Raw genomic sequence first — 62,932 nt, 5'->3', positions numbered from 1 at the left:
CATATAATTTAATGTCTAATTTCATCTCGGGCATTTTAAGCTAAGTTTGGTTTAGGTTTTGCACAAAATATTCTTAGATTATCTGTGTTGAGCACAAGTCTTAACTTGAAAAGTATTTTTGTATTTGATGTAATACATCTAACATTCAGGTTTAAAACAAGGCTTAAAAGTAGTAAAACAAATATGATGAAACAAATGCGATGATAAATGTAACACTGATGCCACAATAAAAGTAAAATACTGACTAAATAATGTACACTATGTGTTAGATTGTCTAGGAATTCTTGCGGGAACAAAGTATGTTCATGATGAATACTTCCTTGAAGCTTCTGGAAGTCGTTAGATGGGGGTTGCAGTGATGCAAATTCGTTTCTTGGCGCATCTCGCACATATTCTGTCGTCGGCTGTAATCTGGAGAATAATGCGGGTCCCTCCTTGTGGTGTGTTCGTTTGCCATCAAAATAATCGGTCACTAGTGCAGAGTCGGTTATCATCCATTAGGATTAAGGTATTACCGATTGCATCCCTAAACACCCTGATATAAAAAAATAAAAAAAAACTCATCTCATTCAGCGTTAACTGTCTAGTCGGAAATGTATGCCCCGTTGGATTTATCGATCTATGCATTACTGTGGTATTCAAAAAAAAAAAAAAAAAAAAAAAGCTTGGTGCTTTAGTCTATCCGATTTTGTATTACCTTCTAACTGTTGTCTTCTAATTCTACCCTACCGTTGCTGTTACTTCCTTTCGCAGTATGACGCAAAAATCAATTGTCTGTTCCTAAGCCTGTAATTAAGCCTTTTATAAATTCAGAGTTTTAATGAAATCTTTATGATATTGCAAAGCCATTCTCAATCTTTAACTTTTATCCTGACATAGAAGAAAAAGAAAAATGTATGTTAATCCAGATGAACAATGATGACAAACAAATGGCCCCAAATTTCAATGTAAAAATTAACTAAAAAATGCATGAAATTCATTGCCGACTGCTGCTTGGTTGAAACTTGATCCAACTTAATTAACACACTTTTGTTGCTGATGATACTTGCAGTAAAAATTGGAGTATTGCATCGCGGTAAGGGGGGGGAATTGCGAGTCTCGAAATTTTTTTTTTTACTCCCCTCCAGCAGAACGAAGTAAAAGGTACTCGTTCACGACGTTAAAACATGTAGAGGTGTCTAAATTCAGGCTGAATAATTAATTAAGACTAGCTATAATTTTGGGCTTCGTATTTTGATATCATTTATTTTAAAATTTTTATTTGATTAAAGTAACAAATTTGGGTGCTTACCTAATATTTTATTGACAGAAATGTTGGTCCAGAAGATAATAAAATTTTTGCTGCAGTACAACGGCAGAAATTCTTGATAATTTGCAACAGAGGGTGTCCCAGATACAGGGGCGTAGCTAGAGGGGGGGCATCTGTCCCCGGGCGCAGAATCCAAGGGGCGCCAAACTGATATTACGACATTTTAGAATTAAATGTTTTCCATCCTTGGCAAGCAGTAGGGGGCACGAAATCTTCAGTTGTCCCTGTGCGCTGAAAACCCTAGCTAGGACTCAGCCCAGATAAAATATACCCAACCCAAACTGAACCGAAAAGTATCTTAATTTGATTTGTGTAGCTGCAGATAGTGAAATTGTATTTTTGTAGTAGTATTCCAAATAAGCCACAGTAAAATATGTAATGTTTATGTCCATGTTACATTTACTGTACTAATAATGCAAAGTTGGACTGAAATTCGATCATGGTAAATTTTATCTGGGGCACCATGTATGTTACTTGTAGCTTCATATCCGGAAAGTCGTACCATATGGTAGTAAAAGAAGAGTTGAACAAAATCTTTTATTTTCAAGATTTGTACCTTGGGCTATTGTTTCACATAAGCGCCCACGGCATTTAGTCACGTAGCAAAAAGTCCCCGTATATTTTCATCAAACGCTTTTCTCGCCATTTTATTGGGAAGTGCGATTAGTGTTTGCTGAAACTTTTCGTTGCAAGAATTACATCTCTATCCTTTTCGCCTAAAAAAAAAAAAAAACTTTTTTTACGATATTGTCTGGTGGCATATCATTGCATACATATATTGGCTTTGGAACCTTGGAGGGGTGGTTTGTGAACTCCGACCTGCAGTTCTGATCTCAGTTCTAAAAATTTTCGCTTTTTCATAAAATTTAAATAATTTTGGGGGTGGAAAGTGCTTTTTTTTTTCTTTTCTCAAGAAAAGAAAAAATAATGAATTTGTAAAGTAATTCACATAAACATTTTTTCTAAAGGCAGTGTAAATAAACACGATGGATTGCAAATCGCATATTTTTTTTAAATAAAATGACATCGAATCTTGGAAGTTCATTCAATTAAAAAAAATTAAGAAACTCTTCTTAACCAGCTCATAAAATTTTGTTTCTAAGATGCTTGAAATATTAATATATAATCTCCAAAGTGTTTTTCAGACAAAATTTAAATGCAATTTAGGTAGAAAGTATCAGCGTGCTTTGCCTTAATTAAAAAGACCAAATAATTAAAACATGTATATTATGTTTAAGAACATTTTAAATACTGAGTGACTTTAAATAAGAAGATTTTCTTTCTTTGAAAACTTCTAAAATTTTTTGTTGCAAACAAAATGTTTTTCATTGCATATGTGGAAAAAGTAAAAAGAATTTAATTTGCTGCATTCTAAGCGAATGTAAGTAGACAAAAATCTGTTAAGAAATAAATATTTATAAATCTAATTAAAATGAAAATGAAGCAAAATAATTTTATTTTCAAATTTATTCTTGTGTGCTTGCTTTGCTTAAAACGTTGAGATTAAATATGCGCATGTATTTTTTTTAACAAAATTAAGGAAGAGATACATTACTGTCCATGTGCTAATAAAAGAGTAATCGACAAGGACCAAAGAATGATGTAATGATTAAATTAAAAATTGAGTTAATAGTAGTTTTGGAAAAAAATATCCTTTTAGCACTACACTAACATGGCACTGTAGTAGTAAGTTAAAGTCACAGAAGTTTGCGTCATTTCCGAAAATTTGTCCGTTAGAATATTAATTTATGATATAAAATAAATGCTGAGGTAAAATCGACTGTATATGCTGATGAATTTCAAAATGTCAATACACAGATATTTTACAGAAAAAAGTAAAAAGAATGAAGCATTACTTTTTATAACAAGTATAAGGGGTGTAATATACAGAATTTCATTATAGGTTGTATAAGTACATTAGTGATATATATGAACAATGGTACCAATTTTAGTGGTATATTTTCAATATTGAGAAAATTAAAGCAGGAATACGTGATCAGACATGAAGCATTACATCCAATCAAGCGGAAATTTATACATCCCACAGCGGCATGGTAGGCTGGATGGTGGGAGCGATTGATTCACTTCACCCAAAATTTGTTAGTTAGGATTTTAGGAAATTCATTGGTGAGTTATGAGGAATTGTTAACTGTCTTCTGTGATATAGAAAGCAGTCATTAACAATCGTCCTTTTATCCTTATTTCAGAAATGCTCTGCTTCACAATGATCTCAAGCTAGAGCCAATGGACGTCTACTTGCATAGACTCAATGATAAATTTTTCAAAAAAGGGCTCCTCACTGACGCAGGAAACTTTAGTGCCACACTGAATTACTGAATAGATCCGAAGGACTTTACCATCCGTCCATTTACTGCGCACAGATTGCGGGACCATAATTTAGTGACCTGAGCTGTTTCATCTCTCATGCATAATCGGCATGCGTTCTTGAATACATGAGCTTGCATTTGTTTATTTGTAGTATATATTGTCTGTAACATATTCCTGTATATACTTTTCATGTATCTGTTCATACGTTACTGAGTTTTCTGACCGTTCTAGTATTTCGCATGACACGTTTTCATCTTGACTGTCTCCCTCGCTAATTTACCTACTCCCATATGTCAGGTCTTTATTTGTGACTCCTTCAGGGACCATGGTCCGCTTTCCCCTTCTTTTTCTCCTTCATTGCATCCTCCCATTGTTGGAATTCATATGATTGCTTCCATGTGAAGTGCCCTCAGGGCGTTACATCAGCAGAGCTTTCGACAGCCAAGCTTTCTTGGCTAGTAAAGCATAAGCATTCAGCATTAAGCGTCCTTGTACCTATATCTCAGATGACACGGAAGACCTCCTTCCCCTGACTCCCTCATGTTTCTTCAAGACATGAAGGAAGTGAGAACACCATGTTTAGATCAAATAGATAGTAATAAATTACAAATAAGAGAGCGAAATTGCTAGGAACTAAAGCAACAGTTAAGAAACAGATTGCGAAAGTAGTTCAGAAAGCCATAGAAAGAAAATTTAATCTGAAGATTGGGAATATAGTCTTTATTAGTTCCGATAATAAAAACTTATTAATTTTGTCTATGGGAAGAGTAGAAAAGATTTTTCCGAGTAGAGATTATTCATCGTGGAATGATTCTTCGGTGAGACTGGTCCAAAAGCTTTGTCTCTTGGAGGTCCCAAGCAAAGGAGATCCAATCCTTTAAGTCAAACCGGAAAGAAGTCACTGTGGCAGACTTTTAAACATCCTAAAAAACTTTTCATAAACATTCATTCCGTGCGACCTTTTTGTCCGTTATATTTCTGTTTAGGGATTTTGTTTTCTGTGCGTATGCGTATATTTTAACTTTTATAGTATGTTTTAAACTGTATAATGTTTCATTTTACATTAAAATCAAAGGTGGGAATATGGTACTTTCTGCTCATGTACAATAATATTGATATCGCGTTTAGCATTTTTATTTTAGTTTAATATTTTGAAAATGATGTTTTTAAAATGTAACGTTATGGTTATATATTCGCTATACAGCCATATCACTTTAATTATTACTATTATTATTATTTTGCGTGTTTCTTAAATATATGTACTGTACTAGGTTAGCTATTTTATATTTCCGCGCCCCTGATTGAAGATTTGGCCTGTTCAGTTGATGAAGAAGAGTATTAGTGTGAAAATTAAAAACATTCAACCAAATTAGCAATGAGTTTGATGTAAACTGGTATAGAAAGAAGAGCAAGAGATCCAAATAACACAAATGGAGTTTGAATAATTCGAAGTGTATTCAATATTCTCTTTCTTGGGACTGAATTTATGTTTTAGGCAAAGTTACTGCGTATGATTTATTTTCAAAACACTGAATTTCTCAAATTATTACATATAAAACAATGGTAAGCATTTAAAATAGTAAAACTTATCAAAATTTTAGATTTTAGCACTTCAAATGCTTGGTGTATGTTACTCCCATCACACGATGCATATGCCGCAGTATACGTGTTGTAACTATCTTCCGTTCATAGTGCTAAATCAACGGTAAGGCTACCTCGGAATTCTGGTAGTGCATGATCATGTGTTTTGCCAATACGTTCAATCACAATTCAATTTTAGATTTGCTTTCATTTAACGAATTTGTTTATATTTAAATCTCAGAGACAGAGAGAGAATCTGTTGTTTGAACTTCAATATCTAATTGATTTACTTAATCATCGAGTAGATTAAGAGGTTATATTATCTCTTCGAAGCATTTTTAAATATTTTTTCGCCCTCCGGGGAAGAAGATATATGTGCGATTGCACCATTATCAAGTGTCATTTGTATTGTTTATGATATGCATTGTTTCATGCTCGGTAATCTTTGTTCACTGCAAATCACAAAGTGACCAAAAATAGAATAGCAGAGGATACTGATAACTTCCTTTGATGTTCTGCCTGGGAAAAGATATTTTCAGATAGCAACCAATATCAACAAGTAAAGGTAACAGAAAATTTTCAAGATAGCACAAAATCACTGCGTCATCATAAATATAGCAGTAAAAATAATTGCATAATATTTCAGAGGTAATGAACAAAACTTGTAACACACAAAAATTGAATGGAATATATCTGAATAAAATTAATTTTAATTAATCTGAAACAATAATAGTCGAAAAATGAATTTGTAGGCAGCGAACAATTACAAAATGCAATACCGGAAAATTTTCGGATGGAAAAAAACAGAAGGCTCATTAGCTGTTTCTCTCCATGTCATAAAAGTAATAAATTTGAATATAAACAACATGGATCATCATCGTTATTACTTACGTAAAGCGTTACCGTGTCATCACATACTATCGTACAGCTATATAGAATAGTAATAGATGTATGATATACGTAGAAATTATCTTAAATTTCTAAGAGATAAGAATTTTTTTGTTTTTCTTTTTCTGCATTAGGAAGTTACTGCATGATTCTTGTATACGTTGTGAATATCAACGTTTATGTTCCATCTAAATGAAAAGGTGTACAGATATCATGACATTAAAATCTGAATTTTTGGTTTCCAATGAATCACATATTACACCACGAATATAATATGTTTTATGAACTCATTACAAGTTATGGATTCAGTAGAAAATAACTTTGCAATATTTAATTTTTACGTTTCATTGCTTTCTCACTTACGAGAATAAATATCTCGAAGTTTACAATTAATTAGAAAGAACATAACTTTGGAAATACTATCTTCTCGTAGAATACAATAATTAACTTCTATGTATCAGCCGCAGTTTATGAGGTTTGGGTTTGTAAGTGATACCGAGTTCTGCTTCAAACGTCGGCTTCACTCCTTGCAGGAAAGCAACATCGAACTTTTGCAGAATGGACACGAAATAAAGAAATATTTCCATGTTAGCCATCGTTTCTCCTGGGCAAGCCCTTTTGCCTGGAAAAATAAAAATAATACAAAGTTATCATTTTTTTAAAGAACTAAAATGCGAAACTGAAGAAGTTAGATAGATAGTTGTCTAAAATATATCTTAATCCGTTCTGTCACAGTTATGTGAAAGACTAACGTTATATAGATCAACAGCCTAAATCCATTCTCTTTAAGAATATTTATAGTAGATTTCGATTTGTATTTGAAATAATATTATTTATTGATAAATGAAGCATTTAAACACAAGAATCTGTGAAATTTTAATGTGTTCTGAATCGTTAAAGAACCACCATTACTGACGCAAAAATAATTTCATTGCTAACAAATAACTTCCGTAATTAAGAAAAAAAGGCAAATATGTTATTTTTAAACATAAATAATTAGGTTTATTTTGCTATTAGCTCTTATTATTTTCGAACTAGAATATAAATGATTTGATGAAGATTAATATCGTAATCTCTTCAGACGACTTTTAATGGGTCTAAACTTTGATAAAAATTATTCTTGCTCACTTTTCCTGAGAGAGCAGATGTTACTATAAAGTACTTTTTGTAGATAAATATGCTCATCGTAGAGTTAAGATAGTAAGGAGAATACTATACGATTAGGTCTATTTTCATGCTGACAAATTCTTACATAAAAAAGTAGTTACATAATTAATGCAAGTATAAAAATAAATATAGGTATATGTAATGCATAATACCCAAACCCAAAGAAATGCCAAACTCGTGCATGCATTATACCATGTAATATAATCGAAAATTAGACGCAAGCTATTAGGTATAAAATCTTTTTTATGTAAGCTATCGAGCAGTGTTTCTAACTTACCGACGGAGAAAGGCATTAAATTTTTTGATTTGTTGACGGATTTTCCATCTGGTCCGAGAAACCTTTCCGGCTTGAAACTCTCCGGGTCATCCCAAACATCAGGGTCGTGATGCGCAGACCAGAAATCAGGATGAAATCAGGACTCTTGCAGGATATAATATTATATCCTGCAAGAGTCGTGTCAGCCAGTGTGCTTTTCATAGAGAAAGATACGAATATTATTGTAAGTATTTTTGCATTTTCTAGTACATCAAATTTATATCGAATAAATATCACAGTAGAAAAAAAAAAAAAAAAAAGGGAAAAAATGAAAATCTGAAACCTTTCAATTTTTATATTACGTCTTCAAATTTTATATTACGTCTAAAAGGGCATTTTTTTAACGTTTTGTGTGTTACCTTGTAAGATCTACTTGTTTATCTTCTAATCCGACAACTGAAGTACGCGTAGGAACTACACAGGAGAAGGGTAAAAAGAATCCTTTATTAATTCTTTAAAATTCACAATGCGTCGACTTGACGCTAACACACTACGCGTCACTCGGGCGGTAACTCAAATAACAAGAACTACACTAAAAATTCGAAGATATTAACAAGCAGTAGAATTACTTTACTGCGCTCAGATAATCCTGTTACCTAAACCCGCATCGAAATCTAGTGGCAGCAAAGTAATAGCTGTTACGCCACGTTAACCAGCAATAAAGGCAGAACTAGAAGCTCACGCTACAAAAATACAGCGCTTTCCCTTCTAAAACTCAGTATTTAAACCTTTTCTCAAGGTAGAATTTGCATTACTTCACGTGCGCTACCAAATTTAAATAATCTGGCATTGACAATTAGGGGAATGAAGGTTTATAAGAAAGCTTAAAACTAAACTTAATTTGTTTGTTAAAATAAGTATAAATTCCTACAAAATAACTTAACCTAACCTAACCTACGGTTAATAGCGAGTGATGTCATTGCCTCAATATTTGAGCTAGTGTGGCTTGGATATTGGAGCATAAAAAGCTAATGAATTTTTAAGTACTTTTTGTTTGTATGAGTTCGTGTAAGAGAGAGAGTGAGAGAAGGAAAAAAATAGTGAGTATTTATATTTATAGGGTAATTTAAAAGGCTGAAAATCGTATCAGCTGAATTAAATTTTTTAATATGACAATGAGACAGACTTGTCGTATATATTTACATAATCAATGTCCTTGTTCGACCGATATTTCTGTACGATTAGTTATTTTAAATCGGTATTTGTACTACCTTAGTCTACTACTGAACGTAGAAGTTGATTAAAATCATCTGTCTGGCGATAATTCCCCTCGATCGGCTGATACAGATTTTAAAAATAGTATTGAGTTCATAAAATAAAAGGAATTTGTGTCGTTATGCACTAAATTTTATGAATGACTTCTGAGTACTATTTAATAGCGCAGGAAAATTCAGGTTCATTATCAGAATTCGTACTTCGTTTGCTTACTATCTCAAGAGATTGAGAGGTACTATCGTCTTCCAACGCATTACTTCTAAGAGCACTGCGTGAGTGTAAGGCATCTCTTTCTGAATATGAAATTCCGGACTTTTTTCGGACCCCAAAACATCCATGATCTCTCTCTGCACCTTTTTCTGTATTTTCGGATAAGCAGCCATGATATATAAACACCACGAAATGGAAGTCCGAACAGTATCGCTGCCAGCAGCAAACAAATCGGACACGCATCCTTTGAGAGAATCATCTGAAAGACAAAGTTCTTGTTATTTCAATAAAGAGATATGAAATATAAATTAATTGTTTAATTTGATTTGCCCCTTTTGTGTTCTTTCGAACTCAACCCATTCAAGAAGAATGATTAATTTCTATTTGAAAAGATCTATAGTTTATCAGGATAGCAAATAATAACTAACAATTGGTATTTGTCTCTCATCGAATATTTTTCTTACAATTCTCTGTATATTCCAGAGAACGCACTGTATGATTTAGCTCTCCGAGTGAATTTAACTGATTTAAAAAGCGTATTTGGAGTGATAAGTCAGTTTTTATTAATTTAAACCGCTAGGTTAGTGTTAGCTTGACTTAAAAGAGTTCTTTGGATTAATAGCCCTCTGCCGAATTGGTTGCTCCATCCGAAATGCATATTTTGTTGAAAACTGCCAAGATTTTGCGCTCATATGATTTTTGTCATACATGTCCCTCATATTCAAGAGACACAGGTCTTTCTTGAAAGAGTGTGATTAAACATGCAAACCAATTTCAGTTTGCTTTTTTTGCTTCATTTTAAATTTTACATTAGCGTGTTTCTTTTTTAGTTAGACTGTTGCAGATATTGATAGTTTGGTACATTCTGTCTGAAAATAGAATACGTAAATAACTTCGTGTCTCTTGAGCGCAAATTATGTTCGCTATAATCATTTATCGCGCCTGAATAAAATGAAAACATATTCCGCTTAACGCGAGTGTTTAATCAGTTAATGCAACTTTTCTATGTTACCCGAAAATGTGTTTTGGCGATCTACAAAAAAAAGTTTGTCTTACTGTTAAAATAAGTAAAATATTATTAGAGTAAGTTAGAAAAATAAGGAAGTATATTTCACTGAACAGGGATACTGTGTATATCTCGACATTCATGTATAAATGAATATTTCGATAAACTGCGAAAGCACTGTGTTCATTTTAGATGACAAGTTGGTTTTAGGTATTCAATTTACAAGAATTTTATTAGTGAAATTTGATATATTTTGCATTAAATTTCAAGATACTATAAACTTCCCTTTCCCGAAACATTCAATAAAAAATGAATCAATACAATAAGTACTGTAGGATATCTTTTGGTTAGGAGGAAAACTATCTTCTATCAGATTCTTTTGCCTACTATTTAACCTTAAACTTGAGACCTGGGATATGTTTGCGTTTCTATGAAACTTGATGCAGCTTTAATTTACTCAGTCAAATATTTGGACTTTAAATAAAATTTTCAATAGTTTCTTTTATTTGCTTTGATGACTTTGTTCTATAATGTAGATTATAATTTATTTTTCAATTTTTACTGACTGATGGATGTATTATAATTAGCCGTATAATTTAGTCTTCGCTTAGCGCGATTTTTCTTAGCTTGTACTAGTTGATCGATCGATTAATTACGTTAAGTGAGATTTTCCTGCAGGTAAAACAAGGTTTTGTGTACAGTTTTTCTGAATGGCATAGAATTTGTAGTTAAATAAGAAAATTTAGCGATATAACTTATACAATTTCGAGATGCAACGGTCTCCATTCTAAAAGATAAATTGTTAAGATAGCAAAGAATAAAAAAAAAAAAAAAAAAAAAGAGGAATTTAATAAAAATTATCAAGAAATATTTAATTTAACTGGAGTAAATTTTTAGTTGCGTACCTGAGAATGTTGTCTGAGGTTCTTTCGCTTTCCTTATTTCCATCTCAATGAGGTAACTGTCAATAAAATCACGGATGTCACTTGGGTCAAGCGTTTTCCTGTGATCCTCCATTTTCTTGCTGAAATTTGGAAGCATAGAATAGGGTATTTCACTTTGAAGACAAAAAATGTTTTCCACAGGAAAAATATTCAGGATTTTAAAATAACTCAGTATGTTTCGAAACATGTCTAGAGGAAACATTTAACACATTAAAACAGAAAAAAGGCACATGACTATTTAAAATATAAGGTAAATAATAGCATTTTTGTTAATTATTAATAGTCTTTAATAATTAATTTGTTAATGTTAATTAGAACAAAGTTTTATGCAGGGAAATTGTTTTGAAGTGCTAAAACGTCGCTTTTGCTTTCTTTTAGAAGACGCATTTAGCAACGTGTTTAAATTGATTGCTACTTTTTGTATTAAAAGTTAAAATAAGTCATTTAGAAGAGAGCAAATAATAAATTGAAAGAAAATATTGCCACGATTAAGCATGAAATTTAAATCCAGATTTTCCAAACCTTTGTTGTTGCGGTGAATGCCTGCATCAGAATCTGAAATATTAGACATGAAACTTGAAATGTTTGGTGGAAAGTAGGATTGGAAGTGTTTGGAATAGAATTTTCACCTCCTCCGAGAATAGCGAAGTGGAAATCATGTCATTCACGAGGTTCTACGCAGGTAAATTTCGAAGATTAGTTTGTTTAAACTAAGGATTTCTTGTTTTAAACGTTTTGCCCCTTAAAAACTACAGAAATCAATAACAAATATTCGTTGCATAACATTCATTCATTTATGTAAAATGTATTACTTTAATGTAATTAAAATAAATAGTGCATTGCATGGTGAATTCTCTTTAAAGTTGTAATTACATTAAAATGAATAAAAAATGATTATTTTTATATTTTCAATTCTTTCATCATCTCTGTAGATTTATTAATACGTACACTGGGAAAGAAAGAGGGACAGTTCGATATCTCCCGCTCTACTGGGCCGATTCTTGAAATTCATACAGCGTTTGTCATGTCTCGAAACCGCGACTTAGGATATGTATTAGATTTATATATAGCATTGCTCGGATATATGTATTTTGACACAATATCGGACTTTTTCTGAAATGACATACCAAATTTTTCCATATTTCGATTCTATTCCATATTCGATTCTTTCCGAAAGGATGATGTAATGAGTCGTGTTTAAATCACACATAGAAACTACAATGACGATTAGCTTGTCAGATCACTACTCACAATGAAAAATTTCCGTAATATGAAAGTTGGGTTTAGTAAGCTATCGAAAAGCCATTTTGCACTTTCTAATTTACGTATTATTTCTCACCATATTAGGTACGTATTGCTTCTCAGCATATCATTCAATTTCAGCAACTAATAGATTAAGCGAATGCTTCAAGAAAGAGAAAGCATCTGGAAATAAATTGGGCCAATTTAAAGGAAAGAGTGTTACTTAATAGCAAAAATAAGGTTTACTCTAGCTTTGACCAGATGGCTGAATACAAGCTTATCACAGAGCAATAAGTAGTTTCGAGACATGAAAAACGCAATTTGAATTTCGTCAATCGGCCAAGTATAAAACGAGATACAGAACTGTCTTTGACACTTCTATTTTTATCTGTTCTCCCTTGCTGCAAATAAAGTTATTTATATCTCTAAATATATTACGACTTTAAAGCAAAATAGTAGATTTTTTAATCTACGTTAAGAATTTAATAGAAAATTAAACAACCTCACAACCTCGGCGTGATTGACGCTACAAAAATCTTATTTTTCATGGTATAAATAATCGTTTCGAATTACTTAATACTCAAAATGCTTATAAATAAGAAAATTCCAAATTTAAACAACTTGAAATTTAATTCTATGGAATGAAATTATTCAAACAAGCATGTGATGACACACAAGCTTGTAGCCTTTAATAGTAGATAGAATGTGGTTTCAGAGTGAGATAAATTTTAAAGACAAGTTAAGCATTCTAAAAAGTATGTTGCAAGTCCATGTTTTTGAAAAAGCAAAAATATATTGCATCATTTTACTGGAAATGTCTCATTACATCATTGTGAATTGTGAAACATTTAGGCTCCCTTTAAATGGCCCAGAATGGGTTAGCATCTTCAATAATAAGGATTTGAGTGATATTTTGCTGAAATAGCCTTTTTATAAAACTTATTTCAATTTAAAGTTTAATGTTGCTTAATTTGAATTCAAATTAAAACTTTTTTTTTTTTTTTTTTTTTTTTTGTTTTGTTTTGTTTCCATTGTTGAAAACCAAAGTATGACAGAATTAGTATATGCTCTTTTGATTTAAAACTCTTGTCGGTTATCATAGCGCTTTAATGTAAAAAACTGAGAAGAATTAATTGATATCTTACACGAAAATTTCATCCGCTTTCCTAAAAGATTCCACAGCGTCATCAACTTTTAACAACTTAAGTATGAACGGGAAATATCTGATCCATGGAAAAAATATATGAGATGCTGTCTGCCCCAAAACTTTTGCAACCTTGTCCAAACTGTCATCCAGTTGAACACGTTCGGGATCATCGTATTCGTATCGTTTGCCGAAGACGAGAGATGATATATTATTGGACATACTTGGAGTTAATGGGGCCATTAAATCCATTGGTTCACCCTTATGCTCGCTAAGAACTTCCAAGAAGTGGTTGATTTCTTCCTGTAGAAAACAAAATTAGATTAATATAAAATATTTTATAATAATATTATTTAAATGATATTAAAGCTATCGGTAATCAAATTTTTGAATATGCAACAGATGCCCACCAGCTTAAAATTTAACTAGTTTCATACCTCAACCTATAAGATCTCATCCTGAATTCCTTATTTTATTTCTGTCATTTACCTAGCCTCTGTGTCTGTCATGTAAATTTACACTGTCCTGAAACATAACGACACCTGACAGCATAGCTGAAAATTTATATTTGAAACAAATATTCTTAGTAAGTACTTACGGAATACACACTTAAACGAAATGACACTTAAAATGGTTTTGGAATTTGACGTAACAGAAATAAAAACTGTTTGCAATTTAGTATTCATGAGTCTTTATTTAAGTGCAGTTTCCTATCTCCGAAAGGATAATGTAATGAGTTGTGCTTAAATCACACATAAAAAAAACTACAATGACGATTAGCTTGTCAGATCACTCACAATGAAAAGTCATCTTAATGAAAATTTCCGTAATATGAAAGTTGGGTTTAGTAGGCTACCGAAAAGCTATTTTGCACTTTCTAATTTACGTATTATTTCTTAGCATATTAGGTACGTATTGCTTCTCAACATATTTAGGTCAGCATATCATTCAATTTCAGCAACTAATAGATTAAGCGAATGCTTCAAGAAAAAGAAAGCATCTGGAAATAAATTGGCCCAATTTAAAGGAAAGAGTGTTACTTAATAGCAAAAATAAGGTTTACTCTAGCTTTGACCAAATGGCTGAATGCAAGCTTATCACAGAGCAATAAGCAGTCACATTACCAGGTTGATTGAGCCATAATTATACGCTGCTTTAACTTTTATAGTCTTAAACGCGCAGTGTTTTTCTTTACACGAGTCAAATTTGCATATTTACTGTCTAAGTGAATAATTTGGGAAATAATAAGGTCGTAAAATGCAGAACAATATATAATCTCAGTGGTTATTTACAGGGGTAAAATAAACCTGAAACACTGCATCTAGTGCTGAAGTGAGTCTATCAGGGTCAATGTTCCTTCTAACCTTCTTCGGGAACATACAAGGACCTGACTCGGAACAGAGAGCTTACTAAAGCTATGTTCACCAATTGTGGTAAGTAGACAGGATACAGACGAAGGGTATACAAAACCCTTTATTTTTCTCTATGTACAATAACTTCCGTACTTCGGAATACACTGATCCGCCACTTGGGGTCTAACGTAAAAGTATAAAAATAAAACTAAACTCTAATTTAACTTTAGAATAATACACGTGGAAGATTGGCCTTATAATAACAGGAAGCGTATGTAGCACAGAGACTGTGAACACTACAATACGTTTAATTTATCAAGAGGATTAAAACCTCTGGCCTGGAAGGCAAACAGCAACTGCGTAACTTCTAAGGTAAGCGGCCTGCGTCAACACCTCCTTATAGAAGGAAGCCGGGACACTGAAGCGAGGGGAAGCTCTGACGTCACAGGTAGTCGTCTCTGACTCACCTCGCTCCTTCAAACAAAATCAAAGCCCCGTAGTTGAGCCAAGAGCGACGAACGTGGAGCGGTTATTTGCGTTAGCGACAGAGTTTTTATATTGTCTCGTGCTTTTATAATTTCATACGATGCCTCATAAATGTGCTGTAACCACATGTCGTGGTAATTATAAAAACGGACCAAAAGTGGCTGTATTCAAGTTTCCAAATGAGACTGAACTCCGGATGAAATGGATAAGGAGTCTATGAAGAAAAGATGGCTTTCAACCTACTAAACATACCACAGTAAGTTCAATTTTACTGCATTTTTTATGTTTTGTATCTTTAAATTTTTTTATTACTTTTATTGATAGGTATGTGATGTTTATGCTTACGATATTAGATTTTGATCTGTGGGTAAGAAGTTTTATGTTTGAAAGATTTTAATCTTGCCTGTTTTAATCATTTCAAAAAAATATTTTCCTTCAAAGTTTTATGAATGAAATAAAGTTCCATATAACAGGAATAATTCTAAATTTAGTAGTTACATAAATGCCAATAATTTGTAAATGCTTTCTAGTATATTGTGCAGGCAGATTCTGTAGTTATTCCAAATTTATCATAATTTATATGACAAGGAACTACTAAGTAATCATAATAGGTTTCATTTTAAAATTTTTGTAATGATATATGAAAGTTTGGTATGATGTATTTAAGGTAATTATTTGTATTTGGTAACCAGTGTTTGTTGTAAACAATTATCTCAAATATATAATTTTCTTTAAATGTAAATAAAGCTGTAATCATTATGATGAGCATTCCAGATTTTACAAATTACTTAAATTATACACGTAATTGAAATGATATTACTGGTTTTTTAATTCGTATTTATGTATCAAATTATTTATTTAAATCATAGGGCTTATTGACTTCTGTTACTAAATATTAACATGCATCTAACTTTTTTACTCACAACAAGTTGATTTTTGAATATTTTCTTTTATAGGTATGTGAATTACATTTTCGATCAGATGAAATAATACGAGAAATCGAAATGTATGATGAGAAATCAGCGAAGTTAATTAAAGCCCCAATTTCTAGGCCACGTTTGAAAAAAGGATGCATACCTTCTCAGTTCCCTGATGGCCCATCCTACATGTCATCAAATTCTGTATCGAGAATGTCACCAGAAAAGAAGAAAGCTCGTTTAGAAGAGAAATACCTGGAGAAAGCGATAGAAGAAAGTTTGAAAATGAAAGAACGGTATGATAATGAACGATCATTTGAAAGTTTAATTAAATTCAATAATTGCCTAGAACATCAGATTTTAGAAACATTTTGGACAACTGTACATACTGAAAATTCAACTATGTTACTTGATATTTTAAGTGACCCAGCTCCAGAAATTCAGAAATCGGTAGTAATAAATGAGGATTTAACAGTATGTGTTTATATTAAAAACATCGCTATAAAATCTATTGGTAAATTTGTTTTCCCTCTAAAAATTAGTAATGTAAATATGTTTCTAGAAGTACTAAAGGAAGTTGAAAGTCTGTCTCATAACTTACAAAATGAAGAATATATTAAGAATTCTATACAAATTGTGGATGATATGCTTTCAGAATTGAAAAGAGTGTTACCTGAAAAAGAAACTGAACTGAACTTCCTTTCAGAGCAAGTAAATAAACTAAATGTAAAGAAAGAGAAGTATCGATATACTCCAGATTTACTTATTTTTTGCAGTTTGTTAAACTCGATCTCACCGCATGCATACAAGTTTTTACGACATTCAGGTTACATTTCTATTCCCCATCCACGTACTATTCGTAGAATTTGTTCAACGTTTTCTCTTAATCCTATTACTGAGCAATTTAATGATGACTTTTTAGGATATGTTAAACAAAGATGCAAGGATTTAGAAGAAAATGATAAAACTGTAATTATTATGATGGATGAAGTGCATTTAAATTCATGTTTCGATTTTAAAGGAGGAAATTTGTGTGGCATGGCCTACAACTGTGAAAAAGCTGCTACAAGTGCTTATGTTTTTACGATACGTAGCTTATTATCACCTTTCAAGGATGTGGCACATATATTACCAGTTAAATCATTAAATGCTGAGGATCTGTATCAATATCTTAAGAAAATTATAATTGGTTTAGAAAATATAGGTTATAGAATTGTGGCAGTTGTCTCTGACAATAATTCAATAAATAAAAAAGCCATGTCATTATTTTGTATGCCTCCAAAAATTAGTATTGTGTATAAAAACCCTGCAGACTTATCTCGGCCACTATTTTTTGTTATTGACTCAGTGCACATCTTGAAGTGTGTCAGGAACAACTGGATAAATCAAAAAACTTCTGGGCAATGTTTATTTTATCCAAATTTTGAAAATTTTTCCAAGGTCGAAACAGCGGCATTTGCATGCATAAAAAGTCTCCATTCATTAGAGGCAGGCAGAATTGTAAAATATAGTTATGGTTTGACTGTGAAAGCTCTGTATCCAACCAATTTGGAAAGACAAAATGTCAAGCTAGCATTACAAATATTTGACAGTCGTCTTGCAGAGGCAATAATGGTTATTGGTAAAGAAAATAGTATTTTAAATTACGAAACAACAGCTGAATTTATTAAAATTATATCTACATGGTGGTCAATAGTCAATGTCAAAAGTATCTTTAAAGGACACCATAAGATGAATGAGTATCAAAAGCCGTTAACTGTGCAAAATGATGATGTTAGATATATTTATTTAAATAAGTTACTTGAGTGGTTAGATCAGTGGAAACTTTTAGGCTGTTCTAGTGGTGGACTAACTAAGGAAACACATTTTGCATTAACACATACTAGCTGTTGAAAAAATATTTTTGCATCTAACAGTTACTGTTACACATTATTGTGAATTCCTTATTATTTTTTTTCTACTCATGTATGCTGTCTGTTTAACCTTGAGATCACTTGAAAAGTAATAGTAACGAAAAATTCATTTCTATGCATCTATGTAAATAAGTGTCTGGGTTGTATTTTAAGTGGTCCTTATTATTAATGTGGATATCAAATTAGTATTAACATATGGTAAGATTCTTTATCATTTTAATTGACTTGAAATATTGAAAAATTCATTTCCTTGCCCTTAATTTGTTGTGTAAAAAAGTGTCTGCGTTATGTTTTTATGTGGCCACTACTTTTATCATTTGGGTATAATTTTGGTGTTAACATGATAAAATACTTTATCAAAGTAACAGTTATATGTTTCAAAATGCTTACAAAATGTTATGTATATAATAACTGCCACTGTTATACTGGTAATGGGTCATTATACTTTTGTTGATATGGACAGATATTGACTGTTTTACATTCAGATGACTTGAAATATTGAAGAAGGCATGTCCTTTTTTTAATTTGTCATCGCGTAAAAAAGTGTCTCGGTTTGTGTTTTAGTGCGGCCACTACTTTTATCATTTGGATATAAGTTTGGTGTTAACATATGGTAAAATGCTTTCTCCTGATAAAAGTGTTATGTTTCAGCATGGGTACAAAATGATATGTATATAATAACTGCCACTGTTATACTGGTAATGGGTCATTATACTTTTGTTGATATAGACAGATACTGACTGTTTAACATTCAGATGACTTGAAATATTGAAGAAGGCATTTCCTTGCCTTTAAATTGTCATCGTGTAAAAAAGTATCTCGGTTTGTGTTTTAGTGCGGCCACTACTTTTATCATTTGGGTATAAATTTGGTGTTGACATATGGTAAAATGCTTTCTCCTGATAAAAGTGATGTTTCAGCATGCTTACCAAATGATATGTATATAATAACTGCCACTGTTATACTGGTAATGGGTCATTATAATTTTGTTGATATGAACATATACTGACTGTTTTATATTTAGATGACTTGAAATATTGAAGAAGGCATGTCCTTTTTACTTCCTTGTACGAAGTAAAAAGGAAGTATTGTAATCGCGAAAAGTTTCAGGCAGCATATTTCACCGAAAATATCCATTTTGACCGCTATCGAATGCAATTTACGATGTTTTTGCACCATATCTGTACGTAAGGACAGAATAAAATACTCTTTTCCTTCAAAAAAATTATAAAACTGCTTAAAAAAACTTAAACTAAAATTAATTCTGAAGAGAATTTTTCGTGGCTTCTGTACGAACGTATGTACGTACGTTCGTGCGTACGTACATATCTCACATAACTCAAAAACGAGTAGCCTCAGAACGTTGAAATTTTGTATATAGGACTGATATAACATGTATATGTGCACCTCGTATTTTGGTTGCAATCGGCCACACCAAACGTATAGAAATATATTTATATATATATCCACTCTATGACTTGAAATATTGAAGAAGGAATTTCCTTGCCTTTAATTTGTCATCGCATAAAAATGTGTCTGGGTTATGTTTTAAGTGGCCACTACTCTTATCATTTTGATATAATTTTTGTGTTAACATATGGTAAAATGTTTTATCGAGGTAACAGTTATATGTTTCCAGCATGATTAGAAAATTGTATGTTTATAATAGCTGCTGCTATTATACTGGGAATGGGTCATTATAATTTTGTTCATATGGACATGCACTGACTGTTTTATATTCAGAGCACTTGAAAGATGATAATATTGAAAAATTCATTTTCGTGCTGTTGAGTGTTTGCTGCATAAAATGGTATCTGGGTTGTATTTAAATGGCTACCACTTAATGTTTAGTAAGTGGTTATCATTTGGTGTTAACATACTGTAAAATGCTTTCTCATGATAAAAGTTGTGTTTCAGCATGCTTACAAGATGACAAGTTTATGGTAACTGCTGCTTTTATACTGAGAATGGGTCATTATAATTTATATTTTTTATATGGGCATGTACTGACTGTTTTACACTTAAAAATATTGAAAAATTCATTTCCTTGTCTTTAATTTGTTGTTGTGTAAAAAAGGGTCTATGTTGTGTCTTTAAGTGGCCATTACTTATATCATTTGAGTATAATTTTCATGTTACCATATGATAAATTACTTTATCAAGATAACAGTTATGTGTTTCAGCATGGCGACAAAATAACAGGTTTGTAATAACTCCTACTATTATTCTGGGAATTGGCTGAATAAAGGGTGTCTCTGATTAGGAGCACTCATTTCACAAACCTGTGATTTTCATGTGCATTTTGAAATTACCGGTGTCCCATAATTAAGACTGGTGGCTTTCTGGACAAATCATTTTGATATATTCTTTGCTTAAATTAAACAAGCCTGATAGCGAGTAACTTAGAAGATCACGATTTTAGCTTGGAAAAATTACAACAAAATTGTGTTGCATGTAGTGACCAGATACTTTCAAATTGGATACTGGTGCATAGGTAAAACATTTTTATTATTTTCTATATTTGAAACATTAACTGATAATCACTTCCTTTACACAACATCAATAAATGTTTTTACATATACTGGTGATGCTGACATCCATTTGCTGTTGAATGTATCTTTATATGCTTCATAAATAATAATAGCCATCGTATAAAATTTAATATCATTTGTGCACCTGAAGTGTTTTAAATGGTAATGGACGGTCTTCTCAAGTGTTTGCCCGATATTTATCCATATTATGGCAGTATCGTAATACATTTTGAAACTATTAATTGGCTGTTGTAAAAAGTTAATAACGGTGTTTGTAATTGCCAGACAAAATGGGTTGAAATTTAACGAATAGAAACTTGAACTTGCAGTATCAAAATTTAAATATTAAGGTCACAAAGTCTCATCTTATTGTTTCTGATGAGACCCAATTAATATAGAAGCAGTTTTGAAATTTTCACACCTGTTAATAAATAAGAATTGATGAGATTTCTTAGTATGGCAATATGCTTAATGAGATTTCTGCTTCAATTTTTACAAGAAAGTTTGAATAATTTATTGATAAAAAGAGATCAGCTGGTTTTAACTTATTTGTATGTTATAACTTAGGTGTTGTGTTGTTATGCTGACTGCTTGCATAAAATTGTAAATAATTTTTTTTTATTTTTCACTTGTGAATCTTTATTTTCAAGTTCAGCTATATAACTAACACAATACAGTTAAGTACATATACAACTAATATTATTGGTTCTACAGATTTAAGCAATAATTTTAAATTGCACATTGAATTATTTGCTAAGCAAACCTCTGATATACTAATTTATTTGAAACTTGCAAGACACATAGCATATTATAGACAAAATTTAGTGCATTTTTATACCATTTTCTTTTAAAGACAAATTACTGATTGGAAGAAAAATGAAATGATAAGTAATAGTTTGTATGCAGATAATTTGGGTTTTTTTCATAAATATTAGAAAAATATAAAGCAATATTAAATTATGAGGGAAAAGTCAGAAATTCCTTTTTTGAGTTAGTATGGCTGATTTTTAACTTTTTAAATGCTGCTGTGAAACCTACAAGGAAGTATAATTCATTAAAGTCAAGAAATAAGAAACAAAAAATTCTTAAATTTATGTCAAATTTTATTGTGTTAAATTTTGAAGTAATTAAATTATTCATTATATATAATTGAATCTCTGAATAAAATCCCACCCAAGTATCTATATCAAATAGTGAAATCAACGTTAAGTACGGCACTAGCGCGCAGCCTGTTTTGTTTCGTTGCTCTCTCGGGGTTTCGACATAGACGACTACGCGTGACGTCACAATCCAGTGTCACGGCTTCCTTCTATAAGGAGGTGTTGCCTGAGTTGACTCACTGCTTCCTCTCTGTCGCTTGGCAAAAGGCCACAACTTAAATACTTGGCGTTCGCCAGACAAACTTTGCATAAAAACCTTCACGCTTATAATTCTGGCCGGAAGTAGAAAATAAGAAGTGATAGTAAAGATTTAAAATAAAATAAACGTTAGTAAAACTTAAGATCCTTACATACTTCCCGCCAGAGTTAATTAGTTTGAAACTGAGGTCTAAAACGACCTTGTTGAAAACTTTTAGCTCTAGAATCTAACGCGAGGCCAATCTTTTACAAACATAACTTCGCTAGAAACTAGAAATTTAAAAGAAAGAAATTTGTTACAATAGCAGCTCCCAGGATACAAAAAATTTTTTTTCATCTGTACTGCATCTAAACAGGAGCTTTTATTCAATTCTGGTTCCTTCCAGAGATCTGGAAGGAAAACTAGTTTAATGAAATGTTACACAATGAAATGGCAAGTAACATATACAATTATACTTCTCTTAACATTCTTATTTCATTCACGACTATTTTAATCTCTCCCCGTGCTCTCTGACATGTGTTGTAAAAGAACACCAAACACGAATGTGTTTCTGTCTACGTGTGCCACACTTCCTCCTACAATCAAAACACTAACGTGTTAAAATTCAACATAACGAGACCTCTTAACACACCCTAATTTCAACTCTAAACCCTGAGGTACTATTCTAAAAGTGGCTAACTCTAAAGTGTAGCGTCAGAGAGCCTAACTACATCATTCAACCTTTAACACATATTCGCCATGATTTAGTCTTTACAGTCACACGAATAACAAATTTTTAACATTACTTTCACTTTTACCATATCACGGTATTTCTTAACATTTAAAATAACAGTTCGCATTGTATATAAGAACATATCAACATGCTGTTAATTTTACACATTTGAAAACATACATTAGTAGTACCTTGTTAACTTCTATTCTTTTCAAAGCAAGTGCCAATTCTTTCTACATTGAAATAATACATTTCAAAAAGTCTTTCAGACTAAAACTTCTCTCTTGCTAGAATGTTTTAAATAAAATTTATACAATAACTTTTTACAATATTTAAGTCTTTACACAACGCTATTATACATCAACTTTAGTTTTACGCGCGAGTAATTGAAAAACATAATACGAAAATCGGTCACAACTCATTTCTCGCCCTTTTGGCGATAAAGGTAGACCTCGCATGAGGTAAAACTTCTTGAAATCTGCCACTTGCAGTAAGAATGAAAGATTAACTTAAGTTTGCAAAGTAACATAAAATTTTACTTATCTTTGTAATATTCGGACATCCTTTTCTGGGCCCAGTCTTTAAAGGTACTGCAGATGGTAGTTTGATTTATCCTCCTTCTTGTACGGGCTCGCCCTTCAGTGCTTTCCTCTGGAAGCTTCCTTTTTTCACCAGTTCGGCCACCCTTGAATACCTTCTTTTTCTCCTCTGCTTGTGGTCTTGGCCGTTTGATGGCAGCTGGTCTTGGCGGAACCGGGAAACTTCTGTCGTGTTCCTGCTTGGACCTCGTTGTTGGCCGTTCAAATTTTCCTTGTAACTTTTCCTCCGCCGTTGATGGCCCTTCCGCAGTTCGGCGACTTTTGCTGCGGAGAGTTCTGTCGGATGAGTAGATCTTCCGTTTTAAAGCCGGGTTATAGTTGCCGTCATTTCTCCTGGTTCTCTTCACATACGTCGTCCTTCACCCTTCTTCATTCTGGGGGTGTTCGTGAACTCTCTTTTCTGGACGGTGGAACGGCTTCTTTTTCTTGTTACCTTCAATTTTTCCGCGGGGCAATTTTCTTTTCACTTGCTTCTGTCTCTCATTGGCTTGCCCTTGTACTTGCCGTTTTTCCACCTCTGGAGCTTGTACCTGCGGTGTCTGCCGTGCCGGATCCTGCAAAAGATCTGAAAAGATTTGCATTTTATTACGACCGAAGTAGGGCTTGATTTAATCAATGTTTGCGGAACAGGTTTCACCATTTCTGGCTTTTAACACTACAACAGCGTGAGTTATTTTTTCTATAACATATGGTCCTTCAAATCGTGGAAAAAATTTGGCAGTTTTATCTTCTGGTGCTGAAGAAAGTGAATGCTTAATTTTTAAAACTTCATCCCCTACTTTATAAGTTACTCCCCGTCGTTTCAAATCATAATATAGCTTCTGTTTTCTTTGTGCTACTTCCGTATTCTTTTTTGCTTCTTTTATTAGTTTTTCTATATCACCCATTTTAAATTCTGGGGCTCTTTGTTGCACATAAAATAATTTATCTAACGGTGTTATAATCTTTCTGCCTAGAAATAACTCAGCAGGAGTTTTGCCCGTTGTATCATGTTTTGCGGTCCTAAGGGCGAAAGTAAATTCATTGACATAGTTATCCCAGCTTTTATGAAAATTTTTAACATAACTACGGATAATTTTCACTATATTTCTATTGACCCGTTCCTCTATATTTGATTGCGGCCGATACGGGACCATTTTTAAATGACGTATGCCCAGTTTTTGGCACATGTCTTCAAATATATTACTTACAAATTGAGGACCATTATCCGATATAACTTTTAGGGGCGCCCCGTACTTTAAAATATATTTATTTAAAATAGAATCAGTAACTATTTCCCGGAGGCTCGTTTTAAGGGAACAATTTCGGTCCATTTACTAAAATGATCAACCATAACAAGGAGATAGCGACTTTTATTTAACTGACATTTCGGGAAAGGGCCCAATAAATCGATGCCAATTATTTCATTTGGAAATTCGGATTTAATACTATTTAGAAACCCGGCCGGGCGGAAATTAATATAATTAATTGCTTGACATGTTGGGCAGGACTGGACATACGCCCTTGTTAACTTTTGCAGTTCAGGAAAGTAGACTGCCTCGCGTACGCGTTGGATAGTTTTTCGAATACCAGCATGAGAAGCTAAAGGGCTGTCATGGAGCTCCTGCAGGATATTTAATCTAAGATTAGCTGGGATAACAGGTCGAAATTCGTTGTTGGAATTCGTAGTTTTTGTATAAAATAATAGACCATCTATTAGTTCGTAATGGGCCGCCCTATTTCTTATCGCCACAATATCTTGGTGGCTAAAATTTTCAGGATCCTTCAAATACTCATAAATGCTTCCAAACTCAGGATCCTTACCCAGTTCGGTTATTACAGTTTCTCGGGAATTTATTGTACATGCTGTAAGCATTGCCATCTTTACGGTATTGCCTTGTTCGTCTATTTTAATCCTTGATAGGGCATCTGCTACGATATTTTCCTTTCCAGGGGTATACTTGATTACCAGATTATATTCTTGCAGCTTGAGTGCCCATCTTATTAAACTTGGGGATAAATTTTCCCCTGAGTACAATCTAGTTACCGCCGCATGATCAGAGTATACTGTTATCGGCGCCTTTCCAAAATAGACTCGGAACTTTTGCACTGCTAACAGAACTGCAAGTGCCTCTCTCTCGGTCGCGGAATAGTTTCTTTGTGTTTGATTTAAAGTTCGGCTAAAAAATGCCACGGGCTGCTGATTTTGCGAAAGTACCGCTCCTACCGCATAATCCGAAGCATCCGCTGAAATTTCTAAATTCTCATCCTTTTCAGGAAATTTCAACACAGGGGCTTGCGTTAATGCTTGTTTTAATTTTTCGAAAGCACTATTGGCTTCGGCCGTCCACGAGAATCTTGCCTTTTTCCTTTTTAATTTTAACAATGGCTCAGCGATAGCCGCAAAATCTTTTATAAAGGACCTATAATATGAACAAAGTCCTAGAAAAGAAGAGAGCTTCTTTGCCGTGTTTGGAGTCGGATACTTTTGCACAGCGATTATTTTTGATTCATCTGTCTCGATCCCTTTTTGAGATATTTTGTAACCTAAATATTTTAATTCAGGGGCTGCAAATTTGCACTTTTCGACATTAACTTTTAGACCGGCCTCATTTAATAAAGAAAACACCTGTCTTAAATCCTGTACATGTTGGTCGAGATTATCACTAGTAATAATGATATCGTCTAAATAGATAAATGTGGACTTTCCAAGAACAGGTCTTAACACAATGTCCATGCATCGCTGAAATGTTGCCGGGGCCCCTGAAAGGCCAAACGGCATACGCAAAAATGCATAAGTGCCAGACTTGGTTATAAAAGCAGTCTTAGGCACGTCCTCAGGCCTCACCCCTATTTGAAAATAACCAGTCGTTAAGTCTAAAGTCGTCATAAATTTAGTTGATTTTATGTTCCGTAAAATTTCTTCTATGATCGGTAACGGATATACCGGATATTTCGTTATGGAATTTAATTTACGGTAATCAATAGCGAATCTCCACCTTTTTGGATGCTCCAAAGGATAGTCATTATTTTTCTTACATAAAACCACCGGGCTAGCATAACTACTTCAGATGGGCGTTATGATCTTTTTACGTAGCATATCGGTAATATGCCATTCTATAATTTTTTCCTTATTCTTATCATACCGGTATGGTTTTTGGCGAACTGGCATTGCATCTCCGGTGTCAATACTATGGTTAGTAACCTGAGTAAATCCTGGAATATCACTAAATAACGAAGCAAATTCACTTACCACTTGTCGGATTCTATCTTGCTCGTCATTAGGCAGGTGGTCAAGTTTTAACATCGGCGGCTCAGCGTTTTCAGTACGAACTGGTTTCATTGTCAGCTTAAGGGACGCTTCATTAAAATCCAGCGTAGCTTGGGCTTCTGAAAGAAAATCTATTCCTAAAATTAAATGTGCTTGCAGATTCTTTACTATAAAAAACATCACCTTTATTTGTTCGTCCTTGCTACGGATATACAAAGGTACTTTACCTACGCACTTACATTTTTCTCCTTGCGCCGCTAACAGTGTCGTATTATCCGCATTATATATGCGGTATTTGCGAAAATACTTCCTAAAAAATTCTTCTGCCACACAGGAACACTGCGCGCCGGTATCCAGGAGTGCGGTGGCTGGGATATTATTCACCAAGACTTCAATCTTCGGAAGAGTCAAATTTTTCACCATTACTGTATTTAACTTGTAGGAAGAGCGGTTTTCGTGGCCTTCGGATTTCCGCACCCTCTCGTCAGCAGAAATCCGTTTTAGTTTAAATTATTTTTCCTTTCCGTGCTTTCCTTCTTTTTCCCCTGGCCTTGAGACTTTTTTCCTGGGTTGCTATTGAACTGTCGACGTTCGCCGGCTGTTTTTGAATGCTCGGGTTTCCTTGCCCACTGATTCGCTTTTTCTCCGTACCCGTATGCTTGAGTTTGCTGTAGTCTTGGCGAACCAAATTGGTTTCGCTGTTGATATTGGCGTCTTCTTTCGACGTCCGCCGTTCTACTTTCAAACTGGATTGCTAGCTCAAATAACTTTTCCAGTGTAGTCGGATTTCTTAATTCAATAAAGTCTTGCACTTGGGGCAGTAACCTCGGCAAAATCACTTGAATTATTTCAGGATCCGGACGGTTTCCATACAAGAGCTTTAAAACGTGAATTTTTCTTAAAATAAAGCTCGAGAGGTTTTCGATTCTTTGTTGATATATACTGAAAAGTTCCGTTTCTAATTTCGCACGATCCCTTACAACTGGGAAGGCTTTTAGTAGGGCAGTCTTGAAATTTTCGTAAGTATAGGTGGGACTTCCTGCTTGACCCAAGAGACTTCTGCCTATACATTTGAACCAGTTAAGTGCTTGGCCCCTCAAAGCGCTGGTAGCTAAGGTAACTTTTTGAAACTCGTTCACGGGGTAGAGCATGAAGTGGTCATCCAATTTTTCCAAAAAACTGGTTACCGGTGAGTTTCCGTTAAATGTTGCTTCTGGTTTCATCGAAGCGCGCATGGTCTGGACGATGTAACCAAATCCTTCCAGGGCGGCAGCTGGCATTTCTGGATTCTGAGCCGTTTCTGCAGGCAGCACAGGTTCTTGAAACTCGGCCATGGTTATTCTTCTTCGTTGGGCGCCACTATCAGGGTCAATGTTCCTTCTAACCTTCTTCGGGAACATACAAGGACCTGACTCGGAACAGAGAGCTTACTAAAGCTATGTTCAATTGTGGTAAGTAGACAGGATACAGACGAAGGGTATACAAAACCCTTTATTTTTCTCTATATACAATAACTTCCGTACTTCGGAATACACTGACCCGCCACTTGGGGTCTAACGTAAAAGTATAAAAATAAAACTAAACTCTAATTTAACTTTAGAATAATACACGTGGAAGATTGGCCTTATAATAACAGGAAGCGTATGTAGCACAGAGACTGTGAACACTACAATACGTTTAATTTATCAAGAGGATTAAAACCTCTGGCCTGGAAGGCAAACAGCAACTGCGTAACTTCTAAGGTAAGCGGCCTGCGTTGACTCACTGCTTCCTCTCTCTCGCTTGGCAAAAGGCCACAACTTAAATACTTGGCGTTCGCCAGACAAACTTTGCATAAAAACCTTCACGCTTATAATTCTGGCCGAAAGTAGAAAATAAGAAGTGATAGTAAAGATTTAAAATAAAATAAACGTTGTAAAACTTAAGATCCTTACAAGTCTGCGGGCCGAATATGGCCCTTTTAGTTGCTTAACCAACCCGTTATAAAATCCTGTGCAACGGCATTTTCCTACGTGATTTTATACACAAATTGTCAGTAACACGAGTGCGGATCTATTATTATAGTGTATATGCGTATACGGGGATGTATCAGTGTATCTCCGAAAAGTATACAAACTTTTAGGAGAGATGGAGTACACCAGACGATGGAAAATCACATAGCAATGCATGGTCGGAAACTTTTTCCTGGCGCAGTAGTAACGACTCAAAACGCAAAAAAGGAAGGACAAAAAAGTGAGATAAAACATGTTTTATTATGTTTAGTAAAGCAGAAACATACAAATAAGAACAAAAGCAAACAACGATCGTCATTAAAGAAGGAATCCAAAATTACGACTCCGGACCGTGATGCAGGCCTCATTTCTCTGGCGCATGGAAGAGCTGCATCATGAATGGAAGATCGCATGGAAGATGGATGACGCACGGTTCCTGCATCACGGTTCGGGCCGTAATTTCGAACACCTTCTTTGATGATGATCGTTGTCTCTTTATTAGCGTTAAGAGAGCGTTAGGCCAGAAGGGCTGTTAATTTCGTTTTGGCATTTTGCATTGATTCACTATAAATGTCGGTTCACTTTTCAAATTGTTGCCACCAAATATTAGAGCCCTGTATTATATTTAAATAAATTAAATAATGAAGAATCTGCATAAATGTAGATATGTTTCTCGCATTGTGATAAAACAACGGTACCTAGAGCCATCTAATTTTGAATAACATACGTTTCAACACGAATTTGGTTATCTGGAAGCCCAAACTTGGAATTTGTTTTATGATCTATTTCATATTTTGTAACACTTTAACGAATTTTTGATTAACAATCTCAACGATTCCAAAGCGAACAATGGCAACACTGTAGGGGAAAAACATTTTTATCTCCAGCGCGCGAAACTGTGTATTGGAAAATCTAAAAGATATGCTCATGTTAAAATTATTTTGCTATATTGCCCTTGAATTAAATTTTATGGTTCAAGTGCGAAGAACATGATATTTAATAAATAAAGGTAACTCACAAAACGTTAAAAAAAAAAACGCCCCTTTGGGCGAAATGTAAAATCTTGAAAGCTTTCAAATTTCTTTTTTTCCTTTGTTTTTGCTGTACACCGAATAATAAATATGTTTCCTCACCCCGTTCGTGTCTTTTCTTTCTTGACTTTTGTGTTGTCACTACCGCCCCGGGGAAAGCATTTCCGACCATGCATTCTTGCGTGATTTCCTATAGTCTAGCTGTGCTCTATCTCTTCTGAAAGTTTGTCACCGCAGTACTGATACAGCTTGTATATACGCATGACTATACTAGCGATCAACCTAAGGTGAGAACAAAGATATGCTAGAAAGCATATGCATCTGCAAAAAATATCCTATCATGTCTGGTATCTTTAATTTAGAAATTAAACTATGAAATATGGATATTGTTGAAATTCAAAAATAGTCGAAAATATTGATCATAAAAGGCCAAAATATAAGAAAAATAAATCTAATATAAAAAATATTGATCAGAAAAGGGAGCGTAGGGAAAGAATATTTCACCCAGAAATTTTTATTGAAAAGTTAAACAGTATACATGTCAATCATATGACTATCAATAGGAAAAGATACCAGGTACTTTTCGCCGGCGCAAATCTCGCCAAGCAGACTTTGTTGGCGACAACATACAGTATACACATAAAAAATATTAATTCTAAGATTTTTTTTTTATTGTGAAGGCATAAACATTTTAATATGGTTTAAAATTTTGTAAAAAGCCAATAAATAAAGACAATAAATTTGTAAAAAGACATTAATTTAAGAATTTACTATGATTTCATGGTTCAAAATCCTGATTCGCCGGTTCGTATCACGTGACCCCAAGTGATCTCATCTCACGTAAACTACGCTACTAAAATTTAATTCGCTCAGTAATAATCTACATTAATTTTAAGTTAAATCTTAATTTGGAATACAAGTTTAAATGCAAGAATTATTTCAATTCGTACGAATAGCTTACTCAGAAATTATGTAAAACCGCAGTGCTTTACTTCGCTAGTGCATTCTCATTAGAATTGATGAATTTAACACTTGATTTCGCCTTCGGATGAGCGGTGTAATTGCGTTCTAATTGACTTACCGTGAATTGTCTTAGGGGATAAAATTTAAATATCGTGTAAAAATTCTATATTATTGTATGCCAGTATTGAAAGAAACAATCTGATAAGAAATGGCTTCAACTTGTTTTGAAACTGAGGCGTAAAAGGTTACCAGCGAAGATATTCCGTCTGGCATCAGTTAAACCATTATTGGCGACTTTATCGTTTGCGCCGGCAAAACGGAAAAGTACCAGATACCATTTTTATCGTGATTGTAATTATTTTAATTGTAATTTATGAAAACGTTTCGAACTGGGAAGAAGTATGTCTCTCCCTATGTCGCGCCTTGGCGAACAATAGGGACAGCGCAACAGATCGCCAAACAAGCAACATCGCACCTTGTGACTACCATGTCCGCATGATGCGGGAAACAGGAACGTTTTGGCCTGTGGTGAAAATTGTTTGCTCACCCCTGACTGCGATGTATTATTTTATTAATACAGTTTTCTGGTGTCGGTTCATTTTCATGTTTTTCAAAGTACTCTGTCATTACTTTTGTGGTGTACTGTTATTCTAATTAAGGCATATCGTTCGTGATATGAACAGTTCGATTCAGTGATAGTCCTTCATAATTAAGTAATAATCAAGAGCCTAATATTTTAAACACTTCGATGGCTCCTTGATCAATGCAACATCACATTTTATTCTAAGTACATCCCTTTCAGATAATTTCCTCATGCCTTATTAATTACTTTGATTTCTGTTTTGTTAACTATAGAAGCATAAGCTTGGATGATGAGAACCTCAGTAAATCAAAAAGAACTACTTTCTTGGTAACAGATATATCAGCCACGACAGCACTAACAATTTGTTGTCTACTACATATCCCCAATTTATGCGCTGTATTAAATATTTACACTTAAAACCATGGGCAACTAACTCTATTACTATTGGAAAAATTCGGAAGCTGGTTTAAAATTTAAAGGGATATAATCGCAAAAAGTTTCAGTTTCATTGTCCATCTCGCGTGAAATCTGAATTTGAAGTTAATTTTAGTAAAACAAAGTGCATCTAACATTTGGGGGTCCGTTTTCTTCAGGCTGTTGTTTCTCGCATTTCCACTTCTTAAATCCTCATGTCTTTCGCTACATAGATTTAACTTTTACAGCACGTCAATAAAAGTGCAGGACATACAACTTCTTTTAAAATATAAACGAATATTATAATGTATTTACAGATAGTGACATACGTGTCACTTAAGCAAAATCCTCAGACCCTTTTGCTCTGTGAATGTAATACCCATATTGATAAAAATTTGCGATCATAAAATTAAATTTTCAATGTCTTCTTCCGCAGTCTATGACATAACTCAACTGGCTGAGTGATAAGACTGATGAGAAGCGAGTGAGTAGTTATGTACAAGGGAGAGATAGGCGGTAAACAAATGTAGGAGGGAAATTAAGAGATTCCGACAGCGTATGGCGAGCGACATGCGAATTAAACAACTTATTTTTAAACTTTTACTTTTCCTCAATTTTGGTTCAAAAACATTCATAACGTCTCGTAGACTTGAATTCGATAAAGTAACGAGACTTATAAGACTGTGTGAAGAATTATCTTCAAGTCTTAAGTATAACGAGTTCAAAGAAGGATGTGAAAAGCCCTTTATTCACTCAATAAGTTTACAGATGGTCCCACTTTGGCGAACACAAAAAACAACACTTCTGGCTCAACTCAAACAGATAATTATGAACTTAAAATTACATGTAGTAAGTTTAGCGTGATGGCTCAGAGGATAATTTTAACGCGCAGGAATGCTCTGACTCGTAAAAGTCAGCGTAAACAAGCTGAATGGCTAGAAGCACTCAACGCCACAGCACTCTAATCGCTAGTAATTCAGGATAGCAACGTGGCCTTCAAGCAGGCATAACACGCTGCAAAAGTCACCTTCCAAAAACCTTCCCTTAAATACTACTTCTTTCTACCTCATTTGAATACACACGTGCTAGCTTATTAACATTCTGGCAAGAAAGCGTGGGTGAAAATGAGAATCAAGGAAAAGCTGTTTTAAAATAAATATTAGCTGTCAGATAAATTAAATGAATCTTCATAAGTTCATAAACAATTTTTCTCATTTTACTCTATAATATTGGTATATCTCACATTTATTCGCATGTATTTTGTAAATACGAAAATTACATACCCGTAATTGCAATGTGTCATCTTTTTCCCTTCGAAATAATTCTTCACCGTTAAGATGATTAAACATTCAAGATGCTACGGAGTTAAACTACAGGAATGTCTCTATAGAATGCATGAGGTAAATCTTAACTAACATGTTATTTCTTTTCTTTAGTTTATATTTCTTCCATCGGCTTTTAACAGAATGCAGCTTAGAGTAAATTTAAATAGTGAGATAAATTGCACTTTAATGTGAGGATTGGTGTTTGGTGTATTTGATTATGGCAAAGCACACTAGGGCTATCTGCCTAAGGGGAGGGATGCCTTCGTGGAGGACTTTCTAAGGGAAACTGGCTCGTATACGTTACACATGGGGAAAACCACGAAAACACCCATGCAGCCAGCCCGTTCGCGGGATTCGAACCTCGGACCGAACTACCAGTGTTCAGCGACTTTACCGCTCGGCCGCTGGTGGGCTGTGAGGATTGAGGCAAAGCTATTAATTCGAGAAGAAAAACCACCCTTGTCCGACTTAAAAATTTGTGGGTGCTTTTTGCATTTATTAAGGGTCAGAATCCCGTTACCTGAAGCCAAATTAGTAGGCTAAGCTTATATTGTTGATTTACCTGTTTCGCAAATACTGGTTAGTGGCTGTTGTTAGTTAATTTTAATTTTATAAAACTAAAAAAAGTAGTCTAATAAATATTTTAGTTAAGTTTTACTTCTACTCTATTTTATTGAAGTTTACTTAACTTTAGCCTGGTTACGAAGACGAAAGTTCGTCATAAAAGAAAGCTTAATACGTTAAGCAGCATATCAGTCACCGGAGACTGATATTATACTTTCCTTTCGGACAGAGTAAGTCATTGATAACTGACAGTATACGTTTCGTTCAAGATGTATCAGTCACTGTTGACTGATGATATACGGTTTAAGAAGTTACATTCTTCTGGATGATCCCAGAGCTCTTGACAGATCTCTTTCTGCCAGCATATCCATGAAACTGGATACCACGAGCTAAACGGAAAGGAAGATGAAACAGACATGGCATTCAATGGTGTAAGCAAGTTTAAACAGATAGCTAATTAGATTTAAATTTACAAATATACATGTCAGCAACTGCTTCAAGCGGACTTCAAAAAATACACCTCATGAACAAGCATTATAGCACCATAGAGCAGCTTTCAGCTTGACCCTTAAAGAAAGAGAGATCCAGAACTTCATTTGAATTATTCTGTATTTTATTATTAGTACACCGCAACAATTAACCATAAGGATCAACTAAAGAATATTTATGTACGCTTACACTAGGCAAAGAAATTTTTAAGCTTCTATGATTTAAACAACATTCTTTTCAACATTTCAAGAGAGATGTATTTAAGGACTTCCGCTCATTTATCCAAAGGCCTGCATGTTTGAGATGTCACCAAAAAATTACACTTAAAAGATTGCATTTGGACAATTAAATCCTGTGTCTGTTGTATCATAGAGTAATTTCCTTTTCTTTCGTTATTTTAAAATAGTATAGGATAATTTTAGGTATACAGCCTTCTCGAATGCACTGTAGTGATTAATTGATGAAATTTATTTTAATATCGCTTCGTAAGACAATGTGCATCACTTACTAGGATGTGTCCTTCAATTTTTGATTTGCCAAGCCCGAGGTCCTTCATAGATTGTAAGACAAATCTGCGTTGTTCTTGCCATATGTGAAATCCTTGTTCGAAGAATGGACCTGAAATGTTTTGTTCGTATACTTACAGAGTCGTGAAATTTTAACAACGCATGATTAGAATCTATGAATGCATACAAGCTAAAAAACATACATTCACATAAATACTTAATAAGGTATTTCTCCCGCCTTCTTAGCATGCCCTCGTAGTGTAGTGGTCAGCATGCTGGGCGCGTATTCCAGAGGTCCGTGGTTCGATTCCCGTCGAGGGCGTTGCTCATTTTTCATCTCTCCTGCTTCCAATTAACCTAATGTCTCTACGACCTTTAGAAAAGAATAAAAAACTACCCTAAAGTGTGCTTCATTCCATTGTGCTAAAGACTGTTTGTTTAAATATTCTCTTTCTCTGAAAAGTTTTCGGTTATTATTAATCTGAATTTTATTAAATTTAACAGGAAAGAATTAGAGAAATAAACAACGAAAAACTAAAAGGATTCTAGCAAAAGATTTGGGATAAAATTTTAATTTTACTGATTATAGAATCAGCAATCCAGGAACTTTCTAGATATTTACAGAATTATTATCTAGGGTCACCTGTTAGGGAATTTTGTTATAAATATCAGGGAACTTGGAAACTACTGGTTGCTTCTACTACATGTATGTATAAAAAAGAAAAATAAGGCCATTGAAAACTGCATACCTTTTTCAAGGCTATTATCTCTATAGCTTCAAATTCGGACTAAATGCTGATTTGCTTGCCTTGTTTGAGTATGCAAAAGCACATGAAAAATATCTGTCCTAAAAGAATAATAGCTTTCGTGCATAACTTTGAGAGGAAACTTCGTATTCAAAACTTTTATCCATGTCACACATTCGGATGCAAAAGTATCGAACAGAGTTGTCATGCAAAAGAACATTTCGAAAGTAAGCTGTGCACAGCAGTAGAGGCACTTGTAATTTTATGTAAATTCATGCAAATCCCAAAGGTATGCCATGATTGACAATATCTATGTCCTTATCTAAGAAAGCAACCAAAGAAATGATCTATCCAGCGAAAACTGTCGTATAAAACAGGAATGGCCGGCAAGTACATTGCGAAGCAATTGTTAGACAGTCACACCGGATAGGAAATGATTTCAACACGCAAACGTAACTTAGTCATGAATCATAGAAGCACACGGTCATGGCTCCTTCGATTTCATAGCTGCCACTGACAATTCTTCCGCGTTAGCCATCGAAAGAGTGGGAGAACGCCATGTATCGGGCTTTTCGGAAAACCCTTAGTCAGTCATCAGAGTAACAATATATAAAGCTGAAATTCCTGTACTTCTGATTTAGCATTTAGTTTTCATCATGATGGAAATATCATATAAGGATTTCTCGAAAAAGAGTCAGTTTTCTTAATGATGCTCCAGTGCAAAAATGTAAGCACCTTTTTCATTTCCTTCTGCATTTTGTCATCTTTTTACCTACCATTAAAATGAGTAAACAAAAAAAAAAAAAAAAAAAAAAAAAAAACATCGAAGACTTGTCATTTTCATGGAGGATAGAATTTCATGGAGGAACTTAAAATAGAATAATCTGGAGAGGCATATTTAACTTTACGTAACAAATATGAATATTGTTGCGTGCGTACGGGTTCGTAATAGATTGAATGCACAAGTCTAATTGATCAATAAAATTTATTTTTATCAAAAGAAATATTTCAGAACTCTAAAATTTTCCACAGAATTATTTCGTACAAATGTTCCCAGTATCACACAGTATAATCAGTAGTTACACTTCAAACTACTAAGAACGTTAAATACAACGCAATGCAAATAGAAAGCTAATTCGGATATCTCAGTTAACGCGGAACTAAACAACAATAACTAAGCAACTCTTTCTTCGGCTTTAAATAGTTTTCAGCCGGCCGCGAGATATTTCTAGTACGTCCCCGTTCTCTAAATTAATGGAAAGCAATACGAGGTTGGAATTACTGTTACAACTAACATAGTAGTCACCTACATTTATTTAATTTCAATACAAATGACCGAGATACCCATTTACTCAATGTTAAATGCATCTGCCCTTGTATTCTTACTTTTTCAGCATTGCTTTCTCTTAAAGTTCGTTTCTCACTACATTACACAGAAAAATACAATTTTATTTATCATTCTACTAAAATTACCTATGCAAGTACAAAATTCGCAACATCTGCGGTGGCTTTTGCATCATTCAAAGTAAGCCATATGTTAGCAAAAAAAGTGAATCACTTTCTGCTGGGGAATTTATAAAAGAAGCTTTTTCCCTATTTAAGATTGCAAATTTATTATGATTACTAATTTAGTGCCTTACTAACTTACCCCAAAAAGCGAGTCTCTGAATAATGTAATACCGAATAATTTATGCTGTTCTTTAAAAGCCCAATTAGTCCGGATTTTGCTTCTACTGTCACCAGTGTGCCTCCTCTTATTACAACTCTTAAAGTGAAGAAGAATGTATGTAATTTACTGACACAGAATGTAAGGTATAACGAAGTGTAAACAAAGGTATTTTCTTACTTCATACGTGCCGTGTATCTTCTTAATGTAATAGGAAGTATGTCTGGCTAGCTATAAGGAGGTTTGCAATTCGAATCCTGGCTACAGCATTGCATATTTATCACGTTTCCTGTCTCCGAAAAATTTTAATGGCTCATTAAATAACTGACATTATCTGTGTCATTAATATACACAAAGCAAAGTTTATCATGTTAAATAGAGAGTCTTCAACAAAGCAATTCGAATCATCTTCCAGATAAGTCCAATCACTTGCAAAAATATCAAAACTATAAGTATAACATTGACAAATACATTGCAGAAATTAGAAAGGTGATTGAAGGCTTTTAGACTTTCAAAATTTCAAGATTGCAAGATTTTCAAAAAGTTACAGACATTGTGAACTGTGTATCTTTTCCTTTTAAGACGAATTTAAATATAATGTCGCACAAGTTTCTTACACACATTTAAAAACACGCGGTAGGAAATGAAATTATAACTATATAAATTGAACATTTTTGCATGTCAGACAATCTTTTCGGAAATACGTCAATTGCGAATGTCTCCCAGCATCACCAAATTTAGCGAATACATCTCTCTCTTTTGTTCTGAACCTATACGTACTTATACGAATTAGCTTTGTCCTATCTAAGGCTCACGAAGGCTAAGTTTTTTTCCTAATTACTGATTGCCATACTGAAGATTTATTATCATTATTTTTATCGTGATACACACCAAATTATGAACGTTTGGTTTGAGATACGTGGCTTCCGATTAATGCGGTGCCAAGCAACTGCCGAACGGTAACGCCGCTGGACACTGGTAGTTCGACCTGGGCTCGATTCGAGGTGAAAGCGCGTGCTTCATTAATGAACCCCTTCTCAGAAGTTAGGTTAATAAGTTTTGCCTTTCTAGTGCGTAGACCAGATCCTGCATTAACAGACTGCTAAATTTTCGGATCCTTGAACTGCGGGCGTCATTGAAGAGCAGGACTTCGTCAACTCAGGCAACATGAATGAAGGGCTGGTGAAGGTTTATATTCCCAAGCCATCTCTGTCCTACAAGACTACAAGACACGACGGAAAAACTTCTGAATATTGACAGATCATCAAGGTGGATAGTGCTTAATTTTCTCAATGATCAGCTTGTTTTTTGTATAAAATAGACGTTTGCGTTATGTCGTTGCATCGGTCAGAAACTTTCCATCAATTCCAGCATTTAATGAAAATACCCCCTGTACAGAACACTCCTGTGACAGATCCACAAAAGGCTGAATATAAATTTTTAAAATATGATCATCCAGCGCATTAAAATTATGATATCGTTGAAAATGAGATTATTGTTGGAACTTACTTTGACCGCCTAATAACGTGAATGCTGAATTCGGTGGTCTGCCCAGAAATTCACTTTTTGAGAAAGCTTCACGTATGATGTTTGCGCTGTTCAATACCACAACTGGCTTAGATCCCAGCTGTATGCTGAAAGACAAAAAAACATGTTCGTATATAATCTCTGTATTTTAAACTTTACATTCTTTAAAACTGAGAAAAGAATAACTACTATCTGCCCAAGTAAAACTGTGACCAGGAGCAAAAATATGCATGCTCGATTTTGAGAAATACATTTGCTAAAAATATTAGAAAGTTTAAATAAGCTAAATTTCTGGCAAATCACTAAACGTTCAAGGAAATTATATGTCTCGCGTTTTGTTGCTTAATACTGTTATTCAAATAACGACCATGAAATAGAATAAAGCTTAAAAGTTTATTCCCCGAAAGAGTAAAAACTACAAAATTAAAAAATTAGGAATTCTGCTTCTCCGTTTCTTGCAGAAAAATAAATAAAATCAGACTACAATTTTAATAGTTGTATTTATTATAATTATATAAACTTAATATAATGTAAATTAGATCACACTTAAATCGGTAGTTTGAACCGAATTGATGAAAACAATTCAATCCAACCTCCTTACGAACTACTGGCGAGCTGTAAAATTCCTACGCACCAAAATATGAACTTATTCCAACTCAGCATCCTTTGCAACTGTAAGGTACTCATTAGCCGCTAGAAAATTCTGGAGTACATGTTGCCAAAGCAAACGTACCTAAACTGCATTCTATAGAAGACTGACGAGAACATATAAGTAATTAAGAAAATAATTAACTCAAAAATAACGGGTTATTTTAAATAAAACCTCACAAAAACAGATAAATGTGGTCTGTTTTCCAAGAAGTATCTTTTTAGCTGAAAAGAGACCTTAGTCCCAAATCGGATATTAGTCTCGAAGTTTCGAGTATGTATTTTGCGTTGAATCACTAAAAACGGCGTATCACTTTAAAAGGTATTTCTCCCGCCTTCTTGGTATGCCTTCGTGGTGTGATGGTCTGCACACTGGGCGCGTATTCCAGAGGTCCGCGGTTCGATTCCCGGCGAAGGCGTTGCTTATTTTTCATCTTGCCTGCTTTCAAAAATATTTAATGTCTCTACAACTTTTCAGATTGTTGCCACAAAATATTATCGCCCTGTATTATATTTAAAGAAATTAAATAGTGAAGAATCTGCATGAATACATGCATTTTTCTCACACTGTGATAAAACAACGGTATCTAGAGCCATCCAATTTTCTGTAAAGTAGTCTTTTACCCGAACATGGGCATCTAGAAGCCAGAATTTTGAATTTTACTTTCCATATTTTGTAAAACATTAATGAATTTTTAACAAACTCAACTATTTAAAAGCGACCAGTAGCCACAATCTTCGGAATAAAACCTTTTTAGGTCAGCCTGCGAGACTGTTTATCGGAAATTTTAAAGATGTGCTGTTTTTAAATATTTTGTGATTTCTGTGTTGAATCGAATTTTACGTAGAATAAGCGCCAAGCGTATGATAAATAAAGTAAACACACAAAAGGTTAAAAATAAAAGGACAAAAAAAAAATGTTTTGTAAAACCATTTTAGTAAGGAAGCTGAACAGTGATACGATGAATTGAGAAAAGACTGGGAGGGGCACTTAAACCTGCATCGGGAATTCTAAACAGATACCGCTTTGCTGCTTTTAAAATTTTGTAATTTTGTTGTTGAACTGTATATGGCGTAAGTGCGAATAAAATGATGCTTAATAATTAAGCTAAAAAGACAAAAATGGATTAGCAAGAGCGAGTGCAACAACATACTGGTAGACGAGCTCAGCGAGAGAGTAAAAAACTTTAAAAACCCTACTGTACGACCGTTAAAATCTGAAATATTTCAGATTTTTTTTTTCTTTAATGTACTTTTCGTTCTTTATTTTAGATAGCCTTCATAAAATAGTGATTAAACGAAAGGATAAAATAAGAAGTTTTACTTATTTAAAGGATGCTGAAACTTATATCATTATTAAAACAACAAATAAAAGCTGAATTCAAAGACCAAAGCCCGTATAAAACTTAAAATTAGGCTGAAAAAAAAAAAAAAAAGGATGCTTACATATTGGCAGGTAATAAGTTCCAAGACTTGCTACAGTTACATGAATCTGGTAACGATACCGAAGGCTATTTGCAGCATAATAATGAATATTATACATATAACCAATTTTAAATACTAACTGAGAAATTATTTTTAATAAGACATTATTTTTAATAAAAAATTGCTGGTTCATTTCTCCAGTTTTTTTCGCAGTTTTCTTTTTGTTTAGCTCTCTTTCATACAGATGAAAGTAAAAGATCCTGATATTTCGGCCTAATATGTGTTCATGCAATACAGCAAACGGATAAAAAAATCATATTGCGGTATGGATATTAATTTATCTTCTATGAAGATTGGAGTAACACGTTTTGGAGAGAACCCGATTTAGCCTAATAACAGAAAGTGTGCATATTAAAATTACTACAAGTGCCTCCCGCCTATTCGTTATTACGTTAGGAAACTACAGCACCTCGTAAGCCAAAATTCGTTGAAATGTGGCCTTTTTGTATAGTTTAAAAATATATTTCTTTTCCTGGAAAACTTAAGTATCGCACCAATGTGGCTTTCGAATGCTAGTCAAAAGATAAATAATATATTTGCGCTGATATTCGAATTAATCTTAAGGATGCATTTAAAATAACATTAGGCAAAGCTTAATAAAAGCAAATCTTAACAAACAAAACTTAACAAGCAAATCTCAACAAACAAAACTTAATAGCAAAGCCATATAAGCGTTAAGGAAAATGGAAAAAGTTTTAAGCAGAATAGAATCAGCGTTCAGCAAAACAGCGTTAAATGGAATCATTTTAAACCAATGTATGTGGACAGAGAAAGACATCGCATTAAGCAAGGTTTACTTTGATTCTACTTTCTTTTTACACTAATTCGGGTGATCATCGCGCACAAAATGCAACAAAAGATTGCGAAGCTATTTCTCTTTTAATTAGTCGGTCGAAGATGTACGGCTTCATTTTAAGAAATGATTTAAATAACAAAAGAGGAACGTCATATGAATAAGCCAGTTTTTTGTTCGTGATAACTTATTAAAAATATACTAAATTTAAATTTTCATACGGGTCCAGCAGGAGAAAAAATTTCAATTTGAAAATTATTTACCATGGTTGAATTAGTCCTGCTGATACGATCAAATTCTAGGGAATCATATGCAGATATTGTTAGAGGTACTGTAGATAATTATGCATGTTAAGCTTTCAAAGACTTCTAAATGCATCTTTTAAATCAGAAAGGCATTAATTTAGGGGATTTTTTTTACAAATTACAGTTTGATGCAAGGCTAAAATTCGATATTTTATAATTAATTAAATTTATTTTTATAGACCCGTAAATTGATTTCTTTACCTTTTAGGATAAAAATGTCTAAACTATTTATGTTTAGCAATTTTGTAGATTACAGACTTTTATAATCCCTTAAAAGACCAAAGATAATAAGATGAGAAGAAACATAATAGTTGGACCTATTTCCGACGACAACCAATATAAAAATTTTAATTTCATCCATTTTAACTAAAAGCTATCATGTGATCAGAATGGTCCTAGTCCTAAACCTTATCTATTTTATTTCTTAGACAGGAAGTGAGTGTCTGGTATTAATAATTGAAAAGTTACTTAGTTATGCAGTCTTTTTAAACAGAATTTTTTAAAATTATTATTCTGCCATCGAAAGTTTTTTGATTCTTTTGAAATCCTATTTTTTTTTAAATGATGAAATTTTACAATGTCATAAGGATTCGAACTCGGGCTTGAATAGTAGCAAAATCTATTAGCAATGTTAATAATATATTAAACAGAGTTTATAGCCAGCAAAGAGTCGAATAGAGTGAAACATGTTTATTGGAAGTCTCTGCTTTGTCATAAAATTGAAATTTAATAAAATAATTTTATAAAATTTGTCAAATATAAATTTTAATACTTAGTTTATTGACCGGTTTTACCTATGAATAATTATTTGTAAGATTTTATTATCGAAAGCGCAATCGTTAAAATATATTTAGGAGAATATTGTTTTTTACAAGAGTTCTTTTTCGGCAAAAAGTAGTATCTTTAATTCCGCATAATTTGGTAGACTATGAAATTCCTAAAATGCTTTTTTGTGAAAATGAATGAAAATTTATGTTAATTTTCTTTTTAAATACATAGGAAAAAAGTCATAAGTTAGTTGATAAGCGGTGATGATTATTTTTTCCCAACAGTGGCAGTCTTTATTATTTATGCCAGCGGTTTCCAATCTTTTCTTTTTCGCATACCCCTTCAGGGGTCTTTGTAATATAGATACCCCCTGGCCTTCCCTTGTAGAACTATGACCCCTCCTTCAGCCCCTTAGAGTATTCCCGCAGTATATCTTACTACTGTATTATTTTAGTCAGAAAAATTTAATGGAACAAAAACTGGTTATTATATTATTTATTTGAAATAAGCTCTTTCTAAAAAAGACATTAAAAACTGAGTTAATCGATGGATTTATTGACGAGGTCTTAAGCCTCTGCTCAAATATTAAGCATTCTTAAACTAACGCTATGTTAAATATTAAATTTATAAATATTTTAAAGTGGATTAATAGATAATTTATTAGCTACTAAATTTAAGACAAAAATTACTTAACTAAAAGTGTATCTCAAGAAATGTCTCTTTAAAAGTGTGTGGTTTTCCCCATGTGTAACGTGTATACGAGCCAGTTTCCCATAGAAAGTCCTCCACGAAGGCATCCCTCCTCTTAGGCAGATAGCCCTCGAGGCTTTGCCATAATACACACACACACACACACACACATAAAAGTGTATCTCGAAAGGTTGTATACACTGCTGTTCTTATCGACATTTACCTCCTCGCCCAGAAAAAACTGTTTGTTATTCTCAATCTCTATCTATTCAAAATTCATCAGACATATTCTTCTAACTCCTTGTTTGAGAAGAGATTGCTGTTAATTTTGCGAATATGTTTTGTTCCCAAAGTGCCCTGAGCAGAATAAAATTTTCTGCAATTATATGGTTTTTCCCACTTTTAACGATACTGTAATTTATACCGTAGGGCGCTTCAATCGTATTTTCATCAGCTATGTTAAATGGTGTGTGTGTATGGTGTATTTAATTATGGCAAAGCTCACTAGGGCTATCTGCCTAAGGGGAAGGATGCCTTCGTGGAGACTTTCTAAGGAAAACTGGCTCGTATACACGTTACACATGGGGAAAACCACGAAAACACCCATGCAGCCAGCCCGTTCGCGGGATTCGAACCTCGGACCGAACTACCAGTGTTCAGCGACTTTACCGCTCGGCCGCTGGTGGGCAGCTATGTTAAATGATAATAGGTAACATTTCACATTAGGACTCAGACAGTTTTAAAGAAACGTTAATTTCTATTTTAACTGAGATGTTTGGCTTTTAAATGAGGCAATAGTAACGAAGGTTTTACACTTCCGTTTGTTAAAACTTTTGTGCTTACAAAACAAAAAAGACTAGGGCTATTCCAGTCTCTTATGAATAAAATTCCAAATATCAAGTCGTTTGTTGGACGCTGGGTTGCCCGACGGTATTTTTGCCCCACATATCAATTGCCAGACGGCACCAGACGGTATCAATTGCCCGACAACTTATTGGCCTGACGAGTACGCATTTATCGACAGGATACTTTTTTTCATTCAAGACAATAGATTATTATATTTTATAAAAAAATGACCCTAAATATATATGCGTATGCCAGTGGCGTATAAGATTATTCTAACCAGCGCGAGAAACTAATTCATCGCCATTTAAAACTTGAAAATTATCATAATTAAGGAATATGCATTCATCTGATTATTTGGTTAAATAATTATAGTAATTAAAAGGTAATTTTTAAAATAACAAATTTATTTAAATAATAAAATATTATTAAAATATAAACAAAGTTATTTAACTTTCGAGCACAAAATATTTTAGTTATTTCATTAGAAGCAATTATAAAAATCAAAACTTACTGCTTTAAATCACCATTAATTGGTACCTATAAAAAATATTTTATTTAAATCTATTAATGCGATACATGGGATTTCCCGGTGACATAAAATAGAATATTTAAATTTTTAAAAGTTTATTTATCAATATATCGGACAGATGTAAGATGTATAATTAATATATCGGAAAATTAATTAATATGCCTTAATTCAATTAATACATCTTATGTCCCGATTAATGCATCTTATGTTCGATGTATAATTAATACACCAGACATAAGATTCGTGTTCCTTGATGCGAAACCAACGCTCTTTCTAATAGTTTGGCTAATAAATCTCAAACTACACTGATAAGATATGAGGTAAATTCTCTAAGAATTAACGTCAAAAATGGAATCTTTAATCGCTTGGATATCTTGTCAGTTACGTTTTGAGATATATCGGCCAAACTAAAAGAGCGTCAAAGTTTCGCATCAAGAAATACGAATCTTATATCCAAAAAGGCGAAATTAAAAAGTCTTCAGTAGCTAATTATAGTTGGAAATTTGATCATAATTTTGATTTGGGTCTGCAAAAATTATCCAAAAACTTCTTCCATTGGTGAATTGAATTTTTTTGAAGATTTCCATGTTTACAAAGATTTATCTTGTTCAGTTAACGACTTTACTTAATCCAGACCTTTCTAATGTTTTAAAATTCTATTAACACAATTTTCAAATTTCGTTATTATTTCCGCCCGACGGATGTTGCTACCTTCTCTTTCGCTTTAGTCCTTTTTGGTACAAATACAACTGTTACGTTTCCTTTGTTGCAAGGTTCTTTGCTAATTATGCAGAGGGACCTGTATCTGTTTGCGCTCGGAATCATGTAGTCTTGACTAAAATGTACGTCAATCACAAGGTTGTTGCCTTAGTAATTTTCTGTTTTACATTGGCGTTACTTCTGTCTTGAAGCACAGAGTTCTTAAGTTTGGAAGAACCTTTGGAACCTTTGTGAACTATCATTGATCGGTTATTCTTCTAGCCTTACTGCTACGGAATTAATTTATCTGCCTGAGCTTCACTCTTCGCATTTGCTTCATGAATATTTAGGGCCGATCTAAGTCACATAAGAACGCGCAATATTTAAAACACTAACTACAAAGCAATTGTACTTAATATTTTTATCTGATTAGAACATTTCTTTCCGCAAGCTGCGGCTAATTAAGTTTCTGTTATAACCGTCAGACTGATGGCTTAATAAAAGAGTTTATTCTAAACCTTCTGAGTTTGTATTTCTTGTACTTTAGAAGATAAAACAAAGCGACAAGTCTTCTGTCCGTATTTACAGTTTTCAGAATTGGTATTTAGAGTAACGAAGACCGTACAGTGGCATCCAACGTAGCTAGTAAAGCACATCTAGAGACAGTGAGAGCTTTACTTTTCCTCCTCGCGAGATTCCAAGTTAGAGGTAAACTGGCAAGCTCGATGAAATGTTTCGGTTAAATGACAGCAGCGTTTCGACGAAGCTTGACATAAGTTTTGATGGTCAAAGTTCAGTTTTAACTTTTGTGGAAGGCCTCAAAAATCACTTTCTTCTAAACCTAGTTGGGGAGCAAAAGGAAGAAAAGATAGCAGCACTCGTTTTAAAAGAGCAAACTATGAGTTGGTTCAAAGACATCGTATAAAATCTGTTAGATGAACCTGGAAGCAAGGCACTCACTTTCAACCTGGGTAATTCTGCACTAAAGCATTTCATGTAGCAAGCGATAGGTTTGTTCAGAGTCGAAATTATTTGGAAAATATCAAATGGGGGGGGAGAGGAATGATGTCGTTTGCTTATATTGCGGAAAGCTGAAATCGGAAAGTTGTTGTAAGGAAGCAAATGGATATCAAATTAATAAGTTTAACTACATCAAGATTACAAAAAGAGGCTTTTATTTTTGGAAAAAATAGGCGTTTTTTTTTTTTTTTTTTTTTTTTTGTTTGTTTGTTTGAAATAGCGTTAATACTAAATTTATGTTAAGAGATAAAATAATCAATATTTCTTTAGTAAATAAGCCCACCAGCGGCCGAGCGGTAACGTCGCTGAACAGTTGGAGTTCGGTCCGAGGTTCGAATCCCGCGAACGGGCCGGCTGCATGGGTGTTTTCGTGGTGTTCCCCATGTGTAACGTGTATACGAGCCAGTTTCCATTAAAACGTCCTCCACGAAGGCATCCCTACCTTAAGGCAGATAGTCCTCGAATGCTTTGCCGTAATCTAATAAATAAATAACTTTAGTAAATAAATTATTATTATCTTACTTTGCAGCTATTGCGCAAATATTAGAAAAACTTGTTTTCGAATTAAGTGAATTTAAGATCATTCAACATTATGTATATATATATATATATTTCGCAGCTATAAGCGCAAAAAGTTTCAGTAAGTTCTGATGTTTTTAATTTTTTAGGTTTTTAAGCTTTAGCTTATAAGTTGCCGGAAACTGTTTACAGTTCCACTTTTACGATAGGTTAGTCTTCCTTCCAAAAAACACTGTAAAGCAGGCTAGCTCCCTCTTTACTTTCAATTACTGGCTCAGATAAATAACATAGAAATAATTAAATGAAGCAACCAGCTTTGAAAAACCTGTAAGGCTATTGCTACTCCTCCTCCTTCTACTTCAAGTAAAACACAATCACTTTGAAAGACTTACAATTGCATCTACCAAATTACCTGTAAAGAATGTTCTCTCACGCATATAGGTCAAACTGAAAACCCTCTCAACCTCAGTATTAATAACCATAGATCTCACATCAAAAAATTTAAAAATAAAAACAATAATAGCACCAAAGATTATAAGCTTACAGCAATTCTTGAACATTATAATTTACATAATTGTAATAACATAGAAATTAACGTGCTTGATATTGTACCAAACACCAAACTTAGACTGTTCAAGGAATCAATTTACATACTTCAAAAAAAGTCACTTTATCCTTACGGACTAAATGCCTATCTTAGTAATACCACCAATACACAGCAAGAAATCTCTATATATGGACAATTCAGATTTTTTAGCAATACTACTACCAGAGGATCTAGAGGAGGTGATTCCAAAAACAAAATTTTTTTTTCAACACAAGATCTGAAATTAATTATTAAAAGTCTTAATTCCTACCTTGGACATAAAGAATTCGCTAAAAATGCCATAAAACTTCTTCATACCTTTAAGAATACTATCTTATGGAATCCGATTAAAATAATAAATCAACCTTCTCAATGCTTCCAAATAGTCAAAGATCTGATTATAGACTTCTGCAATTTTAAACTAAAGAATAGTAATTTTTTTTTCACAAAAAACTTTTTTGTACTATTCAGTTCAAACACCCTTCTTACGATCAGTTAAAAATACCTAGCATTTTTAAAAATTTCAACACTTGCTTCCTGACCAGCCACTTCAAATTAAGCCCTGTTTAAATTTGAAAAAACCTTAGGTCAACTTGTTATCAACCACCACGTTATACAAGATAATAGGAAATGTAATTGCCTAATGCCTGTCTACAAAAAATATGTCGATCCTTTCCACCAACATGTTATTATTGGAGATCTTAATATCATTGAAGATATAGAATTACGAACCCTTATGCAACTTGGCACCAAATTTCGGCCTACTTTCGGTATTAATAAGCACGTTTGCCTCAAACAATTCAATAATGATCTTGATAAATTTATCATATTAGCTAGTAATAGATCCAATTTACCTACTACAACTTTTCTTGAATGGAAAGCTGCACTAATTAAAGAATTTCAACATTTGCTGTTCAAGTCACCTTTTTTCAACTCTTTACACAATAAAAATCGTCTAGAGGATCTTATTCAAAAACTGCAAGATAACTTTATCATCACGAAAATTGACAAAGCCAGCAACAATTTTAGTGTTATTTGAAAACAATTTTACTTCAACCTTCTGCATAAAAAGTTAAATAACACCTGCACTTACCAAAAAATCACTACCAGTACTAAGATTCTTCTCAATAAATTTAACGCACTACATAAAAGGCTTAAAATACATCCCCAGAAATATAACAACAGGTTTGCCAATCTCTATGCATTACCAAAATTTAATAAGTCTCCAATAAAATTCAGGTTTATAGCTAATAGTACCAAAAGTTATCTTAAAGAAATAGATTATCTTTTTGCACAAAAACTTCGTATAATACGTGACCTAATTAATAACTATGATTTTAAGGATCTGCATTACAACTGGATGATCTCTAGTAACGAACTAGTTCTTAAAACTGTAAATTCACTTAAAATAGACCACATCCAATGCTACGACTTTGAAAACATCTATACTTCTCTACCACTTGAAGAAATATTTACAAGTTTACTTGCTCTTCCAGATTTATTTCCGCAAATTTCTACCATTATTAGCAACGAAAAATGGCATCTTTTCCTCTACAGCGTGCTCTTCAATAATTTTATTCAATTTAACAATAGCATCTTTAAACAAGTGCAGGGAATCCCAATGGGTGGTAATTTTTTAAGCTCTGTCTGTGAATTATTCCTTTTTACAAAAGAATTGACCTTTGTCCGTTCACTCAGTACAGAAGAACATAAATTTTACCAACACATCTATAGATATATTGATGATGTCATTGCATTTAATAACTACAACAAAATAGAAGTTGCTAATATCTACCCTACATGCTTAAAACTAAATAAAACAAATACAGAGCAGCATAATGTAGTCTACCTTGATTTACATATTATTGATCACAATTTTATAAAAGTTTACGACAAAAGAAGAGAATTTAATTTTTCCACACTAAAATTAACCAACTGGAATTCAAATATTTCCAAAAGAGTCATCCTTAACACAATTTATTCACAGCTACTCAGAATAAAAAGAATCTGCAATAATGCAAAACACCTAAAAGAAGAAATACTATACTTCGTAACTATATTGAAAGTAACTTATTCCTCATAAAATAATTAAAATTACTTTAAAAAAAGCTTGCATTAGCCTTACCTATTTTTAGATTTTTTGAGTTAGATAGTGATATTTTATGCTTAAAGCCCAATGTTAAGGTATAAAGTGGATGGCTGATTCAGAGAATCTAATGTAAAAAATGTACAGATAATTCTTGTTACTATATTTTCTTTCCTCCAAAAAATTTTGGCACCATACTTTTAATACTATTGTTTAAATAGTTTTAAATTTCTTTGATGGCCAATTTTACTTTTTTTATTAACAAATCGGGCCTTTTCGTTTTTCATAGTAGCTTGATCGCTCGCTAGCTTGAAGAATTACGACTTTTTATTAACAAAATGACTGTTTTTTCCTTTTACTCTTACTTTAGTGGCCAAGTTTAGTAGTTTTAGCTGAATTAGCCATTTTCACTTTCAGTAACAATTTTTTCTTCCAACAACTTGACTGACGCCATTTTGAAATCTTTACACGTTTTTCCGAGCCTTCCGACCCCCTTCGAAAATTAGAGACGAGTTACAGCTAACGGAGTCTTTTCGTATTGGTTGATGCCCAAAAGACATCGCTCCCCCTACTTACGTCACACGACGAGTGGGATGACGCTGAAGTCCACAGAAGGGAATTACAACCCCTTTTCAACTTGTTTTTAGAGGGAGAGCTCTGCATCGCCACAAGTCAGTTTTTTCCGTTTCTTTTACTACAACTTTTTTCTTGGTCTTAGCAAGACCCACTGTGATTGTTTTCATTTAAATTTTCTTTTAAATTTAATTACATATTTCTAAATTTTATAAAGGTATAAATCTTTAAGCTAGCAGGTCCAGCCCGTATGTTATTGTATATTTAGGACTAATAGCAGACCGCTATTTATTTTTATTTTTATTTTTGTCTTGATTTTTGATGTAATCGGAATAGTTTTCACATATTTTAACACCTTAATGTGTCATTTTGTGCGGACGCGTCGGGAAATAGGAACAGAGAATTGAGACTAATAAATTTTCCAAGACATTTTGTCTAAAAATTTTGTAGCGAAAAAGTTTCAATTGTCTGTTTCGGCGAAACGCGTAATGGAGTTAGCTTGATTCGACGTTCAATTAGATACTTCCCTTGAAAAGCCAGATTGGACCTCGAATTCAGCTAATTTACCATTTCCTGCTTTCTATTTTTATCTGATTTTGTTCGTTATACGTTTTAACTTGTTCCTTGGTTTGATTTTCATATGTTTTAATTTTTCAAGTGTCACATCCATAGGTATTTTACTGTATTTTTTGCCATTACTAGTTTCCAACGCTTAGTATTTTACTGTGTTTATTTTCTTTTACTCGTGTAGCATAATTTCTCACCCTTCAATGAAATTGTTTTTTAAAATGTGTTGAACTTTTTGGAGCCACAGCTCCTGGTAACTTTTAGGCGAGCTTACTACAATTTCTAATTTACTTAATTTTGCAGCATATTGCGCAAAATGTTATCTAGACCAAATTGGTCATACAGTATTGTACTAACTACCTTGCTTATTATATTATATATATATATTCATAAGATAAAAAATCTTAACTTTAAGATTCAATAGCCCCGTATGTCTTTTCATTTGCTTATTTCCTCTTTTCATTTAAAAAAGTAGCAACTGCTCATAATAAATATTATTAAAATGCCTTTTTGGCCGCTTCCATAATTTTTTTGCATCATTTTATCATATTCTGTACGGTTGCTGCTTTCTATCAGAATGTCTATGAATACCGCAGTATACGGGTTAATTTTTCTGTAAACGTTTGACACCCATACTTAGTCGTGAAGTGTTGTTTGTTCTAGCAGACAACTGGAATTTCTGCGCTCAAAATGAGTATATTCAATACTTTTGGATACCACCTCAAATGATAAAACCAAGGGTCTCTTACTTCTCTTCCTCTACATCAAGCCTCTCAAGATGACTTTTGGCTCTATAGTAATTTAAATAACTTTATACACAAAGGAACTATACACTTACAAAAAGTTATGTTTTCTCCAAGATTTTAAATCAGAGCCCAAGGCTATGGCAGTAGTCTTAACCACAACCATGCCAAAAGTACGGCACATTGTCTATATATAATTGGTGTTTCTTTTAAGAGAAATTTAAATATTGCTGATTTGGACAACAGTTTAACTTTAAGACTTAGTACATTTTATCAGCTGGATTCGTTGAATGACGCTTCGTATTTTAATAAAATGTGAAATTCTCTCTATTGCATTAATCTGAACAAAACTAAGAATCATGTTGTTAAAACAGTAGACTAAGGCACTAACTGCCAAAGAAACTGAGCTACTTTTTAATCACATTTAATATGCTAGATGAGAAAATTTGTGTAGTGCTGATTTTGATATGATATGGAAATCCAAAATCATTCTAAAGCAACAGCAATCATTGTAAAATGCATCGCAGAATAAAAAAAATAGAGCAGTGTTCGAATATCTTCCTTTCGAACCTTTTTTTTAAATCACCTCAATGATAAGACATTAAATAAAAGCTTAAGCAATTTAATTTTTATAAGTTTTAACTATTCTTTTATTACATTTATGTTTCTTTTCAAACTTATATTAACTGATGAGCGAGCTATATTTTTTATTGTTTATTACATTCGCTTTACGTGATTTCACTTAGCACGATTTACTTGATGCATTATTTAATTACGCTAAGTTAGATTTTTCTATATAAAAGTACAGTAAAATGAATAAAATCTTATCTTTACGTTTGCAAGGACAAAGCATAAGTAAACAGGCCGAAAGACATTGATCGTCAATAAAAATCTCTGCGAGTTCTCGTATGTAAAGAAACGAAATGTTAGGAAAAGAGTCGGGGAGTATACGGCAGAAATTCGCTTATCTTCGCAGACTTTTTATTTCATGAAAAAACTTTTTCTTTCGACAACAGGTACAATGAGCACAATCTTATTCAAGCGAATTAAATATTTAAAATGAATTTTATTTAACTGACCTGAATACTTCTCCATATTTTTCCCCTAGATCCATGAGTTTGAGATGCACATTTTTAGTTAAGAAAGGTAAATATCCAACAACTGGTAAGCCAATAGGTCCGGGCGGAAAATTTCTTCTCTGTATAATATATGTGATAATCCGGTGCAAAATTAGAGGAAGAAGAATGTATATAATAACAGAAGGAATATTTTGCAAATAATCCAACAGTGCCATATTTGGAGAAAATTTTGTTGCGACCGTAGTTGAGCTCTCTTATGAGCGCTAAAAACTTTAGTAGGTTAATCATAAAGTACTAATGTTTAAAAACTGATAAGATAAGGGTATTTATTCATTTTCCTGCGTACAGAATCTGTAGTGATAAGAACTGCATGTAGGGAATATCTACTTCTGTTGACTTTGATGAAACTGATCTGAAATATAAAAATTTTTTTATTATTGAATGAGATTTAATAGTTTCGGGGAGGAATTCCTTTTTTTTAAGTGTGTATATTTTCCGGTCCAACTTGAAAATTATGGTCAGAGTTAAGAAGAAAATAGCTATTCGTTCAAAATTTAAATATACAATTGTTGACTTCTGAATTCTTTATAACTGAATAGTATTGAAAAGAGATTTGAGTAAAACGTTTTATGGTTACTTTCTCCTTGATTTGTAAATGAAAGTAAAGAAAAGTGGAGAAAAGTGTTAAAGCAACCTCTTTGCATGTAAATAAGGTCGGTTTTCTTACCTTAGATTTGTACAAAATAAACGTAGATTTTGTACCAAATTTTACCAATTTTAAGGATAAATGATATAGGCCCTTTCTCAGAAGGCAGTAAATTTTATTGTATGAGCGAAGCAAAAGGCCGAATGCCAAATAAATAGGAGAGAAAAAGAGATTCACGGAGATAGATAATTTTAATACAATTATGTCCGTTACAGATTACAGTTTCTTTCTCTATAAATTTTCAATCATCTACTAACTGGTAAAACTTTTAGAATAAATCATTTTTAAACATTTTCTGACGTTGCTTAGCAACGGTTATACGATACAAATATGGCGTTGCCACTCAAATGTCAAGGATAAGGAATAACGTAGATAAGGAATCTTACAAATTTTACAAGAATTAATACTTGAGAATGTTTTTAAGTAACAAATAACGCATTTTTGTATCTATAAAAAGTAACTCAAAATATGAATTCGAGCAGAATTATAAGGTATTTCTCCCGCTTTCCTATCGTGCGTTCGTGGTGTAGTGGTCAGCTGACAGAGCCGGTATTTCAGAGATCCGTTGTTCGATTCCCGGCGAAGGCGATTGCATATTTTTCATCTTTCTTGTTTCCAAATTAACTAATGACTCTAAAGAATAAGAACATAATTAATAGATTTTAAATCACTGACTTTCTGAGGAAGGTAAAATATGTAAAACAAACCTGAAAATATAGTTAAAATCTTTTTTTAAAATGATGAGATTTAGGAGATGAGAGAACAGAAAAAAAAATATGATAACCCCAAATGTTGAAATCAAATTTATTATGAATAAAGAATGTTAAAGAAAGGAAGTATGTTTAGCGATTCAGTTTCAAGTGCCATCTGAATGACTGACCCAGTCAAATTCAAAACAGACAAAATAATTTTAAGACCTGTTTATTACAATTAAAAAAGTGAGAAAGTGTCATGAAAATAGAAAATCCAGGGCGGAGAAGAGAATGCTCCCTCGGACTGGTTTATGAACAAGACGACCGCCCAAACAAGATTTATAGCAACAGCCCAGCAATTGGTATTGAAACACTGATCTAAAATTGTTTCTTGCTTAAATTTGTTTATGAAAGGCTGCTTCTGTTTTTATACATCTGAATGGCTTTATACCACAGTATCCATGGGAAAAATGCTCAGTCCTTTAATTTTATTCCCAGATTGTTTACTCGATATTTTTCCATAATTTTTATTTAAAAGCATGTTTCTCTATGATGGTTGTCTGTGTGGAAACCAACTATCACGTTTCTGAGAAGGAATCAAATTTATTCGCTGTATGATGACATAATTGAAATACATTTGCCATTAAGATAATATTTGACATTAAGATATTACGTTTGTCATTAAGATAAGATGCAAATAAAATTAAAAAAATGACAATAAAATTATTTCAATTAAGTTTATAATTCAGGATAATTTGAAACTACAAAATGAAGACAGAAAATGAGCTTGAAGATTCATTCCCCTTCCAGACCACAATTAATGCTTGGATATAAATCGTAACTTGTGGGGGTTGAGCTTATAAGTTATCCCAAGCTTTGCGTCAAAAGTTGGCTTTTTATCATCTGGTAAAGTGATATCGAATTTTTGTAGAATGGATACAAAATACAGGAAAACTTCCATGTAAGCCATCGTTTCTCCTGGACAGGCTCTCTTGCCTAAGAAAATGTAAAAAAAAGTAAATTAGAAGAAACATTTTTCATTGGGACAAAACCGATAAATATGAACAAACTGATGATGTAAATTTATGCAAATGATTGAGTATTTTTTTTTTTTTTTTTTTTTTTTTTGTACTGTATTATGTAAAGTTTTTATTAGTTTTGCATTATTGTGTACTTTAGTCATTTATTTATTATTTACTGTTTGGTTTGAGACTTATTATATTGTTACGGATTTGGTATTTAAATAGTTAATGTTAGTTGAATTGTAAATTAAATGGTTTTATTTCCTGCGCAGTGCAGCGCGTGACGAATATTAAAAGAAAGCTAAGCCGGAAAATTGAAAATACAAGAGCGCGTGCATTTAACATTTAATAAATATCTTTTTCTGATTTCGAGAAAGTTCCAGAAAGTTCTCGCGCGCGATATAAAAATCTTATAAAAAGGAGGAAAACCTCTCAATTCAGTTAGTCAGTTATTTTAGTTAACTTGTTGTTTTAAGAGTTTGTTTAGAAAACTGCTCTTGTTGATTGTAGCGAATTCGCGGATTAGCTTTCTTTAGCTGTTTTGAATTAAGTTCTCTTGAACGTTTGAGTAGTTAGAAGATACTACTGTGATATATTGTGATACCGCACGATTATTTGAGGACATTTAATCATATTTGTTGTGATAATAATAAATTTTCTTCATTTTTCATCGGACTTGTGCATTCATTTCGTAACGAACCCGTACGCACGCAACAGTTTTTGGTGTCAGAAGTGGGATTTAAATGCCAATTATTAGAGCGATTGAGGAACAATTGAGGCAGCTAATTACTGCTTTTGCTGCATTTAAAGAAGAGATGAAAGACTCAGTTAAAGAAGAGATTGGATCCGTTAAGGAAGAAATGAAAACTTGTCAGGAATCCGTTCACGAAAAGTTGGAAGCTGGTCAAGAGAGGATTGAAGCAGGACAGGAAGAGATGAAAAGGGAAATTACCTGCATAATAGAAAATAAATTTGAGGCTATGGAAGGCAGAATGGACGCGGTTGAAAACAAAGTTGGGCAAACTGAAGAAAACGGTTCTTCTGTCAAACAACAAATAGAACAGAGAGTTTCGGCCGTAGAACAACAAATCGATTATAGAGTTTCTTCAATGAAAGATCAAATAGGAGAAAGAGTTTCCGCTGTGGAGCAACGGATAGAAGGAAGAGTTTCTGCTATCCAACAACAGATTGATGACAGGGTTTCTGCAGTTGCCAGAGAAGTTGATAATTTAAAGAAATTCGTAGCGACGGCAGGGAGCACCTCGGATTGTTTAAAATTTCTACCCATGCCTGCTCGTCCTTCTCTGAAGCTATCGACATATCATGGGAAGACCTCCTGGCAAGTATATAAGACACAGTTCTCTATAGTGGCGGAAGCAAATGGATGGGATTTCCAGGTTAAAGCCTGTCATCTCGCCGCTTCTTTAAGAGCAGACGCAGCGGATATCCTTCAGACCCTTCCTGAAAACAAAAGGCTAGATTTCGAAGCTCTGTCCGGCGCGTTGGAGCTGCGCTTTGGGGAAAAGTGTTTAAAAGACTACATTAGGCTTCAATTAAAATCACGTCAACAGAAGCCTACCGAAACACTCCAGGAGCTCGCCACAGATGTTGAAAGGCTATCCCATCTCGCCTTTTCGGAGTGCCCGACAGAAACAAGAGAAATCCTGTTCCTGCAGTATTTCATCGACGGCATCCGGGATCCTGAAATACAGAAAGCTATTCGAATGGCAGATGTGAGGGACATAAAAAGCGCTCTGTTGTACGCTATGAAGTTTGAGGCAGCTGAGCAAGCAACTAGTATATATCGTTACCCAGTCAGAGCTGTGCGAGTCCACGAGCCAGTGTATCAACTGATGGCTCGTTTAGATGATTTAGCCAGAGAAGTCAATACTTTGATACAGAGTAGGAGTGAGAACAAAGTGTCTGTAAGGTGTTGGAAATGTGGTATTGAAGGGCACAAACGACGGCATTGCAGAACACCCCAGCGCATGGATAATAAACTGTATGATTTGACAAGACCATTGAATGCCTTGAGACGAAATATTGGTGAGAAGGAACCAACCATAAAGTGCTGGAACTGCGGTGTTGAAGGCCACATACGAAGGAATTGCAGAACACCCCAGAGCACGGAAAATAAGAGAGGCGGGTTAAACAGACAATTAAATGCCATAGGACGGAAAAAGATTGACAAGAAACTAAAGTGCTGGAACTGTGGAGCTGAAGGCCACGTACAAAAGAATTGCAGAACACCCCAGGGTACGAAAATTGAGACCATTTCTGAGCAACGACGCAGGAAACAAATTAATGACCATATCAAGGAACGGAGGTTGCCAGGTAAGGAAAAACCTTGTTTTAAAGCACTCAAGATTTCTACGGTGAGTGGCAACAGTAACGGACTGTCGATCAATGGGCATATCGATGAGTTCCTTGCAATATGATCATTGACACAGGAGCTAACGTTACCATCATTAGGAAAGATTTAGCTGAACAGTTTAAAGAAAATTTTATTTGGACGCCATCCTGTGCTACCCTTCAGACTGTGTCTGGTGACAAGATAGACATAGCTGGGAAGTTAAACCTGAACATCACGTTTGGAAGTGCCGCCTACAACCACACGGCATATGTGGCGGATATTACAGATCTATGCATACTCGGACTGGACTTTTTAAGGAAATACAATTTTTCCTTAGATTTCAAAAACAATAAACTGCTTTCAGGATCTGAAGACATGACTATCCATCCTCAGAAAGGATCCTCACCTGGAAATGCCGTCGCCTTGTTCGAAAGACCCCGCTCGGGAAGCTGCTGAAATCATACTAGGGTCGAAAAGAATCGCAAGACTAACCAGCTATTCCCCATCACAAATGCTCTTCGGTAGTGACATTCGTCTGCCTTGTGACCGCCTGTTTGATCGCCATACGGATGCGCCTTCATCGCCTGAGGAATACATCCAAGATGTCCAAGCCCGTTTTGAAGTGATGCACCGTTCCGCACGAAAGCGAGTCAACCTGACGACGGAGAAAGTGAAGTCCAGATACAATACGGCCCACCAGCTGCCGAGCGGTAAAGTCGCTGAACACTGGTAGTTCGGTCCGAGGTTCGAATTCCGCGAACGGGCTGGCTGCATGGGCGTTTTCATGGTTTTCCCCATGTGTAACGTGTATACGAGCCAGTTTCCCTAGAAAGTCCTCCACGAAGGCATCCCTCCTCTTAGGCAGATGGCCCTAGTGTGCTTTGCCATAATTAAATACACAGATACAACACGAGAGCTACTGGACATAGATCCAACAAAGGAGACAAGGTGTGGTTGTGGAACCCGATTCGACGAAAACGAGTCAGGCCTAAATTACAGTCACCTTGGGATGGTCCGCACACAGTCATAAACAGGCTAAATGACGTCGTGGTTCGGATCCTTGAATCTTCGAACTCTAAGCCTAAAGTCGTGCTATACGACAGGTTAGCTCATTACTATTGTCATAGTACGTAATCTAAATAATTGTAAATAGTGTAAGACCATGGTCCTTTTTGTTTCTAAATGTGTATTTAGTATTTGATTTGTTTTATTTATTGCATTTATTGTTCATGTTGTTTATTATTGTAATGTAATGCTTATTATTGCATTTATGCCACAGTTGTAAGTTTGGCTTCCTGTCCAGTCCTTGGGAAGGGGGCAGTGTTACGGATTTGGTATTTAAATAGCTAATGTTAGTTGAATTGTAAATTAATTGGTTTTATTTCCTGCGCAGTGCAGCGCGTAACGAATATTAAAAGAAAGCTAAGCCGGAAAATTGAAAATACGATAGCGCGTGCATTTAACATTTAATAAATATCTTTTTCTGATTTCGATACAGTTCCAGAAAGTTCTCGCGCGCGGTTTAAAAATCTTATAAAAAGGAGGAAAACCTCTCAATTCAGTTAGTCAGTTATTTTAGTTAGCTTGCTGTTGTTTTAAGAGTTTATTTAGAAAACTGCTCTTGTTGATTGTAGCGAATTCGCGGATTAGCTTTCTTTAGCTGTTTTGAATTAAGTTCTCTTGAACGTTTGAGTAGTTAGAAGATACTAATGTGATATATTGTGATACTGCACACTTATTTGAGGACATTTAATCATATTTGTTGTGATAATAATAAATTTTCTTCATTTTTCATCGGACTTCTGTATTCATTTCGTAACGAACCCGTACGCACGCAACAATATTGTAGTTTCCCACACACTTTTTGCCAAGTTAAATATTTTTTTAATTTATAGATAGTAATATATTTTTATTAAATTAATTTATTATTTTGTAATGTTATTATTTGTAACTTATTAAGCTTTGTAATTTATTATTTGTATGTTATATTATTTTGTAATGTTTCGTATAATGTTCCGTAGTTATATATAATGAATATTTAAATTCCATCAGCAGTATATATAGAAACAGAGTATATCCTGATAACATGTAAAGGCCTTGAAAAAAAAAAGTTAAATTCTATCGGACTTTGGCAAAAAAAATATTTTATAGATTTTTGTCACCAAGTTGATAGCATCTAGTGATTTCTCTTCATAGTTGGAGATATTTTGGAAGTTTGCAGAAACTCATGTTTGTAAGCTTATACCTGAGCGGAATGATTTTTCCAGAATATTACAGCAATCCTTTTTCTTTTTGCTTTCCTTTAGGAGAAGATAAATAGAGCTTATGAAAAGCCAGTGTTTTAGTCAAGGTCAGTTGAAAAACAAAGTTTTGCTCTACCAACGCTCCAGTTCAATGATATCACTTAGATTACAGAAGTGAGAAAGACGGAAACACAGTTACTCTTAGTTCCCCAAGGCAGTAGTTGCTTTGGAGCTGACTGTGATGTCTTACGTTCAGAGATTTCTGGTCGGGAAGAGCAAATCATGCGTATAATAACCTTGATTTTCGGCAGCGTAGTCTGCACTTCTATTGAGTTTAAGTATACAGCGATTTCAGCCTTTGTTTATGAGAAAGTTTGCAATTCTGTTGAATTATTTGAACAAAGCAAAATTTTATGGTAAGTGGTCCTATGTTTCTGGCACTAAATTTAAATTCCTATGGCAGGGAAGATAAAAGCGATAGCTTTTTCTTATTATGCAGTCGTTCTACTTTTTTTAATTCTTTATCCGATATAAGTATAAAATCGTATTCTAGGTTGAGATCAGCTAAAGCAGAAGACAAATCTCGACAATTAATTATAAAGCAAGCAAGCACAGAAACTACAGTCATTCAGTGATCTTCTTAAATTGATGAATTCAAATGACGAAGAAAGGTCAACAGATGATCTTCTATTTTACATAATTCACGTTTCAGACCTTCCACTAATACAGTATTCTGATATCTTATATACCACCATCTCTTAGAGTTTTAGTGTTTTTATGAATTTTCTCAATTTTGAAAAGTAGAATTGTACTTTACATGCATTTTTTTCACTTTATATGTTGTGTGTTATTGTTATATCATTCATGCCCTTAATTAAGTTAGTGTTATTTCAGGTTTTAATGTAGGGTAAGGTTTTGTAAGTCTTACCCCCAGAGAAAAAATAGATATAAATTGTAGGGACTATGAAAACAAAAATTATGTGTGGTAATAATATTTTGTGTTGTCGCTGCTGATTTTTATTACAATAAAATTCTATGCAGTCTACTGTCTTGGATAAAATTAATAAAATTTATGAACAAGAACTTAATAAGACATATACAACTAGTATTCTAAGTCGTACTATACAGTTTAAGTCGTACTACGTTTGGAATTGGACAATTACAATAAAACTTTCTTTTTCTCAATTAATTTACTTATCCAGTTAATTACAAAAATGTTCACAAAGATATTTTTTCAGCTTCTTCAACTTCTTCATAAGTCACGACCTTTGTATTTTAGACACTGAATCATAATCTCTTCGCGGTCTTGCTCACAAATATTACGGGGAGACGAACACGATGTGGCACAATATGATTGACTAGGGGGTAACATATTTTGCCCCGAAGAGGCGCTATTGGTGTCATATTACGCCTAACATTTAAAAGGTACGACTTAAATGGTGGTACGACTTGCGCAGTTTTATCCTAACTTGATATCTGATCTAGCAAATTATATTTGTGTCCTGAGAATGTTTAAAAATTATTCCCTTATAAATTTAAATGATTCAAATGGTCGGACAAATTTAAATGATTCACATGCGAATTACTGCATTCGTCAGGAATGGCCATTATGAGTTAGTCATTTAGCCGTCTCATCACCGAGAACGTAGCCAAAGTGAACCACAGGGAGGGGGATCGATTTTACACCCGAGATAAAGAAGTTTCGTCTAAATTTTGATGGAGAACAGCTCGAGAGTTGTTCCGAGGATTTCCCACCCATTTTCTACCACCAAACCTCTCCAGAGAAATTTTGACTCACTAGTATTTTCAGTGCCTTCCATGCCGCACAGACACTATATATTTACAAATAGCCAAGCTTTCTCCAGAATTCAGAGCTAACAATATGTACTGGAAATCAGCCTCATTTGTGAAAATACCTAATTTGACCAGATGTTTCCATTTCAGCGAAAAATAAAAGACTTATAACTGAATATAAAACACTTTTAAGGATGCTTTCTACAGTTTGCACTTACCAACAGAAAAAGGCAAGAAATATTTTGGTTTGATGACAGATTTTCCATCTTTTCCAAGAAATCTCTCTGGTTTGAAACTGTCTGGGTCATCCCAAACTTGAGGGTCGTGATGTGAAGCCCATATATTCGCCATCACAATGGTGTCCTTTGGAATATCATATCCCGCAACAGTTGTAGCTGCCGATGTACTTTTGATAGAGAAAGGAGTTTTCATTTAAAGATTTTTGCTACTTTATACATATCAAATTCAGTTTAAAATGAACATCATAATAAAGAACTATAATAAAATGATACTGAAAGAAACAACATATTTTTAACATTCGAATTAATTACTCTTCCTTAATATTATTAAAACATTCATTTTGAATTTAACGTCTTTTTAGGACTTCTTCCTCTTATAGAAAACATGGAATTTTCTAAAATTATATTTGATATTTTCCGGAATTGCGTTAAAAATAGCATCATATATCTATAAATACACATTTTTAAAACTAAAAAGCGTACAAAAAGTCCTGATCACATCCAAAAAATTACTCATGAAAATTGTAAACAATAGAAACGCCTTATTTCCAGATATTTCTAAAAACTGTAAACTTTTGCTCCGTGATCAATTGGCTTACGTCACGGCTTAGTGGTTAATCGTGTAAGGCAGACTCTTGTTTTACCGACTTACTAAATTTGTATTATATGCCCTTATGTTACTTTAAAAACATAAGTGCATATAATACAAATTTCTCTATCCAACAAATATATCTCATTTGTTCCCATTGCCATTTTGTAACAAGATGGTACACCTCTCTTATTGAGAGAATTTTTTTCAATAGCTTGTTAAATTTTACTAATTTAATAGTTCAATAAATTATATGTGCTGTATTATGTTTTTATATTGCTTTAATGAATTGAAAAAATAAAAAACAAGTAAATGAATTAACAGCATGATTAAGGTTACATTGACCTAAGAAAAATAAGCGATTGAATAATTAGAATATTAGATATCTAGAATCTGCATACCTGAGGGTTGAATTCATATTCTTTTTATCTTTATGATCACCTTTTCATCTTAATTGCTTAATTTTTCATAGCTATTTTGTGCATTTATTCGTTCATGATTCAATTCAAATACCCGTTATTATTGCTACTGAAACTGTGTGTCAAGAACATTTGAACAAAAAGTCGAAAATTAGATTTATTTGGTAATGGAAGATAAAATGAAAGGTTTTTAAAACGTTGCTAAAGATGAATACTGCATCTTGATCGAATACTCTCCATTTTCTTACGTGCCTTGCTTATCAAGTGGTTAAGATGAGTTTTTGAGATTTTTTATTATTATCAGGAATGAGTTTCGTAGGGTCAGTTTTTGTCTAAGAGAAAAAAGAGTGTGAGTGTGGAACTAGAAATGATAATTTGCAGCCTGCTCAAAATTCAAATTTCCAAACTTTTGCAACACCTTTGAAACCAAGAAGTTTAAAAAAATGATCAGATCCTGTAAACATGTATGTCATTAATTTTGCCCTGTATGAAAGAAAACATGAGAATCTGGCTGGACAATAATCTTTTTTCATTAAAGTAAACCAAGTTACTACCTATAAATTCTTTTCCTATAAAATTAATTTGACTTGACCCAGAATATTAAGAGAGAAACCTTCCAACGTTCTTTGATCATTAACGTTTTGTGATCACCAGTTAGGTTAAAC

The 62,932-nt window shown here is 33.6% G+C and overlaps 2 protein-coding genes and 1 pseudogene across 3 annotated transcripts in view; 1 reads left to right on the top strand and 2 right to left on the bottom strand.

Annotated features, from left to right (window-relative positions):
• Positions 1 to 6,362: 6,362 nt before the first annotated feature.
• On the bottom strand, positions 6,363 to 52,487 carry LOC118205536 (cytochrome P450 2J2-like; annotated as a pseudogene). Its single transcript, XR_015042116.1, has 8 exons — positions 52,211 to 52,487; positions 38,257 to 38,381; positions 34,338 to 34,447; positions 13,352 to 13,653; positions 10,926 to 11,044; positions 9,018 to 9,273; positions 7,551 to 7,743; positions 6,363 to 6,728 (listed from the first exon to the last, which is right to left on the bottom strand). The product of XR_015042116.1 is annotated as a cytochrome P450 2J2-like (transcript).
• A 1,844-nt stretch (positions 52,488 to 54,331) lies between these two features.
• LOC146996224 (cytochrome P450 2J2-like) overlaps positions 54,332 to 62,932 on the bottom strand; it is a 39,736-nt gene continuing 31,135 nt past the window's right edge. Inside the window, exons 7-8 of the mRNA XM_085820445.1 lie at positions 61,239 to 61,426; positions 54,332 to 54,604 (exon numbers count right to left, since the gene is read on the bottom strand). Of these exons, the coding sequence (XP_085676571.1) occupies positions 54,426 to 54,604; positions 61,239 to 61,426 (367 nt within the window). The 3' untranslated portion in view covers positions 54,332 to 54,425. The remainder of the gene's footprint in view (positions 54,605 to 61,238; positions 61,427 to 62,932) is intronic.
• LOC118205459 (pancreatic lipase-related protein 2-like) overlaps positions 59,477 to 62,932 on the top strand; it is a 124,450-nt gene continuing 120,994 nt past the window's right edge. The window contains exon 1 of the mRNA XM_085820443.1: positions 59,477 to 59,642. Within this exon, the coding sequence (XP_085676569.1) occupies positions 59,591 to 59,642 (52 nt within the window). The 5' untranslated portion in view covers positions 59,477 to 59,590. The remainder of the gene's footprint in view (positions 59,643 to 62,932) is intronic.

This window comes from Stegodyphus dumicola, chromosome 7 (genome assembly GCF_044657685.1).
Source record: "Stegodyphus dumicola isolate Sdum_Otavi_A_Nest chromosome 7, ASM4465768v1".
Taxonomy (NCBI): Eukaryota; Metazoa; Arthropoda; class Arachnida; order Araneae; family Eresidae; genus Stegodyphus; species Stegodyphus dumicola.
The sequence above is the reverse complement of the archived record's forward strand: the minus strand, read 5'-3'. Positions and strand labels throughout refer to the sequence as shown.